The sequence below is a fragment of the Bos javanicus genome, chromosome 2 (genome assembly GCF_032452875.1).
Source record: "Bos javanicus breed banteng chromosome 2, ARS-OSU_banteng_1.0, whole genome shotgun sequence".
Lineage (NCBI taxonomy): Eukaryota > Metazoa > Chordata > Mammalia > Artiodactyla > Bovidae > Bos > Bos javanicus.
Genome location: NC_083869.1, coordinates 107,340,598 through 107,408,796, shown reverse-complemented (window position 1 = coordinate 107,408,796; position 68,199 = coordinate 107,340,598). Strand labels below are relative to the sequence as shown.

Below are 68,199 nucleotides of genomic sequence, written 5' to 3'. Positions count from 1 at the left end.
GAACTAAAAAGCCTCTTGATGAAAGATAAAGTGGAGAGTGAAAAAGTTGGCTTAAAGCTCAACATTCAGAAAACGAAGATCATGGCATCTGGTCCCATCACTTCATGGGAAATAGATGGGGAAACAGTGGAAACAGTGTCAGACTTTATTTTGGGGGGCTCCAAAATCACTGCAGATGGTGACTGCAGCCATGAAATTAAAAGACGCTTACTCCTTGGAAGGAAAGTTATAACCAACCTAGATAGCATGTTCAAAAGCAGAGACATTACTTTGCCAACAAAGGTTCATCTAGTCAAGGCTATGGTTTTTCCTGTGGTCATGTATGGATGTGAGAGTTGGACTGTGAAGAAGGCTGAGTGCTGAAGAATTGATGCTTTTGAACTGTGGTGTTGGAGAAGACTCTTGAGAGTCCCTTGGCCTGCAAGGAGATCCAACCAGTCCATTCTGAAGGAGATCAGCCCTCGGATTTCTTTGGAAGGAATGATGCCAAAGCTGAAACTCCAGTACTTTGGCCACCTCATGCGAAGAGTTGACTCATTGGAAAAGACTGATGCTGGGAGGGATTGGAGGAGGGAGGAGGAGAAGGGGATGACAGAGGATGAGATGGCTGGATGGCATCACTGACTCAATGGATGTGAGTCTCAGTGAACTCTGGGAGTTGGTGATGGACAGGGAGGCCTGGCGTGCTGCGATTCATGGGGTCGCAAAGAGTCGGACACGACTGAGTGACTGATCTGATCTGATCTGAAGGGATGCCCAGACAGCTAGGAAAATGTTATTTCTACGTGTGCCTGTGAAAGTGTCTCTGGAAGGGATTAGAATTTGAAATCAGTAGATTGAGTAAAGAATTCCAATGAAGGGAATTCAAGTTCAATTCCCAGTCAGGGAACTAAGATTCCACATGCCCTGAGACAACTAAGCCTGTGCCTGGCAACTAGAGAGTCCTAGTGTTGCAGCTGCTGAGCCTGCATGCTCTAGAGCCCATGCCCTGAAACAAGAGAAGCCTGAGCACAGCAGTGAAGACCCTGTACAGTCAAAAAAAAAAAGAGAAAAGGTAAAGAAGACCACCCATGCAGGTAGGCATCATCCAATTCATAGAGGATCTTAATAGAAGAAAAAGATGGAGGAAGGGCAAATTTTCTCTCTTTGCTTGAGCTAAGATGTCCATTTTCTCCTGTCCCTGTACGTCATAGTAAAGAATACTAGTTCTTACACAAAGGGCAGAAGAAAATCACCAGAGGTTTTAAGGAAATGAATAGAATGATGATGTAAATTTTTTTAAAAGACTATCCTAGCACTGTTGGAGAATGTACTGAGAGAGGGCAAGAGTAGAACACACAGATCTGCTAGGAAGTATTGTTTCAGCTCAAGGGATGCTCTGGAGGCTTGGACTGGGCAATTGCACAAGGCTGAGCACCTCTAGCTGGCCATGAACTCTACCCAGAGGAGCTTGAGCCTCAGGGGGAATCCAGACCCGCACACTCACCAAGGGAACAGCTTCTGACTCCTGTCACCATGGCAACTGTGCTTCCTTCGCCCAGATCGGTTGCTAGGGTAACATATCAGCACTGAGTGAGCCCCATGATAAGAACTGGTTACCATGGTGTAGTCTGCAAACAACAATCTGCTGTTCTCCAGGTGAGGGTCCTTGACTGGCTCTAAAACAAAAGGAAAATCAAGGGGCTGGAGAAAAGATCAAACACAGAAGCCAAGGTGAGGCCAGTTTGTGGGGCAGGTGCTGACTCACTGTGCCTCAGGGCTTGCACAAATCAGGACAGTTATTAGAGCCTGTTCTTTATTACGGGAGGAGGAATTTACATTTTAGAGGGGGAGTGATATAGCACATATACACACAAATTGAGAATCCCAGGTTTCCTACCATTTTAGGGTTTCTTTGAACTATTTCCTTCTCCAAGCAAAACTTCGCAGCTAATTGAAGCATTTCTGTCCTCCCCACCCCAGCCACCTTGCTATCTACAGGGGCAGTTCTAGGACAGCCTGTTTTTGAAATTTTTAAGTCATATGAAGTATGTTCTCAGGCCACATTGAAATTTAAAAAATAAGTAAATAGCCAAAAAGCCTTTAAAAATCCCCTATAGCAACATCCTTCTAAATAATCCATGGGTCCAAAGAGTCACAAGAAAAATTAGAAAACATTAATCATTGATAGTCAAAACATGAAAAACTAATGCTTAAAGGGAAATGTATAGATCTACATGCCTTTATTGCAAAGAATAAAACATTTAAATCAATGATCTAAGCTACCAACTCAAGAAGTTAGGAAACAATAAGTGAAACTCAAAAAAATAGAAGGAAATAATAATAAAGAATGAATATCAATAAAACAGGCAAACCAGAGAGAAAAAGCAATAAGACCAAATGTCAGTTCTTTAAAATGATCAATAATATTTATCTCTAGTTACACTGATGAGTAAAAAGACAGAAAAATACAAAGTATCAAAATCAGGAATTTAAAAAGTGAAATCACTTCAAATTTCTGCAGCTATTTAAAGGATAATAAAGAAATATGAATATCTTTATGCTAACAAATGTGATAGCTTAAATGTTGTGAATAAATTTTTTGAAAAATTCAAGTTTCCAAAAGAGATGTGAAAAGAAATAGAATATCTGAATAGCTAAAGAAATTAAAATTGTAATAAAACTTACTCACAAAGAAATTCTAACTCCATACACTCAGAAAAATATTAATCATACAGAAACTCTGCTGGAGAGAGTGTGGAGAAGCCTCCTACACTGTTGGTGGGAATGTAAATTGGAACAGCCACTATGGAGGACAGTATGGAGGCTCCTTAAAATATTCAAAATAGAGCTACCATGCACGCACACATGCTAAGTAGCTTCATTCATGTCCGACTCTGCAACCTTATGGACCGTAGCCTGCCAGGCTCTTCTGTCCATGGGATTCTCCAGGCAAGAATACTGGAGTAGGTTGCTGTGTTCTCCTCCAGAGGATCTTCCCGACCCAGGGACTGAACCTGCATCTCAAGTCTACTGCATTAGCAGGCAGTTGTATTTTGGTTTTTGTTTTACCACTGGCGCCACCTGGGAAGCCCAGAGCTACCATATGACCCTGCAGTTCCATTCCTGGGCATATATCTGGAAGAAAACATGATCCAAAATGATACATGCATCCCAATGTTCATTGCAGCACTGTTTACAATAACCAAGACATGGAAGCAACCTAAATGTCCATTGACAGAGGAATGGATAGAGAAGAGGTGGTACATATATACAGTGGACTATTAGTCATAAAAAAGAATGAAATAATGCCATTTGCAGCAACATGGATAGACCTAGAGATTGTCATACTGAGTGAAGTAAGTCAGACAGAGAAGGAGAAATATCGTATGACCCCTCTTATGTGTGGAATCCAAAAAAAAAAAAAAGATACAAATGTACTTACTTAAAAAACAGAAAGAGACTCACAGACTTGGAAAACAAACACGGTTGCCAGGGGGAAGGGTTGGGGCGGAGGAATAGTTAGGGAGTTTGGGGTGGACATATACACACTGCTATATTTAAAATGAATAACCAGCAAGGACCTACTGTATAATACATGGAACTCTGTTTAATGCTATGTGGCACCTTCACAGGAGGGGAATGGGAGAGAATGGATACATGCATATGTATAGCTGAGTCCTTTCTCTGTTCACTTGAAACTGTCACAACATTGTTAATCGGCTATACCCCAATACAAAATTTAAAGAATAAAATAATTTGTATCCAGATCATGTCATCTGTCAATAAAGATAGTTCTAATTTTTTCTTTCAAAAAAATCATACTGAAACTCTTTCAGAGCGTAACAAAAGAGAGAATGCTTTCTGATTGATTTTATGTGGTCTGCCAAATATTTGGAAGAAAACATAGAAGAAAATCTTTGTGAGTTTGGGGTAGGCAAACATTTCCAAGAACCAAAAAAGCTTTAGCCATAAAAGATAAACTTAATAAATGAGATTTCCTCAAAATTAAACATTTTGCTCTTCAAAAAAAAAAGCACTATTAAAAATTTAAAATGAAATGCTCAGAGTTGGAGAAAATATTCACACACCATTCATCTGTTAAAGGAGTTGTATCTGGAAGTATTGGGGATTCCCAGTTGGCTCTGTGATAAAGAATCTGCCTGCCAGTGCAGGATGATGCAGGAGACATGAGTTTGATCCCTGGGTTGGGAAGATGTCCTTGGAGAAATAAATGGCAACACACTCCAAGATTCTTGCCTGGAAAATTCCATGGACAGATTAGCCTGGTGGGCTACACAGTCCATGGGGCTACAGAGTCAGATGCAACTGAGCACACACACATCTGAAAGTATTAGAGAATTGTGTTAATTAGGGAATAGACATTGTGTTGATTTCCAAATGCTGGTGTAACAAGTCACAGCAAATCAAACTTAGTGCCCCCAAAACAATTTTGTTATCTTATATTTCTGGAAGTCAGAAGTCTAAAATTAAAATGTGTGGACTTCCTGGTGGCCCAGGTGTTAAGATTCTGCCTGCCAATGCAGGGGACACCAGTTTGATCCTTGGTCTGGGAAGATTCCACATGCCACGGGACAGTGAAGCCCATGTGCCACAACTACTGAAGTCCACATGCCTAGAGCCAGTGCTCCACAACAAGAGAAGCTACCACTATGAGAAAACTGAGCACTGCAAGAAGAAAGTACCCCACTCTCTGCAACGAGGAGAAGTCCACAAGAAGCAACCAAGACCCAGCAGAGCCAAAAATAAATAAATAAATATTTTTAAAGATAATAAATAAAATGTCAGCAGGTCTCTGCTCCTTCTGGAGGTTTAAAGGGAGAAAACACATTCTTACCTTTTCAGCTTCTAGAGGCTGTTTGCATTCCTTGGCTTGGCCCCTTCCTTGAATCACTCCAACCCCAAGCTTCCAATGTTATATCCTCCACTACTGACTCTAACCCTCCTGCTTCTCTCTGTGAAGACCTTTGTGATGATGTTGCACACACTCAGAAAATCCAGCATATTCTCCCCATTTGAAGTGAACTATCTTCAAAGGCTAATCACACCTGCAAAGTCCCTTTTTCTATGTAAAAAAACATGGTCACTATTTCAGGGATTCAGACGTGGACATCTTTGGGGTTCATTATTCAGCCTACCATAGGTATCATAATGGTATTGTGGCTATGTAGAAAAATATCATTAATTCTAAAAGATGTATATTGAATTATTTAGGAGTGAAATGTCATGGTGTCTGTAAATTACTCTTAAACACTTCAGCAAGTAAAAGAAGCAATTGTGACAAAATCTTAATAACTCTTAAGTCTGGGTGATAAGAATATTCATGTTTCATGTTTATTCATTTGAGTCTTCTCATTTTTAATATTTGAAAACTTTCATAATAAAATTTTAAGTTTAATGAAAAAGATATTCAAATGTCTAGAGCTTAGGAAGCTCAAATATTAGCCTGTAACTAAGAAAGTGTGGAAGCTATGGATCAGTTAGTTATTCAGTGGTTAGTTATTGCAATAGCTCTATTAAAATGGGTACAGTGATTTGAACTAGGATGATGGCAGTGGATGTGGAGAAGATAGTTTTGCATATACTTAACAGGTCAAACCCATGATGGTTGGGGATTTTAAGGTAGGTAAGGGTGAAGTAAGTATCAGGAAAATCAAAATAGACTAGATTCATTGAATGCCAGCTATCCAGTTGCTGTACATATTTAACCCTCACAACAAATCTATGAGGCAGGTGCATTTCACACCACCATTTTACATGCAAGCCCTCTCTCCAACTTTGGGACTGGGAATAGAGGCAGTAGTCCTTGGGATCTGTTTTATTAAAAGAGGAGTGGGCTCCTAGGTTTGGGTGGCTGTGGGGCCGGTAGGGGCTGGGTAAGCGTAGGCAGGGGCAGGGCCCGCCAGCGATTGGCCCAGCTGCCAAGGGAGGGTTGTGCAGATTCAGTCTGGTTAGCCAGCGGGTGGGAATCGACAGTCCGGCGCAGTCCCTCCGGCAGCTGACTGCCATCTCTTCGACTTAGGTGGGGAACCAGAGCAGCAAGCCCGGGAGGATGCAGCGCCAGCTGTGGCTCGGGGGCTTCCGGGGGCTCTGGCTGCTCGTCTGCTTCCTGCTGCTGAACAGCCGCCTGGGGGGCTCCAGCGACGTTAGTGGTCACGGTCAGGAGGAAACCTGGGGTGGGGTGCGGGCAGGGCCAGAGAGTGGTTCTGAGTGAAGTGGGTCTGGGGACCTCAAGGTTAGGAACTTCGGAGGAAAACAATGTGTTTAGGGAGTAAGAAAAGAAAAGTGCGCGGAAGGACGCGCAGGCTTGGAATGGGGCTCGGTGTATGGGATCTGGACCTAAGAGAAGCCGACTCAGGGGAAGATTGGGAATTAGGAAAAAGGACGGAAAAACACAGGGGCTCAGGGAAGTAAAACTGGCATGTGCGGCCACAAGAGAAGCAAGACTTGCCGAGGAGCGGGGGAAGAGATGCCTATGCCTCAGGGATAGTCAGGGGCCAGGATCTCTGGACAGTAGGAGCAGGGATCCCGGGTATCCGGGCCCTGGGAGAAGACTGGGCCGAGAGATGAACCAAGACTTCTTTGTAAGCCCCTGGAGCCTGGTATTTGTGATCCAGTTTCCGGGAAGAATGGGAGGGCTAGGCTGGGGGAAAAGAAGATGAGGCAGAAAAGGTCCATCTTCTTCCTCCCCCTTCACTGCGCCATCGCTGACTCACATTTGAGCAGCCAGAGACCGACTGCGCAGACTCGAGGATTCCAGCACCCGGAGCTTCGGGCAGACGCCGCAAACTCCTAGGCTGGCGCCAGCTCTGCTCGCCCGATTCTTGGGTTTAGAGGCCAGTGCAGAGAATTCACGAAAACCTGTAGGAGGAGGCCCGGTGGGTGGGGGTGGGGAGAGGGTAGAACCCTCAAGCTTCTTAGGGATGCCTAGCTCTCTTTACAGCTCAGAGCTTCCTCCATGCCAGGATTTGGCCACCGCTCAGCACCGCGGACAGCGCCAGGTGCCCCTGTAGGTTTGACTGAGGGTGTCCGGGTCACCCTGCCAGTTCTGGGAACGCTGCCCCAGAGAACGATATCTCCTTCCAGAACTTATATTCCTTCTTAGTATGACGTTTTCCTCCTTCTCAAAGCCAGGGAATAATAGAATCCATTTAAATCGGGAGGAGAATTTCCTTTCCATAATGACTCATGGTAATTCCACCGTCGGAAACAAACAACACCCCCCCCCAAAAAAAAAAAAAAGAAAAAAGAAATAAGCAAACAAACAAAAAAAAAAAAAACAGACTCCAACCCTACCCCATCTACTTGGAATGAGAAAAGTGTATAGCATTAGGGATTATCTCCATCCCCCTAGCCTTTCCATATGCCCAGTGGCAAATTTTAGCCTTCAGGACAAGGATCCAGACACTCAAAACCTATGCATACCAATACTTTCTTCCTCTAAAGATTTCAGGACTCCTCTCCAATTGTCATGCGTGTGTGCTCATGCGTACTCACATACTCAGTTGTGTCCAGCTCTTTGCGACCCCATGGATTATAGCCCACCAGGCTCCTCTGTCCATGGAATTATGCAGGCAAGAATACAGGAGTGGGTTGCCATTTCTTCCTCCAAGGGGTCTTCCTGACCCAAGGATGGAATGATTATTTACCACTGAGCCACACTCCAGTCCCCTTCAATCCCCTCCAGGCTTTAAAGCCTTCCCTAAATGCAATTCCCCTACTTTCCATGCCCAACCTGTTCACCTGATTATCCATTTATGTGTGTGGCTTTTTGAGTATCTGCTTACCTCACCCTCCATGGGCTGCTCTTTGCCTGTAAGCTTGGCTCTTATCTGGAAGTTGCTACCAAAAGTGAATGAGGTGGCAGGGGTTAACAAACAGGGAAGGTGGTGATGGGGGGAGGGAAGAATAAAAAGGAAGACCTGAAAAGAGGAGGGGGTCAGGTGAGGGGGACAGGGACCATTGAACCCAGGGGAGATAGTGGAAGGAATCTGCTTTATTTCAACTGGAATTTGGAAGGCTTCTAGTCAAGATCCTTTCTCACACCACTTTTTTGCCCTCAGATGGTCAGAGCCAAGTGGGAGTGGGGCAGCTCTGGCCCCTCCCAGGATTTACCACCCCGGTCTTCAAGCACTTGCAAGTTTTACTCCAGCAGATTATGCCCCACGGTGAGTAAGAGCTAGAGAAGAAAGGCTGGGGCTTTGTTACATACAGAGGTATAGTGAGGGGCTTTTGATCTGAGAACAGGCTTTCTCCCCCTAATGTCTCTACTTGACTCTCTCTATCATGTTCACTTCATGGAGAATGGGGAGAGACCAGAATGGGGATGGACCTGGAAGGGCAGGCTGTTTGCCCTCAAACCCCTGGAAGGGCCCAGCACAGGCTTCTAGAAGAAGCCCCTGGAAAAGGTCAGCATCTAATTCCTTGAGACTAGCCCCAACTCCAGGCACTAGCGGATTTTTTCCAGAACCAGGAATCTTTAAATTCTCAGCCAGGAAAACATACATATACACACACACTTAAACCTCTGAGTAGGAAGCATAATAAATTGTATGACAAATACAAAAGAGGAAGGAAGGGAGTGGGAAGTCCTTTGAAGACAGATGGTTGACCATTTCTTAGAGGAGACTTTCATGAATGAGGGAAGAGTCAGATAGGAAATCTGGCCAGAATTCATATTACTACTATCATTACTGATGTCTAATATGTGTGTAATGCCTTAGCGCAGTCATTCTCAACATGCATCCTCAGACCAGTAGTATCAGCATCACCAGGAAACTTCTTCAAATTGCTAACTCATGAACTTCACCCCAGACCTCCGGAATCAGGAACTCTAGAAGGGAAGAACAGCAATCTGTGCTTAACAAGCCTTGCAGAAGATTCTGATGTACCCTGAAGTTTGGGGGTCACTCACTGCCTTAGAGTTTTCACAGCACTCTTCACATCCCGAATCTCATTCAATCCTCACAATAGTATCAAATGAGTTAATGAGAAAAGTACAGTCCTAATCTTAGCCAAATATATATTACATGCCAGGCACTGTGCTAAGCAACTTTTATGTGCCATCTCATTTAATTCTCTCCACAAATTGTGATTCTTTGTCTTACTTTGAGGGAAAGGGGGAGTGTTTGCTTCACCCTGGTCCCTGGAGTGGGCCAGTCAGAGCATCCCAGGTGTTAATTCACCACATCTTTCACCCTGCAGATTTGTTCTGGAAGGATGACATGACCCAGGAAGTGATGACCCAGAAGATGGGTCACACCAGCAAACTCCATCCTGAGGATCCATGTGTGAGGAGTGGGCCAGCAGCCTTCCCCACCAGAACCCCGGGGGTGAGGTGTGTGAAGCCTGTGGTCAGCCCATGCCGTCTAGTGGAGGGATGGAGCAGGGAGGGAATGGGTGTTCAAACTGCAGGAAAGAACTGCCAGGAGTACTCTGTGAATGATTCAGAGGTCCTGTCTTGGATCTGCAGGAGAAAATTCCATGAGCCTTAGTGACCTGCAAAGGCAGAGGAGAGGGGTTCTGGCAAGCCTAGGTCCCATTTGTCATCCTCATCTCTTCTAGGGGCAAGCAAGAGGAGAAACTTCGACTCCTGTTCCCCAAGGTGAGACTCATGTGTCTTCTCAAGACTTCTAAAGCCCTGACTTTGAGTTCTATCTCTTTTTCTCTGGGGCCCTGACACCCTTTTCAGCCTCCTTCTTGACTCCTGGCTTCCCTCCTCACAGAGCCCAATGGTCAAGGTGAACAAGGATCAATGCTTTACCTCCAAAGTGGTTTCAAAGGTTCTGAAACATGAGGTGGCTAACCCAGTCAAGGTGAGAGGCTCTCGCTTTTTCAGGGGAGGTTGGAATTGCCAAGGACATGTTTAAAGGAGGGAGGCAGGTGTGAAGGAGAGAGTGGGTATTGGGCTGTGAACAGAGAAGCTGAAGAAAAGATCTCTCCCAATTGAAGGGTACCCCCACTTTCCTGCCTTTCTCAGACTACTTGTGAACATCCATGTAAGAGATTGGGGTCGTGATGCAGGTTCCAGGCATCTCTAATGATCATCGCAGACAATCATGCATCGGCATTGAGTTTACAATAGACATGGGAAACTGCAGAGTTTTCAATATTGAGTAAAAGGTCCTCCTTTCTCCACACACTCCCTTGTATACAGGAAGTGATAGCAAAGCTTCTTTGGATGAACAGGAGAGAGAGTCCAGAAGACTTCAGCAATTCCTGACTTTGCTCTACTTTGTACCCTGGGCAAGTCACCTGGGCAAGGCTCTGGGTTACCTCCTTAGGAGGCTTGAACTCTTCAGAATCCAGGTTGAAAACACCCATCTAGCCCTCCCATCTATCTTTACATCTGAGACTTTGAGGCCCAGGCTAGTCCAGCAACTTACTCAGGGTTGCATAGGAGGTTATTGGCAGACCCAAGACTGGACCGAGGTCTCCTGATTCTTAATCCTTTCCATTGCACAGCTCCTGCCCTTCTTTCTGCTCAGACACTGCAGTGGGGATGGGGCTGCCCCAGACATCAGACCTCCACATTGACAAAAGTTTTTTGTTTTGTTTTGTTTTTTTTGACTAAGACCTAAATTACAAGAAGGTGGTAGCCAACAGAAGATATGAAGGAAGGGCCTCCCAGGAAGAGGACAACACAATGAACATGTCTGGAGACAAGGATACTATGGCATGTCTGAGGAACAGATGGGAAAGTCAGTGGTAGAAGATTAGGTTGGAGAAGTAGGTCCAGGGTTGACCACACACCAGCTCATAGATCTTGGTGAAAGTTTGGATTTTATTCCAAGTGTGGTGGCAAGTTGACTGGGAGATTCTGAGGAGGGGGATATTATAATGTGGTATGATATTAAGAGGCCACGCCAGTGATATCGGGGATGGACTATAAGGAGAGTGAGAGTGAACACTGAGACCTGTAAGGAGCTGATCAATCTGGTCTAGGGGAGACAAAGGTGTTGGCTGTGGAGCTGGCTCTCCAGAAGCAGTCTGCACCTCTGAGGGCTTCTAGCCCCTCATGCTCTCCTAGGAAACCACTTCCCACTCATAGGATGGCAGCTGTGCTTCCAAAGCCCAGATCGTTTGCTGGCTCCACACACCCAGAGCTGAGTGACAGACCCACCTTGAAGAACAGGTTGTTGGAGAGCTTTTGTGAAAGCAAACAAGGCGCTGCCATTCTTCTCTAGCCCAAGCCCAAGGGAAAACCACGGGACAAGAGCTCTGTGAATTCTGTGTGGGAGTAAAGGTGACAGGCCCTCAATTGATGGGCTGAGTCATTGCGGGCTGACTCAAATCAGGCTGTTATAGAGGCATCTGGGGGAGGAGTAGATGAGAGAGGGGCCACCTCCCCACGTACTGATTCCGATCTTCTGTTTCTGGTTTCAGGGCTTCTTTGAGTCGCCCCCCACTGTGGGCCACAACCTTGTCGCCGACTGAGACTTCATGTGAAGCCTCTTTGCCCCGGTGCCCTCCTCATTGCCCTCCAGAGGGGCAGTTCCGGGATGATCAAAACCTGGATCAATAAAGTGACTTTGATGCGAACACTCTGTGACTTTCCTTGAGGCAGGACGGGTCAGGTTTGGATGTGAGAGAGGTGGGGCCAGAACAGTGACTGGGGTGAGGAGAGCACATTTCCCCAGTGCTGCTGGAGAGTGCTTCTGTCTTGTTTTCCTTCCAGTGACCATTCCTGAAGTGAGGATAGTAAGGGTGGGACCACAGCTGGAATGGCAGCCTTCTTTACACATATCCAGCCATGCTGTGTGGTCCAGTTGCCCATCCTTCCATGTCATTGGAAAAGACCCTGAGGCTGGGGAAGATTGAAGGCAAGAGGAAAAGGGGCCGACAGAGGTTGAGATGGTTGGATGGCATCACCAACCTGGACGGGCCTGGACTCTGCTGTTTTATAAGGGTCTCCACCTCCAATATTATAGCCCCTGCCAGGGCTGCCCCATTCTTTGTGCTCCCAAAAATCAACACACAGGTGCTACAATCAAAGTGTACACATGTTAAATGATATTTTGCTGACTCTTCCCAGTTTGCTCCTGGTAGCTTGTTCAGTTGCTCAGTCATGTCTGACTCTTTTCAACCCCATGGACTGCAGCACCGCAGTATTCCCTGTCCATCACCAACTCCCAGAGCTTGCTCAAAGTCATGTCTATCGAGTTGGTGATGCCAACCATCTCAACCTCTGTCAGCCCCTTCTCCTCCTGCCTTTAATCTTTCCCAGCATCAGGGTCTTTTCCAATGAGTCAGCTCTTCACATCAGGTGGTCAAAGTTTTGGAGCTTCAGCCTCAGCATCAGTCCCTCCAAGGAATATTCAGGATTGATTTCCTTTAGGATTGACTGGTTGGATCTTCTTGCAGTCCAAGGGACTCTCAAGTCTTCTCCAACACCACAGTTCAAAAGCATCAATTCTTTGGTGCTCAGCCTTCTTTATGGTCCAGCTCTCATATCCATACATGACTACTGGAAAAACCATAGCTTTGACTAGACAGATCTTTGTCTGAAAAGTAATGGTAGCTTAAAAATCTTACAAGGGAGTGAGTGATCTGATCATTCATACTCAGCCCAGTCAAACACCAGAATGTCCTATTTGCAAAGCTTTATACTTTCAAGGTACTCTCAAACTCATTTAACATTCCCAGATGTAAGCACATGGGCAGATAACAAGATTTTGTTCCTCTGAAGAACTGGGATTTGGCCACACATCTCATCCAATTAAGCAACCCAGAGAAGTTAAGTGACTAGTTCTTGATGGCACAGAGTCATGGTCATGCTGCTATTTTTTCTCTCTCTGCCTCTACTTGGTGTGTTCAGGAAATGTTTCTAAACCCAACACTAGACCAGTCGCATTCATTTGTACCTAGTTCTCATTAAACTGGGCAACTCCTGCACTTACCCACATATCCCCCTTATTCATTCCCTTTTTATTTCTAAGAAGGAAAATGGGGAGAAAAAGATGGGTATTTTTAAAAAGGAAGGTAAGTTTAGTTCTTATTGCAGAGGAGCAGGTTATATGATTTGGATGATATAATTTGATAGAAAATAGGAAACCAGTGAAGGTCTGTTGAGCAAGGGAGTGACACCATGAAAGCTGAGCTTAAGAAGAACAATCTCACATTTCTGTGTAAGGATGGACTAGAGACTGGGAAAGGGGTGGAAACATGCCAGAAGAACTGCTGAAATAGTGTGGCATGCCACATAAGGACCTGAATTGGAGTCAAAGAGGACATATAAGAGAGATAGTTTGAAGGATAAATTAATAAGCCTTGGCAATTCTTATGGGTTGAATCCTGTCCCCCCTAAAACTCATATGTTGAAGTACTAATCTCTTGTACCTCAGAACATGATGTTATTTGAAAATAAGAATGTTATAGATGTAAATAATTTAAGATGAGATCATTAGGGTGGACCCTAGTCCAGTATGATCACCTTCCTTACAAAAAGAGGAAATTGGAGACAGACATTCATAGAGGGGAGATGACATGAAGAGATACAGGGAGAAGATGGCCACCAATAAGCCAAAGAGAGGGGCCCTGAGTAGATCCTTACAGCCCAAGAAGGAACCAACTCTCATAACATGTTGATTCTAGACTTCTAGCCTCCAGAACTGTGAGACAATAAATGTCTATCATTTAAGTCCCCAGTTTGTCATACTTTGTTTCAGCAGCCGTAGGAAACTAATTCAAGTGACTTTTGTTTTTGTTAGAGATGTTCTGTCTCAGTGAATAATGGACATCTGGATGGTTGGTCAGGGAAGAAAAATGGATGTTCTCTTAAAGCTTAAAGCTAAAAGCCTACTCAAGGACATCAAAACAGCAATGTTCTCCTAAGCCATTACTTATTGCCTGCATGCCTGATTATTTTCATCAACATATAAGTATACTACAATATCTCCTTTGTTCAGTTTAGTTGCTCAGTTGTGTCCAACTCTTTGTGACCCCATGGACTGTAGCATGCCAGGTTTCCCTGTCCTTCACAAACTCCTAGAGCTTGCTTAAACTCATGTCCATTGATTCAGTGATGCCACCCAACCATCTCATCCTCTGCCATCCCCTTCTCCTCCTGCCTTCAATCTTTCCCAGCATCAGGGTCTTTTCCAATCAGTTGGTTCTTCACATCAGGTGGCCAAAATATTACAGCTTCAGCATCAGCCCTTCCAATGAATATTCACAACTGATTTCATTTAGGATTGATTAGTTTGATCTCCTTGCAGTCCAAGGGACTCTCAAGAGTCTTCTCCAACTCCACAGTTCAAAAGCATCAGTTCTTCCATGCTCAGCTTTCTTTATAGTCCAACTCTCACATCCATACATGACTACTGGAAAAACCATAACTTTGACTAGATGGACCTTTGTCAGCAAAATAATATCTCTGCTTTTTAATGTGCTGTCTAGGTTGGTCATAGCTTTTCTTCCAGGGAGCAAGTGTCTTTTAATTTCATGGCTGCAGTCACTATCTGCAGTGATTTTGGAGCCCAAGAAGATAAAGTCTGTCACTGTTTCTTTGTATCCCCATCTATTTGCCATGAAGTGATGAGACCAGATGCCATGATCTTAGTTTTTTGAATGTTGAAATTTAAGCCAGCTTTTACACTGTCTTCTTTCACTTTTATCAAGAGGTTCTTTAGTTCTTCTTGACTTTCTGCCATAAGGGTGGTGTCATCTGCATATCTGAGGTTATTGATATTTTTCCCCACAATCTTGATTCCAGCTTATGCTTCATCCAGTCTGGCATTTTGCATGATGTACTCTGCATATAAGTTAAATAATCAAGGTGACAATATACAGCCTTGATGAACTCTTTTCCCAATTTGGAACCAGTCCATTGTTCCATGTCCGGTTCCAACTGTTGCTTCTTGACCTGCATACAGATTTATCAGGAGGCAGGTAAGGTGGTCTGGTATTCCTGTGTCTTTAAGAATATTCCATAGTTTGTTGTGATCTACACAGTCAAAGACTTTAGCATAGTCAGTGAAGCAGAAGTAGATATTTTTCTGGAATTCTCTTGCTTTTTCTATGATCCAACAGATGTTAGCAATATCTCCTAAATTTTTTTTCCCTCAATTTCTGCTTCTTCTGGTAATAGTTCACTAGATAATTCAAACTATCTGACCTTCTGACAATTTGTCTTAATCTGGTTCCTCCTCAAATCAAAGCCTGAAATAAGGGTTTACCTGGGGATCATGTAAATTAGGAAGAAACACAAGCTGGAATCAAGATTGCTGGGAGAAATATCAATACCCTCAATATGCAGATGACACCACCCTTATGGCAGAAAGTGAAGAAGAACTAAAAAGACTCTTGATGAAAGTGAAAGTGGAGAGTTGAAAAAGTTGGCTACTCAACATTCAGAAAACTAAGATCATGGCATCTGGTCCCATCACTTCATGGGAAATAGATGGGGAAACAGTGGAAACAGTGTCAGACTTTATTTTGGGGAGCTCCAAAATCACTGCAGATGGTGATTGCAGCCATGAAATTAAAAGACGCTTACTCCTTGGAAGGAAAGTTATGACCAACCTAGATAGCATATTGAAAAGCAGAGACATTACTTTGCTGACAAAGGCCCATGTAGTCAAGGCTATGGTTTTTCCAGTGGTCATGTATGGATGTGAGAGTTGGACTGTGAAGAAGGCTGAGCACCGAAGAATTGATGCTTTTGAACTGTGGTGTTGGAGAAGACTCTTGAGAGTCCCTTGGACTGCAAGGAGATCCAACCAGTCCATTCTGAAGGAGATCAGCCCTCGGATTTCTTTGGAAGGAATGATGCCAAAGCTGAAACTCCAGTACTTTGGCCACCTCATGCGAAGAGTTGACTCATTGGAAAAGACTGTGATGCTGGGAGGGATTGGGGGCAGGAGGAGAAGGGGACAACAGAGGATGAGATGGCTGGATGGCATCACTGACTCGATGGATGTGAGTCTGAGTGAACTCCGGGAGTTGGTGATGGACAGGGAGGCCTGGCGTGCTGCGATTCATGGGGTCACAAAGAGTAGGACACGATGGAGTGACTGAACTGAACTGAACTGAACTGATTTAAATTAGGATTAGATTTCAAGATGAAGACTGAGAGAATGCTAAGGCTGAAATGTGGGGACTCTCTCAGGCATCAAGTACAGTGTACCTGACAACTGTCCTCTGAGATAGAGAAAAGGAGAGTATTCTATAGCCCAATTTCCATTAGATCAAAGGTTTCTCTGTAAGATGCTAAACTCCTCATACATTCAGGTTTTTCTCGCATGAGAATGTCTGAGCAGATTCCCATGGATACCTAAAGCTGTGGTGAAAGAGAGGACTCAGGCCAAAAACAAAAGATCTGCCCTGTTTCTGCTAGTGGGTCAAGTGCTATCAGCTTACATCTGTACGTAGGTGGTGACTGCAGTGATGGCTACAGTTAAAAGGTAACCCAGGAGGATGCAATAAATGGTGTCTGATATACCTTAAAAGCTGGTTGTAAAAATACCCAAAATCTTCTTAAAAGCATTAAGAAACTAGCAAAAGACTGAAAAGCGATACACTCAGGTCAAGATCCAGGAAAGGAACAGAATCCAGAGGTGGTAAACCCAATGTTCACAGTTGCTTTGGCCTGGGGAAATACTGCATTTTAAGAAGCAGACAAAAAGCTGATTTAGATAGCCTGTGGAGCTAGAGGAGCAGGTATCAGTGTCCAAGCCCTTGAAAGGAAGAACTGCTCCCTGTTTTGATCTGGGACCAAGAAGCAAACTTTAGGAATAAGGAGAAAATGAAGTCAATCTACCCTTACTCAGATTGCAACATGTATTAAGGTTAAGGTTATACCAGATCACTAGTGCTTTTAGGCACCTATAGAAGTAAATTAAAATCCTCTAAGACTTTAAATTATTTCTACAAATAACTTTTCAAATGCCATACTCTGCATGATAGATAGGGGTTCCCTGGTGTCTCAGTGCTAAAGAATCCACCTGCAATGCAAGAGAGCTGGGTTCATCCCTGGGTTGGGAAGATCCCCTGGAAGAGGGCATGTCAACCCACTCCAGCGTTCTGGAAAATCCCAAGGACAGAGGAACCTGGTGTGCTACAATCCATGGGGTCGCAAAGAGTTAGACACATGAAGTGACTTAGCATAGCCCAGCACAATAGATAACAGAAACAGACTCACTGCAATCCAATGTTTCCAAAGCAAAGCAACTGTGCTTTACCATGTTTAAGTATATAAATGCCAAATTGTAATTTTTGACAAGGATCTAGAAATCACAGAAAGTAATATTGGAAGATTTTTTTTTAAAGAATAAAACATATCAAAATACATGAGGCAAAAACTGATAGAACTGAAAGGAGAAATAGAAAAATTAGCTTTTATAATTGAAGACTTCAACACTCCTCTGTCAGAAACTGATAGATCAAGCAAGCAGAAGATCAGTAAGGATATAGATGACCTGAACAGAACAATTATTTGATTTCATCTAATTAACATTTTGGCAAAGAAAATGGCAATCCACTCCAGTATTCTTGCCTGGGAAATTCCATGTCCATGGGGTCATAAAGAGTTGGACATGGCTGAGTGACTATCACTTTCACTCAAAAGTATAGAATATACCATCCAACAGCAGCAGAATACGCATCCTTCTCAAGCTGATGTGAACTGTTCATCAATACAGACCACCGTAAAGCACACCTTAACAAATTTAGAAGACTAGAAATCATAAGATACATTCTTCAGCCACAATGGACTTAAACTAGAAATCAATAACAGGAAGATAGCTAGAAAATCCCCAAATATATGGAAAACACCTCTCTAGACAATCCATGGGCCAAAGAAGAAATCTCAAGAAAAATTTTAAAATATTTTGAAATAAATGAAAATGTAATTTATCACAATTTGTGGCATGAAGTGAAAGCAGTACTTAGAAGGAAATTTATAGCATTGGATGCACACATTAGAAAATAAGAATGATCTAAAATCAATAAATTAAGTTCACGCTTTAAGAAACCAGATAAAGAAGAGCAATTGAAGTTTAAGCAAGCAGAAGAAAACACATAACAAAAATTAGAGCAGAAATCAAAAAAAACTGAAAACAAGAAAATAATAAACAGAAATCAATAAAACTCAAAATTGGTTCTTTGAAAAGAAAGAGAATCAAATAAAAATTCAAAACCTTAAAAATGTGAGAACCCAAATTTTAAATTAATTGAATAGATATAATGGATTCAGTTCAGTTCAGTTCAGTCGCTCAGTCGTGTTCAAATCTTTGTGACCCTATGAATCGCAGCATGCCAGGCCTCCCTGTCCATCATCAACTCCTGGAGTTCACTCAAACTCACGTCCATCGAGTCGATGATGCCATCCAGCTATCTAATCCTCTGTCGTCCCCTTCTCCTCCTGCCCCCAATACCTCCCAGCATCACAGTCTTTCCCAATGAGTCGACTCTTCTCATGAGGTGGCCAAAGTATTGGAGTTTCAGCTTCAGCATCATTCCTTCCAAAGAAATCCGAGGGCTGATCTCCTTCAGAATGGACTGGTTGGATCTCCTTGCAGGCCAAGGGACTCTCAAGAGTCTTCTCCAACACCACAGTTCAAAAGCATCAATTCTTTGGCGCTCAGCTTTCTTCACAGTCCAACTCTCAAATCCATACATGACCACTGGAAAAACCATAGCCTTGACTAGATGGACCTTTATTGACAAAGTAATGTCTCTGCTTTTCAATATGCTATCTAGGTTGGTAATAACTTTTCTTCCAAGGAGTAAGCGTCTTTTAATTTCATGGCTGCAATCACCATCTGCAGTGATTTTGGAGCCCCCCAAAATAAAGTCTGACACTATTTCCACTGTTTCCCCATCTATTTCCCATGAAGTGATGGGACCAGATGCCATGATCTTAGTTTTCTGAATGTTGAGTAGCCAACTTTTTCAACTCTCCACTTTCACTTTCATCAAGAGTCTTTCTAGTTCCTCTTCACGTTCTGCCATAAGGGTGGTGTCATCTGCATATCTGAGGTTATTGATATTTCTCCCAGCAATCTTGATTCCAGCTTGTGCTTCTTACAGCCCAGCATTTCTCATGATGTACAAAAAATATCTTCACGACCAAGATAATCACAATGGTCTGATCACTCACCTAGAGCCAGACATCCTGGAGTATGAAGTCAAGTGGGCCTTAGAAAGCATCACTATGAACAAAGCTAGTGGAGGTGATGGAATTCCAGTTGAGCTATTTCAAATCCTGAAAGATGATGCTGTGAAAGTGCTGCACTCAATAATGGATTAGAGACTGCTGAAACAGAACTGGTGTACTAGAAGATAGGTCACAAGAAACTTGGTCCATCCCTCCAAAAAATACAAAGAGGCAAAGGGCGGAAAATGTAGAAAGAAAGGATAAGAAACCAAGAGCATTCAGTGAAGAGGTCCACTATTCATTTACTTGAAATCCCAGAAAGAGAAGAGAGAGAATAGGACATAAGCAATATTTTAAAAGATTACGGCTGAAAAATTTCCAGAGCTGTTAAAAGATATCAACACACTGATTCAAGATTGGCAACAAATATCAAGCAAACTATTAAAAAATAAAAAACTAAAACTAAAGCAAAAAATAAGATGAAACTGCAGGAAAGCAAAGACAAAGGAAAAAAAATTTAAAGCAGCTGCGAATTTGGTGGAGGAGAGGATTACTTTCAAAAAAGCAACATTTAGTCTGATAATTGACTCTAAGACAGCAGCAATAAAAGCCAGAAGACAGAGAAATGATATCTTAAGTGTGCTGAAAGAAAATAACAGTCATCCTAGAATTCTATAACTAGCAAAATTATCCTTCAAAAGGAAAGAGCTCCACTTCTGTCTGGGTTGCAGGAAACTCAAAAGATAAAGACTCTCATTCTAACAACAAGAAGATAGCTGGTTTAACCACAGAATCTTTTTTTTTTTTTTTTTGAGCACATCACAGGAAATGTCTGGTATACACAGTGAGACTTCTAGGGTGCTAGAAATGTTCAATTTCTTGACCTGGATTACATGGGTGTTCATTTTGTAATGATTTATTGAGCTGTTCCCTTTTGCTTTATGCATTTTTCTGTTTTTTATGTTTCACAATTTACAAAGTTTTTAAAAAGGAAATAAATGGGGTGAAGTGATAGATATAGCAGGGGCAATTGTGGATGGTGTAGAGAAGACTTTCTGAAGTATATTTTATTATGTGAGTTTGATCTTTAAACAATGCAAATATTTTACATATTCAAAAAATAAAAGTGTAAGAATAAAAAGCAAATCCTAATACTGAAAATAAACAAACCAAATTATATATCAGATTGGTAAAAAATGACTAAACAAACAAAAGAATTATTTCAAATGACTTTAGAACACAGTATTTTGATGGCATGGGAAATAGATGGGGAAACAGTGGAAACAGTGTCAGACTTTATTTTGGGGAGCTCCAAAATCACTGCAGATGGTGATTGCAGCCATGAAATTAAAAGACTCTTACTCCTTGGAAGGAAAGTTATGACCAACCTAGATAGCATATTGAAAAGCAGAGACATTACTTTGCCAACAAAGGTCCTTCTAGTCAAGGCTATGGTTTTTTAGTGGTCATGTATGGATGTGAGAGTTGGACTGTGAAGAAAGCTGAGCGCCGAAGAATTGATGCTTTTGAACTGTGGTGTTGGAGAAGACTCTTGAGAGTCCCTTGGCCTGCAAGGAGATCCAACCAGTCCATTCTAAAGATCAGCCCTGGGTGTTCTTTAGAAGGAATGATGCTAAAGCTGAAACTCCAATACTTTGGCCACCTCATGCGAAGAGTTAACTCATTGGGAAAGACTGTGATGCTGGGAGGTATTGGGGGCAGGAGGAGAAGGGGACAACAGAGGATGAGATAGCTGGATGGCATCACTGACTCCATGGACATGAGTCTGAGTGAACTCCAGGAGTTGGTGATGGACAGGGGGGCCTGGTGTGCTGCAATTCATGGGGTTGCAAAGAGTCAGACATGACTGAGTGACTGAACTGAACTGAACTGAACCCTAGGGGTTATAAGGACAAAATAAACTACCCGAAGTCTTAGGTATATTCGCTGTTTTATTAGGAGAGTAATATTTATATTATTTGTGAGTTATTGTGTGCATATTGTAGGATCAAACATATAAATGATTGTGTTGGTGTTATTAGAAACCAAATTTTTCAGTATAATAAAGAGATACAGGTATAAAATTAAGAGGTCAGTAAAAATGACAGCTAAATTTTAATTGGAAATAGTGTGAGTGAGGTGTGTGTATATGTGTGAGTGTATCTTTATATCCTAAGTCTATGCACTGAAAGGACCTAGGAGCAACATCAATCATCTCAGTAGTCATTATGACCCCTAGGACCCACATTATGGTCCCTAAAATCAGTCTTTACTAAAAGCTACCAAATCTCTGGAGGAATGACTGCTTCCATGTCTGGGGTAAGGAATAAAAAAGATTAACACATCTTCAATTCAGTTCAGTCACTCAGTCGTGTCTGACTCTGTGATCCCATGAACTGCAGCACACCAGGCCTCCCTGTCCATCACCAACTTCCGGAGTCCACCCAAACCCATGTCCATCGAGTTGGTGATGCCATCCAACTATCTCATCCTCTGTCGTCCCCTTCTCCTCCTGCCTTCAATCTTTCCCAGCATCAGGGTCTTTTCAAATGAGTCAGCTCAGGTGGCAAATAAGTTTCTAAACAGTAATATAAAAATTGTCTACAAATATATTATTCTATAATACAAAGCAAGGAAAGGAGCTTTAAGTGATTAATGGGATGTTTCAAAAGGAAACAAGAGCCAGTTTTAAAAGGCTTTCACTTACTTCAGGACAATTTTTATATTACTGTGATTGACTGATACACATTGAATATATAAAAATCCATACTTCCATAGTAATGCTCAAACAAGAAAAGTGATAACAAATATGTTTAGAAACGTATTTGCCACCCTTGACAGTAACTGTTATACCAACTCATTACTCTGCAAATGAAGAGTTAAAGAGAAGAGACTACCTTCTGAATTCTGAATTCTTCTTTATGAAATAAGATCAGCTAAAGGAAATAAGATCGGTTAAAAGAATGATAGACAGCTCTCTGCTCCTGCCTGTTCGACAGATAGCCGTAACTTCTGTGCTGTGCCAGCCACATCCCTGAGACAAGATGGTGAAGGTCGGAGTGAATGGATTTGGCCACATCGGGCGCCTGGTCACCAGGGCCGCTTTTAATTCTGGCAAAGTGGATGTCGTCGCCATCAATGACCCCTTCATTGACCTTCACTACATAGTCTACATGTTCCAGTATGATACCACACACGGCAAGTTCCACGGCACAGTCAAGGCAGAGAACGGGAAGCTCATCATCAATGGAAAGGCCGTCACCATCTTCCAGGAACGAGATCCTGCCAACATCAAGTGGGGTGATGCTGGTGCTGAGTATGTGGTGGAGTCCACTGGGGTCTTCACTACCATGGAGAAGGCTGGGGCTCACTTGAAGGGTGGTGCCAAGAGTGTCATCATCTCTGCGCCTTCTGCCGATGCCCCCATGTTTGTGCTGGGCATGAACCACGAGAAGTATAACAACAACCTCAAGATTGTCAGCAATGCCTCCTGCACCACCAACTGCTTGGCCCCCCGGCCAAGGTCATCCATGACCACTTTGGCATCGTGGAGGGACTTATGACCACTTTCCACGCCATCACTGTCACCCAGAAGACTGTGGATGGCCCCTCCGGGAAGCTGTGGCATGATGGCGGAGGGGCTGCCCAGAACATCATCCCTGCTTCTACTGGCGCTGCCAAGGCTGTGGGCAAGGTCATCCCTGAGCTCAACAGGAAGCTCACTGGCATGGCCTTCTGCGTCCCCACCCCCAATGTGTCAGTTGTGGATCTGACCTACCACCTGGAGAAACCTGCCAAGTATGATGAGATCAAGAAGGTGGTGAAGCAGACGTCAGAGGGCCCTCTCGAGGGCATTCTAGGCTACACTCAGGACCAGGTTGTCTCCTGTGACTTCAACAGCGACAGTCACTCTCTACCTTCGATGCTGGGGCTGGCATTGCCCTCAATGACCACTTTGTCAAGCTCATTTCCTGGTACGACAATGAATTCGGCTACAGCAACAGGGTGGTGGACCTCATGGTCCACATGGCCTCCAAGGAGTAAGGTCCCCGGATCCCCAGCCCCAGCAGGAGCATGAGAGGAAGAGAGAGTTCCTCAGCTGCTGGGGAGTCCTGCTCCACCTCGATCCTCCACCACACTGAGAATCTCCCGACCTCCACACGTTTCCATCCCCAAGGCCCTGAGGAAGGGGAGGGGCTTAGGGAGCCCTGCCTTGTTGTGTACCATCAATAAAAGTACCCTATATGCACCCCCCCAAAAAAATGAATGATAGAAAATCATGATTTTAGTCAAGGATCATCAATGAATGGCAAAACAATTAGGTGAAAAGTTGATGGGGGACTAGATATTCTCACAGCACCAAAATATTTTTTGACAGATTGCATCCATACTGGTCACAAGAGAAAAATGTAACTTTACCATAGAGATCTGGCTGTCTCTACCTTAAATCAGTGATAAATTTTAGCATCACTAATAGTGAGACAGCCAGACACTATGCACTTCCTGAAATAATGTAATTGGAATCATGTAGCACCACCTGTGAATTTTAAAATATTTTTACCTGATCCAATCAAGACTTAACTCCTATTTTCCAGGAAATACAGGGGCTACACAGTATACATACAGGGGAAATACAGGGAAACATGTCATGAGGAAACAGACAAATCTGGAAGGTGAGGAGTTAGAAAACCTGACCTGATCTCTTCCACAAGAAACTGTCAAAAATGGGGGGAGGGGTGGCGAGGAAAGCACTGTTTATGCTAAAATTATTAAAGAGAATTAAGAAATATAACCAAATACAATGGTGGTCTTTGATTGACTGCTATTTTGAACGAAACAGCGGAAAAAGGACATTTTTGGAAATGGTTTGAGACATTTCAATATGAACTGAGTATGAAATGCTATTTAGAAATTACTGTAAATTTTGTTAGGTCACAATGGCAATTTGGTGGTATAGGAAAATATCCTTATTTCTTGGAGATGCATGTTGAAATATTTAGAAGGGAACTTGGGCTTCCCTAGTAGCTCAGCTGGTAAAGAATTCACCTGCAATGCAGGAGACCCCGGTTTGATTCCTGGGCTGGGAAGATCCCCTGGAAGAATAATAGACTACCCACTCCAGTATTGTTGGGCTTCCCTGGTGGCTCAGGTGGTAAAGAATCTGCCTGCAATGTGGGAGACCTGGCTTCAGTCCCTCGGTTGGGAAGATCCCGTGGAGAAAGGCATGGCAACCAACTCCAGTATTCTTGCCTGGAGAATCCCATGGACAGAAGAGCCTAGCAGGCTACAGTCCTTGGGGTCACAAAGAGTCAGGACACAACTGAGCAACTTTCACTATACAATGTCTATTGTTTACTTTTAAGTATTAAAAAGAAGTAAATATAGCAAAATAATAACTGTTAAGTCTAGGTGATGAGTATATGACTATTTACTATGCACCACTATCTTCTTTATCTTTTTATTTATTTTTTTGTATTTTGGAGAAGTTTTACTGAAAAGCAAGAGAGTAAAGTGATCAATTTTGAACTTTAGAAAGCTCACTCCCAAGCTTATTGGGTGACAAGAATGGAAGCAAAAGTCTAGTTAGATGATTACTGCAATAGTCATGAAAGAGCACATTGGTTGGGGTAGGACCATGAGCATGGAGAGAAGTGGGATGATGGGAGATATATTTTTCAAGCAGAAACCATAAGATTTTAATAGACCAGCCATGGAAGGGGGTGAAAGAAAGGTGAGGCAAGGCTAACAAAAAAAAAAAGCCAGTACCTATCCAGTGTTTAGTACAATGGCTGTTCTAAGTGAGCCACATGAGTGTAATTCTCTCAGTCTTCACAGCCACCTCGTACTACTGGTACCTTCATTTCACAGACCAGGAAACTTGGGAGTAGAGAGGTTAAACATCTTGCCCAAACTTATACCCCTAGTAGGTGGTATTTCTAAAACTGGAGTCCAAGCACACATGTGTAACCATTCCTGCTCTTAAGGATGACAGTCAGTCAGTCAGTTCAGTCGCTCAGTTGTGTCCCACTCTTTGCAACCCCATGGACTGCAGCATGCTAGGCTTCCCTGTCCATCACCAACTCCCGGAGCATACTCAAACTCATGTCCATCGAGTCGGTGATGCCATCCAACCATCTCATCCTCTGTCATCCCCTTCTCCTCCCACCTTCAGTCTTTCCCAGCACCATGGTCTTTTCCAGTGAGTCAGTTCTTTGCATCAGGTGGCCAAAGTACTGGAGTTTCAGCTTCAGCATCAGTCCTTCCAATGAATATTCACAACTGATTTCCTTTAAGATTGACTGGATGAATCTCCTTGCAGTCCAAGGGACTCTCAAGAGTCTTCTCCAACATCACAGTTCAAAAGCATCAGTTCTTCGGTGCTCAACTTTATAGCCCAACTCTCACATGCATACATGACTACTGGAAAAACCATAGCTTTGACTAGATGGACCTTTGTTGGTCAAGTAATGTCTCTGCCTTTTAATATGCTGCCTAGGTTGGTCATAGCTCTTCTTCCAAGGAGCAAGCGTCTTTTAATTTCATGGCTGCAGTCATCATCTGCAGTGATTTTGGAGCCCCCCAAAATAAAGTCTCTCACTGTTTCCATTTTTTTCCCATCCATTTGCCATGAAGTCATGGCACCGGATGCCATGATCTTAGTGACAGAGAAATCATTAATTGAGATGCGAAAGAGGACACATTCTATTCACTTTTATGCTCCACATCTTAAGGTTATCCTTATCACTTATCCTTCCTGGTCCCCACCCAACGGGAACCCTTCCTGCCAACCCTGAGACTGGGTGATAGAGGCAGTGGCCCTTGGGGAGAAGAATATGTCAAGTTGAGGCCAAGCGAAAATTCTAAAGAGGCACCTACAGTTGGGTGTAGGAGGGCTGGGATAAGTAGGAGCCCCACGAAGACTGCGCTTTTACGCCATGAATGACGCAAATCTACGCCAGAGCCGGGGGTGGGAATGTCGTCACCAGCCGCCTGGGGTTGGCAGAGTTGCGGCGAGAGGGGCGTGTAGACCCCGCCTCGGTGGGTGGGGAGTGGCAGGCCCCGCCTCGGCCCCGCTGGCAGGCTCGGGCTGGCGTCGCTGCGGCTCTGGCTGCCGGGCTGGAGAGCCGAGCCGGGAAGGATGCGGCTCCCGGGGCGGCCTGGGGGTCCCGGGGGATCGGGGGGTCTCCGGGTGCTACTCTGTCTGCTGTTGCTGGGCAGCCGCCCGGGAGGCTGCAACGCCATTAGTGCCCACGGTCAGGAGGAAATGGGGGGTGGGGGCGGGTGCCGAGAGCAGAACTCGGTGGGGTGTGCTGGGGGTGTGGAGGGGAGGGAATGGGAAGTATCACGAAGGTCGGAACCTCGGCTGGAAGGTGTGTGTGGAGTGGGGTAGGGGGAGGCCCGGTGAGCGGAGAGAGAAGAGAGGGCGTCTGCGAGGAAAGGGGCGTAGGCCTGGAGGTGGGGCTGGGAACCCGGGGGCGGGACCTAAGAGAAGAGGGCTCAGGGCAAGTTTGGGGTTTGGGGAGAAGGAATGAGGGTGCGTGTGGACAGAGGGACCTAGAGACGGGATACAAGAGAAGGAAGTGTCCCCGAGGCGCCAAAAAGTGGCGGCGCTGAGGGGTGGAGGAGGGGAAGGAAGGAGAGAGAACCCTGATTTCCAGGCAGTAGAAGTCGGGCCCACGAGCTCTGGGGTCCCATATTTCCGTAGAGGATCAGGCCAAGGGAAGGGCCAGGGTTTCTCTCTTAGCGTGGGAGAGGCTGATCGCTGTAATCTGATCTCCGATAAGAAGCAGACGGCTGGGGAAGGGGGCCAAAGAGGGTGAAGAGGGAGGGGTCGTCTCCCGCCCCCTCCCCACAGTCAGGCCTGGTGCTGACTCACATCTGAGCGGACGGAGACAGTCAGCGCTGACTCATGGGCAGGGGGAGGGTAGGGGCCAGGGGCGCGTGGGGGAAGGGGCGCAAGCTCGCAGTCTGACGCCCTCCGTCCCCATCGGGCTTGGAGGCCAGGGCAAGGTACTTCCTGTGGCGCTGCGGGTTGGTTAGGGTGGAAGATGAAGGCTGGAATGGCGGAGAGGTCAAGTCTTTTAAAGGCTCCTCACTCGGTCGCCCTTCCCTCCCCCATAACTGCTTCCAGGCAAACCTTCAGAGGCGCCGGGCTCAGAGCTTCAGCACCGCGAACAGCGCCAACAGCGCTAGGGCCCCGAACTTAGAGGGACAGTGTGGGGAGCACTGCCTTAGAGCCATTCCACCCTTTCCCATGCGAAGCGGAAGTGTGCTAGGGTTCCCATCTCTTCTGAGTCCCAGGCCAGCATAAGATACTTTTGGAGATATGGGAAGGAAAGTCCCTTTTCCCTCTGAATTTGGACATAAACTACCCCGCAGTAATTCTATCAGAGTAGAAGTTTATGATTCTCCACCATCACCATCCCCATGCACCTGAAGGGCTTCTTCTCCCCATTACTTAGTTAAACAAACTGAGGCTTTTAGGGAAAGAATCCAAACTTGCAGATCTTTGAAATCCAAAGCCAGAGTCCCCTCTTAAGAAGAGGAGGCCTCTTCCCTCCTCTCCTCCCAGCTTAAAGCCTTCCTTAGAATGAAAGACTGGATCCCATCTGCTTCCCCCTTCCCTAGCCTGTTCATCCATCTGACCACTGTATGCATAGGGGTATCTGAGCCTCTCTGCTCACCTGTTCTCTACAGGCTGTCTGTTTGACCGCAGACTCTGCTCTCATCTTGAAGTCTGTATTCAGGGTGAGTGAAACCGAACATAAGACTTACAAGTCGGTTGGGGGGTGGGGGGAGGGTACACAGTGAGACAGTAGTGTGTGTGTGTGGTGGTGGGGGGGGGGGGGTGCCTGGAAGTCAGAAGAGGAATTGCACTTGGAGAGAAGGGGGGATGACCTGGAGGAGCAAAGCCCTCTGAAGCCAAAAGAGGAGATAGAGACAGAGCTGTCTATTTGCAACCTGGACTTTGGAAGGCCTCTTGTCCAAGCCCTCTGCTGACACCACTTTTGTGCTCTTAGATGGCTTGTTTGGACAGTGCCAGGTGGGAGTGGGGCAAGCCCGGCCCCTTTTGCAAGTCACATCCCCAGTTCTTCAACGCTTACAAGGTGTGCTCCGGCAGCTCATGTCCCAAGGTGAGGTCTAGATGCACTGGAGGAGAGAGGCTGTAACTTGGTTAGATGAAATGGGGAAGGGAGGGACCATCTGACTCCAGGTTTTCTCTCATGGGACATTCCTATCACACCCACTGTGGAGCCTCAACTTCCCAGACCTTACTGGAGACAGGAGTGGGAGTAGAACCCTAGAGATACGCTGTTCACACTTAGATTCTCTGGAGGAATCCAGAGAAGGCTTCTGGAAGAAGCCACTGGAAGAGGCCAGCATTCATCTCTTTGAGATCAGCCCACTCTCTGGAACTGACTGAGTATTCCAGAGGTAATCCTGGGGTCCTCAGCCAGGAGAACACCCCACTCATTCAATTCATTCATTCAAATAAATTCATTCATTTATTGGGTACTTCTATGTGGCAAACATAGTTTTAGGTGTTTAGGATTTATCAAGGGGTGAAATGAAGATCTCTGCCTACTAGGGTTTATATTCAGGAGATGAAGGGAGGTGCTACATTATATAAATTAGAAAATACTAGTATGTTAGAAGGGGATAAGTGCCATGGAAAAAAACAATTACAGCAAGATAAAGGGATCAGAAATGGTGAGGTAGAAAGCCATACTATTAAAATGAGTGGTCAAGATAGATCTTAGTGAGGCTATGAAATTTGAATAAATACATCAAGGAGGTGCGGATGTTTTCCAGAAGGTTATCTTAGGAAAGAGTATTTTGGTTGGCCACGATCTAGAACAAAAGCCCTAAGCATGAGTTTGAGGAACACCATGGAAAACACCTCTACAGAAGGCTGTAGAGGAGTGATGCAGAGGCAGAGCAGAAGATGCAGTCAGGTAGGTAATGATGTTCTAAGATTTTATAGGAGAATGTGTGGACTCTGACCATACTCTGAGTAAAAGAGGAAACCATCACAAGGTTCGAGCATAGGGGTACTTGATATCACTTCTACTTTAAAAGGATCACTCTTGCTGCTGTGTTGAGAATAGGATGTAGGGAATCAATGGTACAAACAGAAATACTAAACATTAAAATATTAACTATTCAGAAGTATAAACTTGGGGAAGGGGCGGGGCTCAGTTTTGATTATACTGAGTTAAGATGTCCACTCAATTAGAATGGAAAGTTGAGTATATAAGATTGGGTTTTGAAAGAGAGAGAGAAGTCTGAAGTAGAGATATAAATTTGGAATTCTTTGGTGTATAGATGGTAATTAAACCCATGAGATGGATGAAAAAGTCAAGGGATTGAGTCAATATGAAGAAAAACCCTAAAGAATTCTATTAAGAGGACCAGGAGAAGGAGGGGAATCAACAAGAGAGGCTGAGAAGGGAGACCCAATGGGGTAGAAGGAGAAACAAGAGTGTTTGGTGTCCTAGAAGCTAAGTGAGAGTGTATCAAGGTGGAAGGAGTGATCAACAGTGTCAAATGATGGTGGTAGCTTAAGTAAGATGAGATCTGAGAACTGACCCTAGATTTATTTATTTATTTTTCCTTTCCCACGGGATTTACCAGGCAAGAATACTGGAGTGGGTTGCCATTTCCTTCTCCAGAGTAACCCTAGATTTAGATATACAGAAGCCACTGGTGATCTTGATGATAGTTTTAGTAGAGTAGTTGGGGGGAAACATCCTGAATAGAGTGGGTAAGAGAGAATGGAAGGAAAGGAAGTGGATACAGCCAGCAGAGATAACACTTTCAAAGAGTCTTGCTACAAAAAAATGGGGTGACAGCTGGAGGGGAATGTGGGGTTCAAACAGTATTTTTATTATAACATGGGAGAAATTGCATTGTGTTTGTATATGAATGGGAATAATTCAGTAGACAACAGGAGAAAACAATGATATAGGAAAAAGGGGAGAATTGTGGGGAAGATGTTCTTGAGTAGGTTAGCAGGGGATGAAATCTAGTGCCCAAGTGGAGGATTGGCCTTTTATAGAAACACAGGTAGTTCATCTTATGTTAATAGGCAAAAAGGCAGGTATAGATCCCATGATATGAGTTAAAAGCAATATGAGTATTAATCCAGAAGCAAGCAAAAAGGAATGGGAGTAGGTGGGACTGGAGAGTAGGAGGTTATCCTTTTAGAATAGATGACTGACTTTTCCTGCAAGCAGAGTTCATTGAGGGAAATGGTCAAACAGATCTGCCTTCAGGATAAGATGATGATAATGAAGGCTTAAAACAGGTGTATAAGTGCTTTGAAGGTTTCCAAGCATTTTTAAGTCCCTGATTGCATTTAATCTTTACTACTGAACTGAACTGAACAGACCCATAAAGTATACGTTATTCCCACTTAAACCACCACCACCACAAATAAAGAAAACTAAGGTTCAGGATCAATAAAAATAAGGTGAATAATAATATTGATGAGAGTAATAATGATAGCATTTATTGAATACTCATAATGTGTCAGGTACTATTCTAACCATTTTATATTGTGTTTTAACTATCACAACAATTTTAGGAGGTATAAAGCCCCATTTTCCAGATAAGAGCACTAAGGCTCACAGAGGTTCAGCTAAGGACATACAGTTAGTAAGTGGCAGAGGATTTAAACCCAGTCTCACCGGAAGCAGTCTCACTTCCAGATTTGCACCTGGGGGTGGGGTGGGGGGAGGCGGAAAGGACAACTCAGATCACCCACCAGGTTTCTGGACCCCCTCCACTGCTCCTGGGCTCTTCCCAGTTCAGTACACTGCAGGGTAGAGGGTGCAGTTTTGATCTGCACTGGCCCCTGTTACTGAGCCCTCAGACTGTCCCAAGCCTGAGGGACAATCTCCATCTCACTCTTTTCTCTCCCTGGAAGGACTGTCCTGGCATGATGACCTCACCCAGTATGTGATCTCCCAGGAGATGGAGCGTATCCCCAGGCTTCGCCCCCCTGAGCCTCATCCAAGGGACAGGTAGGCATCATTTGTCATCAGCTCTAGCATTGCAAGGCTGGTGCATCTGTGGTCCTCCTGATGGAGAGAGGAAAGTATGTACAGAGACCAGCAGGCTGGGGCATGGGTGAAAAAGGCTCTGGAGTGGTCAATTGATATTCCCACATGCCCAACATGAGCTGAGCTCATCCCTGGGGATCTAGCAAAACAAGGGCATTCAAAACTGGGGGATTTTTTTTTTTTTTGCCGGATAAAGTCTTTTCTTAAAATTTTTATCATAGCATAGTTGATTCACAATGTTAAAGACTACTTTGAAACATTTGGACATTTGGTATTTTAAAAGAAGCATCAAAGCAGTCATCATGGAACAGATTAGAATTTTGTCAGACTGAGGCTGTTTAATGTTCAGTTTTATTACTACATGGTAAGAGGTACCATCTTCCTATTATGGTTAGGGGCTCTGAAGGCATCATTCAGGCTCTGTAAAGCAAAGGAAAGTAAATCAGGGCTTGGGGCTCAGAGGATGATACCAGGTGAAGAAGGCAGAGTTGGGTAGGATGGGACACGGCACTGAATGTTTGGATGTGTGCTTGGGGACGTGCACACAGGGGCAACGGGGCAAGTTGCAGCCACAGTTCTTCTAGAGCAGTTCCCAGCTCCCTTCCTCTGCTCCCCACTCTCCCCTTTTCTGTCCTTAGCTTCATGCTTCATCAGCTCTGCTGCTGTGTTTCAGGGACCCAGGCACGCTTACCAGGGAGGTGATGACCTCTACCCAGGTGTAGACCTCTGGCCCTTCTCCATGCTACTCTCTCCTCTCCTGAGGCTACTTCATCTCTTGAGAGATCAGGTTTACTTTAGGCTAAGCCTGCCTGGCCCCCAGCATCTCTGCCTCATAGATTCTGTACACTGTTGCCCCACACAACCAACACACATGCACACACACACACGCGCGCGCGCGCACACACCCACCCACACCCACACACACACACTTTGCTTTCCTCCTCAGATCTGGCTTGGTGCCCAGGAGACCTGGTCCCGCTGGGGAGCTGCTTTTACAGGGCATCCCCACTGGCTCCGCCCCAGCTCTGCAGCATCGGCTTCCTCGACCTTCAGTAGGTGGGGGCAGAGCTGGGGCGGGCTCCCCCCTGTCCCCTTTGCAGGCTGAGCTGCTGCCCCCTCTCTTGGAGCATCTGCTGCTGCCCCCACAGCCCCCGCATCCTGCCCTGAGTTATGAACCTGCCCTGCTGCAGCCCTACCTGTTCCATCAGGTGAGCTCTAGACACTGGCCCCCTCCCAACCCTAATCCCCATGCTGACATCTGCTCTTATCCCAATCTCTGGTTTCCCACAGTTTGGCTCCCGCGATGGCTCCCGGGGCTCAGAGAGCTCCCCAGGAATGGTCAGTGTTGACCCCCTGCCCAAGGCTGAAGCCCCTGCCTTCCTCAGCCGAGCTGGCTCCAAGGGCATGTTTGGGGCTCACCCTGGCCACTCCTATGGGGACCCTCCAGGGCCTCCACCTGCTCAGCTTTTCCAGGAGTCAGAGCTGTTCTACCTGGCCCAGGAATCACAAGTGCCCAGCAGGACCAGGGCACCAAGGCTGCCAGAGCCAGGGGGCAGCAGCCGGGCAGGGGACTCCTCGGAGGGCTATGAGGAGGAAGGACTAGAGGGTCGTGAGGAGAAACCTCCCGCCCCAGCAGAGCAGCCAGGTAACCGTGGCCTCAGCATTCACTCCATGCCTATGGGGCTGCTTTCTGTGGTGGCAGAGACGGGGGGGTCTGTCCTGACTATGCATGCACTTGTTAATTTGTCCTTAAAGTTATCTGTACACTCAACTAATGCCTACTGACTGCCTGCTCTCTGCCAGGCATAAGTAGGCATTGAGGATACAGTAGTGGGTGGAGCTGACATGCCTTCTCCAGCTAGGGAATCGAGGAGTCCCTACTGGGCCTGAAGTTTGGTCTTGACACCTGAAGGCCTTTCCCCCAAAGTGTGGACAAAGATGGGAAGGGGAGGGCATCCGTGTCCTGGTGTTTGAAAAGTTCCTAAATGTGGGGGTCCCCACCCACCTGCAAACTCATCCCGTAAGTTCATCCTGGCACCAGTCCTGAGCTCCGTGTCTGGCTCCCAGCAGATGTGACTCTGCAGAGAGTGGCCGCTGTGCTGGCGGGCTATGGTGTGGAGCTGCATCAGCTGACCCCAGAGCAGCTCTCTACCCTCTCGACCCTGCTGCAGCTGCTGCCCAAGGGTGCCAGACAAAATCCAGGTGAGTGTCAGGGCAGAGAGACTGCCAACCCCACAGAGGCCTCTTGCCCCACTTCTCAAGGCCACAAGAAACAGTCTAGAGGGGAAGGGCCAAGCTCAGGGGAGGGAGTTGGTTTGAGACACGGAGTCATTGACAGCCAAGGTCAGGAAGCAAGGGGTGAGGTGGTGAGCTGAGGAGTTAGAGCCGGAAAGGACTGGGAGATGGAAGTAATGGGGAAAGAAGCCAATGAGGGTGTGAGCTGGGGATCTGGAGGCACCGGGAAGGCTAGGCAGAAGATGCTGATGACCTAAGGTCATTGCCAAGAAGCCACTAATTGACAGGTAAGAGAGGACTGTGCAAAGAATAGCTTTGAGGGATGTGGCCAAAAATAGGGAGGAGTTGATCAAGCAATGGTTGCTCAGAAGGTAAAGAGTCTGCCTGCAATGTGGGAGACCCGGGTTCCATCCCTGGGTCGGGAAGATCCCCTGGAGAAGGGAATGGCAATCCCACTCCAGTGTTCTTGCCTGGAAAATCCCACGGGTGGAGGAGCCTGGTGGGCTATGGTCCATGGGGTCACAAAGAATCAGTTACGACTGAAGTGACTGAGCGTGCATGCATGAAGCAGAAGGGACTTCCCCAGGTGGTGCTAGTGGTAAAGAACCTGCCTACCAATGCAGGAGACATAAGAGATGTGGCTTTGATCTCTGGGTTGGGAAGATATAGAGGAGGGCACAGCATCCCGCTCCAGAATCCCGTGGAGCCTGGCGGGATACAGTTCATGGGGTCACAAAGAGGCGAATACAACTGAAGTAACTGAGCCCATGATGCAGAAGCCCAGAAGCATGGGGCTTCCCAGGTGGTACAGTGGTAAGGAATCCACCTGCCAATGCGGGAGAAACAAAAGAAGTGGGTTCAATCCCTGAGTCAGGAAGATACCCTGGAGAAGAGCATGGAAATCCAGTCCAGTATTCTTGCTTGGCGAATCCCATGGACAGAGGAGCCTGGTAGGCTACAGTCTCTGCAGTCACAAAGAGTCAGACATGACTGAGGGACTAACACACTCAGAGGCATGAGGCCATGCTTAGGATGAACTCAACAACAGCCTTGGTTACTGACTGTGGGGAGAGCCCATAGCAGATGCCACAGACTCAGAGCTACCAGCCCTTTCTCCTACCTGCGTTGTGTGGACCTTGGCCTTGGCCCTTTGCCCAGAGTTTTGTTTTTCCTGTCTCTACAGGAGGAGCTGTAAACGTTGGAGCTGACATCAAGAAAGTGAGTTTGCAACACCTCCCTGACCCGTAAGGCAGCAAACGCCCTTAGCTGAAATCTAAATCTCAGGCTCAGGACCCAGAATCTGTATTCTCTGACCCTTCAACAGAGGCCCGGAGGCTGCAAGTCATTGTTTAAAGTCTCACCTCAGGCTGAAGGCAGAGCTGGGACCAGAAGCGAGAATTCTTGATTCACTGCTTTTTTTTCACTGCAGTCGTGTCAGACCTTTGCTCTTGAAATGAGATCCTTAGGCGAAGGGAGGGAAGGGAGCAGGCAGGCTCCTGACTGCCCTACAGCTTGAGGCTCTGTCCGTTTCACACGTTGGATTTCTAAGATTGTGTGGCTAAACAGAAGTCGAAAAAGCACTGGCTGCCTGTTCATCTTCTCCCCTAACTCCAGCTTTCCTCACTCGGGAATTTCTCCCCACTCCAGCCCCATTCTGTCAATTATTACTTATCATGAATAATCATTCATTCAGCCCTTTATTCATTCATTCATTCATCCACTTGGCTCACTTTCCTGGATGCCCTCTCAGTACCCAATGCTGACCTGGGTCTGGGGATAGAAAGAGAAACAAGTCATAAGCACCCCTATGGGAACTCAGGGTCCAGATTGTAGACCCCCTTTCCTTAACCCCTTCACTGTTAGAGACCTTACCTCTATCCTCTCTTCTAAACAGACAATGGAGGAGCAGGTTCAGGGCGAAGACCCAGCAGAGCCTCCACCCCCAATGCCCTCCCTGCCTGGATCCCCCACTGGCAGTTCCACCTCCAATAAAGCCCAGAAGGAGCTGAGCACCGGATCCTCTGAGCCCCCGAAAGCTGCTGGCCCCCCCGCCACTCCAGTCCTGGTAGAGAAGAAAAGCCCGCTGGGCCAGAGCCAGCCCACCGTGGCGGGGCAGCCCTCCACTCGGCCATCAGCAGAGGAATACGGCTACATTGTCACCGACCAGAAGTAAGGGCTCCTGCGCGGGGCAGCCTCTTGTTCCCTTGGGGGTTGGGCTGGCCTGCCTTGGGAGGCAGAGAGCAGAAACGCAGATGTGAAGTAGATGGGGGTGGGGGGAACTGCTCTGCACCTCTGGATGTCTTGACACCCTTGGAGGGTGTTTCAAGAAAGTGGCCAAGAGGGTCCCCACTTTCCTTCCTCTACCGGCTCTGCAACTCCAGGCCCTTGAGTCTGGCTGCAGGAGTGAGGCTGCTGGAGATCCTGGCTGAGCACGTGCACATGTCCTCGGGCAGCTTCATCAACATCAGGTAGGGCTCAATCTGGCTGGGGCGGCAGGTAGCTTGAAGGGGGTGGGGCCTAGGGGGCTCAAGGGAGGAGGGGAAGACAAACTCCAGGTAAGGGGCCGAGGTCAGGTCACAGATGTTTCCAGCTTCATTGAAGGTACAGCCACACTTTGCCCTGCTGCTGGCCTGTCCAGTATCTTCCCTCCTGAAACATCCTCGTATGGCATGGGTTTCAGCCCCATCCTCTAATAGGGAGAGGACCAGAGCGGATCTCTCATTTTGAATCTGGGATCTGTGATGGGTGAGGCAGTAATATACCTCCTATTCGGCAGTGTCGTGGGACCAGCCCTTACCTTCCGCATCCGGCACAATGAACAGAACCTGTCTTTGGCTGATGTGACCCAGCAAGCCGGTAATTACTTCTTTACCCTAGCCCTAGTTGTATAGACCCAGACCGGTGGCTGATGCTCTCCTTGAAACATTCCCAGACCCAGGAATATTCCCAGACCCGGGCCATATGGGCCCGGCCTGCCACGGGGCATTGCATGGCATGGGGTGGAGACCATATTGGGGCTGGAGAGAATCTGACCTCCGTCCTCCCTGCAGGGTTGGTGAAGTCTGAACTGGAAGCACAGACAGGGCTCCAGATCTTGCAGACAGGAGTGGGACAGGTATGAGATAACTGAAGAATCAGTCAAAGTCCCCGCTGGCTGATGCTGCCCACCAGAAATGAAGGCAGTCTTGGCAGAACAGGAGCTGAAATACACCACCTTTGCTGAAGCAGCCCTCCTCCATGCAGTTTTCTTTCCAACCAGCAGATGGCCCCAGTGGCTCCAGCTCCCTGTAGGATCAGCCTTCTATAGGCAGCCAGCTCACCTGGAAGAACTACCTGAGATGGCCCAGCCGTCCATAGATATGCTAGAGCAAAGTCTCAGATTCCAAGGGAAAACATTACACAGAAAGGACTTTGAACTCAAAATATGCTTCTATTATGCATCCAACACTGATGCCTCATGTTCTACTATTTGACTTCCTGGGTCTCTATACTTCTCTACATCCATTTTTTAATGCAAAAACTCCTAGGGAGAGTCACCCACTAAGTCTCTGGCAGTACAATGTGGTTGAGTTGGTCCCATGGGGATTGAGAAAGAGGGATCTTGGGTCTACGTGAGTCCCTCTGCCTGTACCACCATGTCCCTGCCTCTCAGCTTTTCCCCAGGAGATATCCTAGCAGGGAGTGGGGTGTGGGACAGGAGTGAGGAGCAGCTCCTAAGTCTCCCCGCACCACCACTGCCCACCTTGATTCTAACCTTGTTCCCACAGAGGGAGGAGGCAGCCGCCATCCTTCCCCGACCGGCCCACAGCACTTCTCCCATGCGGTCCGTGCTTCTTACTCTGGTGGCCCTGGCGGGTGTGGCTGGGCTGCTCGTGGCCCTGGCAGTGGCTCTGTGTGTGCGGCAGCATGCACGACAGCGGGACAAGGAGCGCCTGGCCGCCCTGGGACCCGAGGGGGCCCATGGTGACACGACCTTTGAGTACCAGGTGTGCAGCCCCAGAAGCTTGTTGATGAAAGGGAATGGAAGGGGCTCAGGAGTCTGGGTCTCATGTAAGATGAGGGCAGGGAGTTGGATATCCAGGCAGGGGCTGGAGAAGCCCCAGCAAGGGGATGTCGTGGGGGCATTTTGAATGGATGGGAATTGAGAACAGGTGGTTCCTGAAGTTCTCCCCAATACCACCATTCAGGGGGTTCTGGATTCTGCTCTGTAATATCTGAAGTTGTCATGGGCCACACCCAAGCAGAACAGCCCTGGAAAGGATGAGGCAGAAGACCCAGGGCAGAAGACCCCACCCCAGAGGAGACAGGTTTCATTCAAAAGCAATCCAGGACCATCCTAAGGACTCTGTTGAAAAGGCTTCAGGAGAACATGGATCCTGCCCTGTCCTTCTTCTGCAGGATCTATGCCGCCAGCATATGGCTACAAAGTCCCTGTTCAACAGGGCGGAGGGTCCACCCGAGCCCTCTCGGGTGAGCAGCGTGTCCTCACAGTTCAGCGATGCTGCCCAGGCCAGCCCCAGCTCCCACAGCAGCACCCCGTCCTGGTGTGAGGAGCCCGCCCAAGCCAACATGGACATCTCCACAGGACACATGATTCTGGTCAGGATGGGGCATGGGCCCAGAGGCAGGGAGGGGACCGGGTGGTGGGAGGGGCAGGGCTGGCAGTGGGGGCCGGCGCCAGGCTGTGGTGTCCTTGCAGGCCTACATGGAGGACCACCTTCGGAACAGGGACCGCCTGGCCAAGGAGTGGCAGGCCCTGTGTGCCTACCAGGCGGAGCCCAACACCTGTGCCACTGCCCAGGGTGAGGGCAACATCAAAAAGAACCGCCACCCTGACTTCCTACCCTGTGAGTGAGTCCTGTTGGCCCAGCCTTCTGTCTGCTGGGAGTCCGGAGGGCTTGGGGTAGGGGCTGGGCTCCTGGCTGAGGCTGAGTGGCAGAGGTGCCAGGACCCCAGTGACCAGAGGGGTTTCTGGGGTGGGGTTGGGGTCTGTGCAGATGACCATGCTCGCATCAAGCTGAAGGTGGAGAGCAGCCCTTCTCGGAGTGATTACATCAATGCCAGCCCCATTGTGAGTGGCTCCCATCTCCTCCCCCATATTCATCCTGCCCCTATAGACTCCATTTCCCGCTCCCCAAGGCCCTGGAATTGTGGGCCTGATATCTGGCATGGAAACGGGAGTTCTGAGGCTCCCCCAGACCCTGGCCTGCTCCCTTTGACCAGACCTCTCCATAATGGCATTTCCTATTCTGGTTCATGATGTATTTTCCCTGCCCCCAGATTGAGCACGACCCTCGGATGCCAGCCTACATAGCCACACAGGGACCGCTGTCGCATACCATTGCAGACTTCTGGCAGGTGGGCTTTTGGAGGGAGGGTGTCTCCAGGGACCGGGGTCCCTTGTGGGCAGCCAGGGCCAACCAGGTCCCAGGGAGGTTAGAATGGAGCTTACCTGGGTGCTAGACATCATCTGTCCCTAGATGGTGTGGGAGAGTGGCTGCACTGTCATCGTCATGCTGACCCCGCTGGTGGAGGATGGTGTCAAGCAGTGTGATCGCTACTGGCCGGACGAGGGTTCCTCCCTCTACCACGTATATGAGGTCAGCAGAACCCCACGGCCAGGAGAAAATGGGGGTGGGGAAAGTGGGCGGTGCACCCTTCATACATGTGCGACTGTATATGTATATAAACATCCATGTATTACACATATTCACACATGCTGTGCTGTGCTTACTCACTCAGTCGTGTCCAACTCTTTGAGACCCCATGGACTGTAGCCCGCAAGTCTCCTCTATCCGTGGGGATTCTCCAGGCAAGAATACTGGAGTGGGCTGCCATGCCCTTCTCCAGGGCATCTTTCTAACCCAAGAATTGAACCCAGGTCTCCTGCATTGCAGGTGGATTCTTTACTGTCTGAGCCACCAGGAAAGCATTCACATGCATACATATATGCGTATACATGTGTGTATGTGTGTGTCTAGTCTAGGGCTGAAAAGCACTTGTAGGGACCTATGATGAAAGGTACAGATATAAAACTATAAAACCACTGAAACTAAGGTAAGAAGCTAAGAGCCAGGAGTACAGTTTTGAGACAGGGAAGATAAGTATACTCGAAGACCAAGACTTAGTCCTACTTTTATTGAGTCTAGTTTAGATCTGAGTTTCCTGGAGGCCAAAGCAAAGAAAGAAATGCTGCCAATCACACATGTTGCTTATGAAAAATAGAAAAACACTGGGGGTGGTCTGGGCAGAGACACTGTAGAGGAAGAAGAAACATTCCTGACCAATAGGAAGTGACCCCCCCCCCCAATAAAACAAGAGATGTTATTTGCACAACAGAAGCTTCTTGTCTCTAAATGAGCTCTGGATAACAAATTTTCAGCATTAGATGAGCACACAATACTTTCTCATTTTAAGCTTTAAAAATTGGTCCTGCTTGGGGTTAAAGAAAAAAATCAAATGAAAATACAGAATTTTATCAAAGTTTATGGTGTGTAACACAGACACTGTGCTAGTCTTTGCACAAAAGAGGAAGGAGACACTGATTTCAGGAAGCACACAGGACTTCCCGGAGGGTCCAATGGTTAAGAATCCGAGCTGCCACTGCAGGGGGCACAGGTTCGATCCGTAGTCGGAGAGCTATGGTCCCGCTATGCGGCCAAAAAGACTAGTTGTGTCTAGGTGGAAAAGCCTCCAGTTGTCCTGAGCAGTCCATAAGTCCTAGACACAGATGGCTAGGGTTCTTGGGGACAGCTGAGTGAGCTTCCTGACTGGCCTGGGAGGCCGGGAGGATTTGGAGAGGCCCTGCCGCGCTCAGGCCTGCGCGCCCACCCTCTCAGGTGAACCTGGTGTCGGAGCACATCTGGTGCGAGGACTTCCTGGTGCGGAGCTTCTACCTGAAGAACGTGCAGACCCAGGAGACTCGCACGCTCACGCAGTTCCACTTCCTCAGCTGGCCGGCAGAGGGCACCCCGGCCTCCACCCGGCCCCTCCTGGACTTCCGCAGGTAAGCCGGCACCCCTGGGAAGTGGGGCGGCCCGAGGAAGGCTCCCAGAAGCCCGGGAGACAGCAGCCTAGGAGCAAGGGGGCCGGGAGCCGGGCTCTGGCGCCTCCCCGCAGCCTATCAGCTCCTCCTGGGGCCCCAGGTCAGGAGAGGCAGGCCCTCTCGCCCGACCTGGAGCCTCAGCTTCTGGTCTGCTGGTGTCCCCTTCTAGACACCCCCAAACCAGGACTGACTCTGACCTCCTGGCGTCCCCTTCCGAACACCACCCCCCAAACCAGGACTGACGCTCTGTCTCGCTGTGCCCATCCGTCCATTGCTGTGGTCCAGCTCCTGACTGCTCGCTCTCTCTGCTGGCTGGCTGCCTCTTCCCTCTCTCTTGCCCTCTTTTTCTATCTCCCACTCTTTCTCCATAACCTTCTTCTCCCTCCGCCCCGCTATACCCTGAAAGGCTCATCTTGTTTCTAGCCCCCTCCCTCCCTCTCTCCTTCTCCTTGGTCCTTGCTGTCTATTTCCTCCTGTCCTGTGTTTCCTGGTGTCCAGTCTCTATGTCTGTTGTCCCCCTGCTTTCTCTCACTCCCCCCTGCCTTCCCCCTTCTTTACCCTCTGTATCTCTTTGCCTCTGTTTTTATTTCTTTCCCTCTTTCTCTCCCTTCCTTCCCACTTTTCTCTCCCCCACCCTCCCTCTCCCCCTCAGCTCTCTCTCCATCGTTCTGTCTCACAGTCTGTCTCACTCCCCAACTCCATCCACATTTCCCCGCTCTGCACCTCTCTCTGTTTCATCTCTCAGCTGTTTCCTTCACCTCCCTCCCATCTCTGCCTATTTACTCTGCCTCTCTTTGTCTCTGTCTCCCCCCTCCTCTCTTTCTCTACGTGTCTCTGCCTCTCCGTTGCTCTGTCTCCCCCTCTGTCTCCTCCCTCTTCTCTCTCTCTCTCACGGCTGCCAGCGTCATTTTTGTGATCTGCAGCTAGTATTCTCACTCCAGTTGCATAGTCACAAAAGTGATCACTGGCAGGTGTGGCCGCTGCATGGATGGGACATGAGGACGTGTGGCCCAGGGACCACCCTGAAGGGTGATGGGAGAGCTGGGGGCTGGGGAGATTCAGGGAAGGGACAAATACTATCAAAGGGAGTTGCAGGTGGGCGGGAATCTCTGGACTCTTGGGGACTCATGGAACCAGGTGGGGGCTGGGACAGGAAACCAACAGGGGGACTTGCCCTCTTCAGATGCTAAAACCGTGTCCAGGCCTCCAGAGTGCCCTGCCTTCCCTCCACAGATAGGTGGCTGAGAAGCCTGCTGCCATGGCAGGGACCTCACCCACACTGCAGCTTCCTCCTGCTTCTCTGCCCCTTGCCGGGCCGCTCTGAGGTCTCTAGGTGCTGGGCAGAAAGCAGAGGAACAGAACTGGGGCAGGAACCTGGGGGTAGTTTCTGAGCCTCAGGACAATGGTTTCTAACTGGGGTCCATGCAACCTAAGGTACAGGCTTCTTGAAGGCACCATCAAGGGTATCAGGGGTAATTTTTGTTTTCCATATTTAAAAATCTTTATAAAATGAGTGCATGGACTTATTTTAAGGCTGCACAGGTAAGCGAAAAGGTTATGTTTCTTTGCTTCAGGCTGGAATTATGTAAACTCAATTGGCTTAGACACCCAGAACAAATTAATTGCTGCTTAATAAATAATGTTTTGGTGAAGGTCTATCAGAGGGAAGGCAAAATAAATTTTGAAGTCTTAGAAAATGACTGATCAAGTTCCTTGACCTCCATCTGTTTTCTTACCTGTGAAATGAGATTGATGACCCATACCTTAAGGGATTGTTACAAAAATCAGTAGCATGAAACCTATAAAATCTACTTTAAGTGCCAGGTACATAGCAAAAGTAAAAGTGAAAGTTGCTCAGTCGTGTCAGACTCTTTGTGACCCCCTGGACTATACAGTCCATGGGATTCTCCAGGCCAGAATAATGGAGTGGGTAGCCTTTCCCTTCTCTAAGGGATCTTCCCAACTCAGGGATAGAATTCAGATCTCTTGCATTGCAGGTGGATTCTTTACCAGCTGAGCTACCAGGGAAGCTCCAGCATATAGCAAAGGCTCTGTTAATTCCAAGTACTATTTGTTGTCATTATTATTAACTGATTGGGAGCCACCGTGACAACTTCTGTTCAGCCCCAGCCCTGATCTACCAGCCGATACGCTAAGGAATCACGTGGACTTCTAGAAAACCATTCAAGTCACCTGGCCCCAGCAAGTCTGGGGGTACCAGACTGGGAGACCACTAAGTTCCAAGCTCCTCTGAAATGCTCTAATAACCCCTCAAAAGGTTCTCCCTTGCCCTTGTCCTTTGGGAGTATCAGGAGTCTGCAAGTGACTCTCAAGTCAGGAATGTCATAAGGAACAAGGGCAGGTTAGACTGGGCCATGAGAGAGGGAGAACCCACCTGCTCCTTGCTGAGCTGTGGTCCAAGAAGCAGAGTCTGAGGTCCAGGTGGACCCATAGTCTGAATATGACCCAATCACAGAGCACCTGTGCTGGGGTAAGACTTATCCAGGGAGACAGTGGGCGGCAGTATATTCAGAGCTGAGGGGTTGTCATCCCCTCACCAGAGGAACTCTGCACCCAGAGCTACAACCAGACCTCACTGCTGGTGAGGACCACAAGGAGCCTGGGTGGGAGGGGAACACCCAGGGGCAGAGCAATAGTGTGCTCTGACACTCTTGAAGTCACCTGAACACCTATCCTCCCTGAACTTCAGGCAGGGGAGACTGTTAATATTATGACATTTTATCTTTAATAGTGCCATCATTTAATGAGCACCTACTGTGTGCCAGATTTAGCACTTAGTCCTTTATATGGATTATCTCATAATCCATGTAATAAGAACCCTAAGAAGGAGGTTACTATTACTATCATACCCGTTTTACAGGTAAGAAAACTGGGGCTTGAAAGGTTTTTATCGGTTGATCTGATTTATCAGGTTTTATCTGATAAATCAGAGCAACTGATTTATCAGTTGTTCCAGGTGCCTAGCCTAGGCCCATAGTGACAAGGCAAGCCCAGTGCCCCCCAACACCATCTCTGGTTCTTGGCCTCCAGCCACAACTCCTCCGTCCAGCCGTCTTCCCTCCTCAGCCCTGGGCAGGTGGGGAGAAAAGGAAGACAAGCCCACAGGTGTGTGTCTCAGCTCCCCTTTGCCTCTGCTGGTGCCCCCTGGCCTCATGCCCATTTCTTGTTGCAGGAAGGTGAACAAGTGCTACCGGGGCCGCTCCTGCCCCATCATCGTGCACTGCAGGTGCGTATGCGATTGGAGGGGGTGGGGGGTGGGGGGACAGGACAGGCCCAAGCCAGGGGGCCCTGAAGGGGGCACATCCTGGTTCCCACCCCTCTCCGGTCCTGCTCTCCGTGTGCATCTCCCAAGCACACTGTTTGACTGTCCCCTTGATACTAGCAAACAACAGCCCACGGGCCAAATTCAGCATACCATCTATTTTCTTATTGGCCCATGAGCTAAGAATGATGTCCCCATTTTTAAATAGTTGAAGGAAAAAAAAGAACACACGACAGAGGCTATATGTGGCCCACAAAGTTGAAAATATTTACCATCTTGCCATTTACATAAGACGTTGGCTGAAGGAAAGCCTGCCCAGTGGCTGGAAATGGCTATTCCCATTCCCTCTCACTGCCTCCACCTCAGGGTGGAGCCAGGGCTCTCCTTTTCAGTTGGCTCATTGCCCAAGAGACACCCCATGAGTCACAGGCTCCCCACTCAAGGCCCAATTCCCAGGACCCAGGAGCTATGACCCCATCCCTAATCCTCGGCTCAGTCATGCCATCCAACCCCGCAGCTAACCCTAATGGCTCCACCACCGTCTCTACCCCAAGCCTCCATGTCCCCTCCCCTCCCCCTTCCTGCTGGGTCCCCAGCTCAGCCTGTCACCATCTCCTACTGCAGTGATGGTGCAGGGAGGACAGGCACCTACATCCTCATCGACATGGTACTGAACCGCATGGCAAAAGGTAAGGCCCCTCCCCACCATGTCCCCAGCCCAGCCCCAGATTAGAGTCTCCCCAGCCCCTGGGGTCACAGGAGTTCGTGGAGGGCAGGTCGCCACACCCCCAGGTAATCCTCTGAGCCTCCCATCCCAAGATGCCCTAGGCTTTCTGGGTCCTACCCTCCTCTGGACACCCTCTGAGCATCTGTGTATCCCCACACCCCTCCCACCAGGAGTGAAGGAGATCGACATTGCTGCCACCCTGGAGCATGTCCGTGACCAGCGGCCTGGCCTTGTTCGCTCTAAGGTGACTGTTTCTCTCTACACCTACCCTAGCCATGACCTTTCCCCAGGGAAAGTTGCAGTGGCCTGCCTCTCCTGCCTGCCTCCAAATCTCCCCAAGGAGGGCTCCCTCCTTCTCCCCCAAGTAACCGCCCCAAAGCCCACCCCCCCATCCCAGGGCAGGAGCAGAGGCCGGGCCTCCCCATAACCCTCCTCCCTCTACCCTTCCCCAGGACCAGTTTGAGTTTGCCCTGACAGCTGTGGCGGAGGAGGTAAATGCCATCCTCAAGGCCTTGCCCCAGTGAGACCCCTGGAGCCCCTCTGTGGGCAGCCCAGCCTCCACTCCCTCCTTGCCTGTGTGAGCATCTATCTGTGCACTCGCTCTCACCACCACACCCGCCACCTTGGCCCCTCCTGGGCATGTCCAGCCCTTCCAAGAGGAGCGTGTAAGGAAGGGGAAGCAAGATGGGGCATACAGGAACCCCTGGTGTCCCCTGGGGGAGCTGGCAGCCAGTCAGAAGGAGAGGAAAGTCATGGGCACCAAATTCTACCCACAATTTCCTCCTGTCCAAGTTCCCTGACCCCCATTTCCCGCCGCTCTGGATGCTCCCAATATGTCTGTGTGGACGCCCTCCGCCCTCCAGTGTGGCTAGAATGGGGCAGAGGGGCCCCATGCCCAGATCGTCCTCCTCCCCTAGCCCCTGCTGCCCGCTGTCCTGCCTCCATGACCCACACTGTGGCCCTTGCCCCTCCTGCCCCCTCCCCTCACCCTTCCGCCACGTGCCACTCAACTCGCTCCCCCTGGCACAAGAGAACATTTCTGGAAAAATCTACTTTTGTATCAGTGTGAATAAAGTTAGTGTGTCGTGTGTGCAGCTGCAACCCAGACCTCCTACGCATTTCTCTGCTTTGCTTCCAGGCTTCAGCCCCAGCCTCAGCCTGGAGCAGGCCCTGCTGCGTTTCAGGAGGTGCAGACAATTATGGGAGAGCCGGGCGGTGGAGTCAGGCTCTTCAAGGCTTGCATGGAAGCAAATGACAATCGGGCAGTAGTTTTTATGCTGTACTTCCTACATGTCTGATAGCCTCCAAGGTGCCTGACAACCATTAACTGGTTTAATCTTCAGGACACGCTACCAATTAGCCCCATTTTACAGACAGAGAGACTGCACAGAACTTGCCTGAGGTACCACAACTAGTTAAGTGGTGGAGTTGGGATTCCAACACAGGCATGCTTGGCCTCTTTGCTGCATCTCCTCTCAGTTCTAGGGCAGCAGCTTCGCACCCTTCGGCCTCAGGAATAATATACATCATGCAGGATGGAGGTTAGGACTAAATGAGGTGATACAGGCCAAGTGCTCACCACAGCTTAAGCAGAATTAGCTAAACTCTGGTAACGACTCACAGACTAGGCCTGTGAGATGTCACAACATTCATTCACCTCGGGGCAAAGGGCACTTTCTCCCCATTCCCCTGGAATGCCCCCACTCTGTATGGCCTCAGAGGAGACTCCATCCGCGTGTTCCTTGGACAACAGTGGTACACACAGAAATGAGGCAAAAACAGCCTTGAGCCTGGAGCTACTCAGGAATTAGGGCCACCTCACCTTGCCAAGGCTCAGAAAGTCAAAGTGTTGGTCACTCAGTCCTTTCCAGCTCTTCACGACCCCATGGACTGTAGCCCACCAGGCTCCTCTGTTCATGGAATTTTCCAGGCAAGAATACTGGAGTGGGTTGCCATTTCCTTCTCCAGGGGATCTTCCTGACCCGGGGATCAAACCTGTGTCCCCTGCATTGCAGGCAAAATTATTTACCATCTGAGCCTCCAGGGAAGCCCAAGGCTCAGGCCCCCACATGAAAGATGGGCAAGTACCACCTGTCCTGCTCAGAGAGAGAAGGGACAGTGAGTGGATCTCTGGCCCCCCACCCCTCACCTGTGCTCTGCTGCAGCTCAACACCACTGTTGGTAATCAAAAAGGCTGGAAGTGGGCAGAAACTTCCAACAGATTCTCTCTCTCTCTCTCAAGACAGAGGCCTGAAATTCCTTTCAGGGCATGCCGCTTCCTTGTTTGGAGGAAAATACAATATAGGTCCTTTGGCCATTGAGGATGAAGCCCAGTGCTTACCCCCAAATGGAAGAGAGAGTTGGAGGCGAACCACACTGCCCTGCATGAGGATGGAAAAGTGCTTGTCCTGTGGCTGGGAGGGCATCTCTGCAGGTGTCTGAAGAGACAGGATGGGGGAGGTACCTAGTTTTCACCTCCCTGGGCCCTGGACCCTGCGTGGGGCAGACTTACGCCACTCCATGCAAGAGAGGCAGGCTTCTGACACGGGATGCTAGCCATAAGCTAAGAGGACCTGTGGAGGGGGTGCTCAGTCTCTGGGCCTCGGGAGGAGGTTTGGAGAGGTGTTTCACCACATGTCTCTGGCTTTCTGTTGGCCTCAGCTTTCAGTCCAGTCAGATCTGGTCCTAGCTGTGCTTGCAGACCCTGCAGTAGTTGGGTGGTGGGGTCCTGCATTCGGAGAACAACAGCTGCCTGTGAAAGCCCGCTGTGGGGCCCCCAGAGGTGAGGCATGTGAGCACGGCCTGGGATTCCACACCATATTAGGGGAGGGCCGCCTAGTCAAAGAGGGGACTTCTGCTGTCAGCCGGGAAGGCTTGCGACCTCTGGATGCCTGAGAAATAAAGGGAGGTGTGTCACCCGCTGGCCCCACAGGGTTGGCCGGTGGGAAGGAAGCACACAGGACACAGCACACCACCAAGCTCTCGAAACTCAGCTTTATTGACTTCCAGTGTTTCCCTCTTGGTCTGAGCTCAGCCCAGCTGGCTTTGATAGCTCACTGAGACTCAACGGCACAGGGGCTGGCAACACCCCGGCTCCACCACTTCCCTCCCCGGCCACTGGGCTCCCCAGGGAGGGAGGAGGAGAGGCAGCTTCTGTGGTGTTGGAGAGAAAGAATGGGCAGCAGGGTCAGAGGCCAAAGGAGCCATACAAGCAGCAGCATGCCCGGAGCACCCATCACATGCTGATTCCAGCCACACACACACACACCCACACACACACACACCCCAGAGCGCTAGGGTGGCCTTCCACCTTCCAAGCTCTCACCAGCCCATGCCCATCAGCCCTCTTGAGACCATGCCCTGCTCAGCCAATCCGCCCTGGCTCATTCTCAGACCCCAGGACTGCCCACAGGAAAATAACCTCTCCCAGATGCCTCAGGGCTTTGATTTGTACACTCTAACCCCAGCGCTAGCAAGAGGTATCAGGGGAAACGAAGCTCAGACCATTCCCCCTTCATCCACATTCTTGCCACCCCTGCCAGGGACAAATCAAATGACAAGATGTCCCCATCTCACAATGAGTTAACAGGCCGACCAGAGCTGGAACTACATATCCCAAGATGCACAGCTCAGTTAACTGCACACCACTTCCCCCAAGCATGATCTAACAGAAAGGAGGCGAGGTGCATTGCATTCTGGGACTTGTAGTCCCTAGGAAACAGCACCAAACACCCTGGGAAGCGTTTACAGGCTAAGCCTACCTCCCACCCGGCCCCCGCCCACCGCCCAGGCCCGGCTCTATGCTCAGCACGGGTGAGGGAGAGGGATGGAGGGTCCCCTCCCAGTGCACAGGGTTGGGCGCTGTCCTGTTGGAACTGTGCAGCAACTCTGGGTCCCGGACATCCAGCTCAGAACACATCTGGGGAGAGAGCAGGGGTGGGGTGACAGGAGAGAGGATCAGCCGCAAGCCGTGGAGGGCAGAGCTAAGCATGCAGCCCTGGGCTAGCCCTGTGGCCTCTCCCTGAGCCCTGATGCATGGTGCGGGAGGATGGGGTGTGGTCCCTCCTAGACCTCCCTCCTGGGGCACCCTGGCCCTATCCCCCCTCTCCAGGGTTAGCCGGCCTCACCTCTGGCTAGTCCGGAGGCTGGGGGCAGGCTGAGGCAGCAAGAGGAAGGGAGGAGGAGTAGGCTCCGGTTCTGAATCTGGACGGGCCGAGAGGCTCCCGCCCCACCCAGCTAGCCTCCCCGGAAGACCTTATGGCCCTACGGGCCACAGCATCTTCCTCGCCACAAAGAGGCCTTCTGGGGAAAAGGAAGAAGGGAGTCCCAGCCAGGCAGGAGGCAGTGAAAGCAAGCGATGTAGCTCGCGGGGAATTGCAGAGAGAAGAGTGCAAGGGAGGAGAAGCAGCACCAGGAGGGAAGCAACAGAGACGTCAGAGCTCAACACTGCGCGCGGAAACCGGGGTAGGGGTGTCTGCAGCAGACCAGGAGAGCTGTGGCTGCCCACTCTGGCTCAGAGAACCTCAGGCCAAGTCCTCCTTCCTTGACATCATTCAGCAACACAGGTGGCAGAAGGCCTGGGCATGAAGGCCGGACCCAAGCCACTAATGCCCCTTAGAAACTCCCCGTCTAATAAGAATTAAGTTCATCCTGGCTCCTCAGGCCCTCCCGCTGCCCTGAGGTCCCCCCACCCTGGACTTCACCAGGCACCTTTCAGCCGTGGGCTGAGCACAGCAAATCCACGCTGGAGGGAGGGGTGGACCTGGGAGGGGGCACCGAGGTGGAGAGGGTCTCCTGCAACTCAGGCCATGCCCTTCTCTGACCAGGACTCCCAGTGCCCCTGAATTGGGTGGGCTGGGCCTGGTGATCAGAGGATGAGGCAGCGTGTGGCCTTCTCCTCCGGAGAGGGGCTGGGCTTGGCTGTGTCACCCCTTGCACCCTCATGGGGCTCCCGCACGCCTGGATCGTGGTTCTGGGCCTTGGGCTGCCCCTGCCGTCGCCGCTGTGCCCCCCGCCCACCTGCTGGTTTCTTCCCAGCTGCCTCCATCTCTGACAGGCTGTAGGCCATGGCAAGCTGCAGGTCCTCATCCTCTTCAGAGAGGCTGCCGTCAAGGGGTCGTGACACAGGGGTCTGCCGGACCTGCGTGGCCCCTGACCTGGAGGTGACAGACTGCTGCTGCTCACGACGGCTCAGCTCCAAGCCCAGGGCCAGGTCGTCTGGGATACCTGCAGGAGTCACAGCCACCATGAGGCCCTTTGATCCAGGCCGCGGGAAGCCTGCCAGGTGGCCTCATGCACTCTGGCCACTCTCAGCCCCTCCTCTGGAAGTGGGGGTGCATGCATTTTGAAACCTAGCATGGTTATGAGCATGGCCAGTTATTCAGCTTCAGCAGGTACAAGCTGTCTCTTTGGGCAAATTATTCAATCTCACTAAGCCTCCCTTTCCTCATCCATAAAATGGGAATGACAAGAGTGCCTACACTGTCAAATGGTTCCAGTGATTAAATAAGACAGCTTGTGAAGTGCCCTTATTAGCACACAGAGCTCCCAGAGTCAGCGGGCACCAAAAGGTGACCATCCTGTACCGCATGGCATTGTGGGAAGAAGAGGTCAGCCCCAGGAACCCTGCATCCTGTAGTTTCATTCCTGGCTTCACCCTTCACTAAGTAGGTCAAAGCCTCGGGCGTGGGGCTGCCCAGGAGTTAGGACCGTTTAGCTATGCTCAGGCTCCATCTCTGCAAATGAAAAGTAGGGCGAGTGCAAACTGCCCTGCTTTCCCCTGGTTCCTGTAAGAATATTGGGGATATGGTGGTGTGTGTGCAAGGGCTTTGAAACTAGTCATGTGCTCTGCAAACTCCAGACATCCCAACTCATGACAATGGTGACTAGCGGGCACTCTGAGAGCCCACGATTCTGTGTCCCGGCCCCCCTACCCCTTCCCTGGATCACCATCTCCGATCCTGCCAGTCTGGCCTCCCTGGCCTAGGGGAGTACAGAGAGGAGTAGGTTGGGGAGGGGGCTCTGGGGCCTCGGGCTTCCTGCCAGGGATCAGTGGCTGGGCCCTTCCTCACCATTGATTGTGACAGACTTCAGCTGCCCATCCTCCTCCACTTCTACCCGCTCCTGCCCGTTCTCCATGATCCTGTGGGAGACAGCACGGTTCACTGGGCAGGCGGGCCTGAATCCTGCGGGAGTCTGTCCGGGCTCTGCACTGCACTGGACAAGACGTACTGGGCTCTGCCCTCAGGGAGCTGCCTCTCGAGTCGTCTGCAGCCCCTCCACTGCCACTTCACCCTCCAGCCCTGGCATGGTCCCAGAAGCAGCCCTCACCTGCGTGTGGTGATGCGGCGTCCTTGGACAAAGGTGGTGGACGTAGAGACGGAGCGAAAAGCACCAGCCCCAGGACTGAAGGAGAAAGACGAGGAGGAGAAATCTGGCATCGGGACAAGGGGGGTGGGGGAGGAGGGGGCATTAGACAGAGGCTGCACTCGGCAGGCAGGCTGTGCTCACAAAGGGCCGAGAACCTCTGTGAGGCAGGGCTCTGGAGACATGAGAGAGAAGGCGTGGGAGAACAACAAGCTGAGGTGAGGGGCTCCAGGACTCCAAATGCTTGCATGCATGGGAAAGAATGGCACTTACCAGAGTGCCCAGGAAAGGAGGAAGAGAAGGTGAAGAAAGGGCCCGAGTGTCGGGAACCCCGGTTCTGAAGCTCTGAGAAGGGGCCCAGGTCATCTGCAATGAGTAAGCAGATGAACCATCATCTGGTGAAAAGATCCTCCCCCGCCCCCCACTGTGTGAACCCTTCTTTTTTTTTTAAACATTTATTTGTCTGCACTGGGTGTAAGTTATGGCATGTGGGATCTAGTTCCCTGACCAGGGACTGAACCCCAGTCCCCTGCATTGGGAGCACAGAGTCTTAAGTCACTGGACCACCAAAGAAGACCCTGAACCCTGCTTAGTCTTAGTCTTGAAATAGAAGCTGCTAAGCAACTGGGTACATTTCAGCTTGGACTGATTTACAAATCAAATTCATTTTTAGTGTTATATATGAAAAAGTTCCCTGGTCAATTGTGGCCACCGTTAATACAGGAAGGCGGGCAGAAGGAACATCTCCTTCAGTTTTAGGCATAAGCCTGGTGTGATGTCAGGCAGACGCTCTGCCATCTGCTGTGGGACTCTAAGCAAGTTATCTGAATGTGCCTCAGTTCTCTCATCTCTAAGTGGGGATAAAGTTATCTATCTCCCAGGGTTCATTTAACCATTCAAATAGGTAGCGTCTATTGTTGTTTGTAATGGCATTATCACTGTCCCATGATGTTCTGAGTCTTGCTTGCATGGCTGTCACTGTGGAGGTTTAACAATGAATTACTGTTGTTATCATTTACGTAAGGCGAGTCTCTGAAGTGTCACTATAAGGTCACGAGGGTTCTGGCATGTGTGAGATTCTGTCCCAGCGCTCACTTGGATCCACCCCCACAAAGTCTTCTGTCTGTGGAATTCTGTTTCCCTCTCAGCTCCTGCCTAAGGCCTCCCGGCTGATGGAGGGCGGGCCTGGAGGGAGACGTCCAGCTCGTCAGACGCCCACCAAGTCCACTCACCAAAGAGCTCTGCGAAAGGGTCTCCACTCCCGAAGAATTCCCGGAAGACCTCCTCTGGGCTGCGGAAGGTGAAGGTGAAGCCAGGTCCGCCACTACCAGCTTCCGCGCGAGACGGGCCGGTTCCTGGAGGAAAGGCAGCATGGGGAGAGGGCTCAGGGCAGGCACCCTGCCCTGAGTGAGGGGACCCCACCCGAGGCTCGGAGACTCCAGGAGCCTGGAGTGAGAACAAGAATCCACTGCAGAAGACTGGCCTCCCTATTTCTCCCTGACCCACTTCTGTCCCGGGGTGTCCCCGCTCCACCTACCTGCCCCAGTCAGCCCTTCCCGGCCATAGAGGTCGTAGATCTCACGCTTATGCTCTGAAAAGAGAGACTGGATCATTTCTCCCTTCCTCTGGGATGACGGCCACCTCCCCCCACCCCCAAATTCCAGGCTAGGCCCGTCTGAAGACTGTCCAGAGACTGACACTTGGGGGGCAGGAGGGTGAACAGGGGATATGAACATGGCCATGGTTTTAGCAGCAGCTCAGCCCTTCACACAAGGGATCCTTCCCATCTGTAAAATGGACACAATAACAGCACCGACCTCATAGCTGCAAGGATTAAATGAGATAATCCACCTAAACTGCCTAGCACAGTCCCTGACACTCAGTGCTTCATAAATGTTAACTAATGATCACTGTGTTATCATTAATCAGGGCTTTAACCTAAATGTCACAGAGACCTTCCGTGACTACCTAACAAAAGTTGGTGCCTGTGATTCCCTATTCCCTATCACATCACCCTATTATTCCTTTAGAATAACCTTGTCTCTGCATTTACTTGGTTAATGTCCATCTTTCCTGACCAGACTGTGATAAACCCATCAGGGCAAGGACATAGCCTATTTGTCCTTCATTGTTCCTCTGCCCAACAAGAGCCTGGTACCTTGAGCACTCAGTGAATATTTTTTGAATTAATGAATGAAAGACCTGGAGTCATATTCCTTGAGCAAGTTACCCCACTTCTCTCAGCCTCAGTTTTCTTGCCTGCCAAATGGGATGATAAATCCTGTCTTGAAGAATGGCTATGAAGACTCATGGAGATTACACCCCCTAAGGCCTGGCTCAGAGAAGGCTCAGCATACCTTGGTTCCCTGCCTTGCTTCCTTCCCCTTATCAGGACGTATGCCGCAACTATCAGACCCTGGGGAACAGACACTGAGACAGGGGATCAGGGGAAAAATAAAAGGGTGCTTGGCACAGAGTAGGTGCTCCTCTCAATTGAAACAAAGAATTCCAGAGTCCCTGTGATAGAGGAGCACTTAATTGCCAGGTTGAAAGAGGCATGGAGGTGACGAGGGTGCTGGCAGCATGGCTTTGGGAAGCAATGTGATGGGCATGAAGTGGGAGTGACAGGTGCTGGCCTGCCCTGACCCCTGACCCTGGCCCTTACTGTCGGACAGCACTTCATACGCCTCGGCCACCTCCTTGAACTTCTTCTCAGCAAACTCTTTATTATCTGGGTTCTTGTCTGGGTGCCACTGTAATGCCTTCTTCCTATACCTGCAGGAAGTGGGTTCAGAGGGGAGGGTCAGGGGACAAAGGCAGGCACTTCCCACACGGAAACACAATGACCCATTTCCTGTTAGCGCACCATGGCCCTTCCACCACTCAGATCCAGGTCAGTCCCAGCTGCTAGGGCTGCCTCTGCAGCAGTGTTTTAATGGAGTCCCTCTCTCTCCCCTCTGCAGCCAGTGCTAGGACTACATACTTGCATCAGCAGATGATAACCTGAGAGGGAGAAAGTCCCAGCCCTAACCCTTCCCTGGGGCTAGCTTGGTCTGGGGTTGCTACACGTGTCCATGGAGGGTACAGAGGCCGCTGGTCCCTCCTGGTCTCAGTGCTTGAGCATGTCTGCACTGCATGCTCAGAAAGCCCACACTTAAGACGCTGGGGGATGGGGTAGGAGTGAAGACTGAGGGAAAGGACGGGAGGGTGCACTGGAAAAAAAGCCCACACTGCAGCTCCTAAACAGAACTTCTGCCTACACATTTTCCCCTATTCATCCAGGGGTTTCCTTCCTCCCTACAGGGGGCCACTCTCTGAGGAAGCTTCCAACCCCACCCCAGTCCTTTCTAAGGACCTGGCTCTCTCCGCACTGCCTCTGAAGGGCCCGGGGGTGGTGGCTGGGGGGGGGGGGGGGGGTGAGTGGCTTTCTGATGCACGGCGGAGGCACTTACGCCTTTTTGATGTCATCAGCGGACGCACTTCTCGGTACGTCTAGGATCTCGTAGTAGGATGCCATGGCAACTCGTTAGTCGTCAGGCGGGTCTCCTTGAGGGCTGCGGGGTAGAGAAGGTAGAGTCAGACCCGAAAGAACCGAGAGCCCCTCCCTGGGGCTGAAGACCCCCTCAGGGGGCTGCAGAGCCCGCTGGCTCTCCTCGCGGCCGGTGACTAGACTCCCTCCGGCAGCCTTATCGGCCCTGGCAGGCGGGTGCCACCGGCTATCTCGGGACTCAGAGCCGGGGCGCCCTATCGCAGCCCGCAAACGCCAAGGGCCCCCCAGCCTAACCGGGGCCCCCCGCCCGCACCTCCTCCGCCAGGAGTTCCTGGCCTCCTGCAGCGCCCCGCCCCTGCCCCCCTCCGGGAACCGTCTGGCACCGGCTGCCCGGCTCGCGGCTGCTGCGTAGGACGCGGCCGGCCCAGCTGTGCGCGCAAGCGTGCGTCAGCGGCACGGAAACTACTAGAGACCCAGAGGAGGCCGGCTCGGCCTGTCACCTGGGGGGTGGACTGGGGGCCGTGCTGCTGCAGGGGCTGCCGGGAGATGGAGGCGGAGCCGGCTATTTTGGGCTTGCACCAGAACAACGTCATCCCCAGATGGGACCTGGGAGACAGCGGCAGGTTCCATTCAAGCGTGACGCATTCGCCAACAAACAAGCCTCCCAGTCCCTGGCCCCTCTGTGGCCTTCCTACAGACAGGCTCGGTGACTCGGGGAAAATTGCCACCTCAAGGGCCCACAGACTCCCCTCGGGGCCTAAATCCTCCCCTTTCTTCAGATCCCTGCTCCAGCCCCATCGTCAAAAGAGGCCGCCCAATTTTCCTGAGTAGGTCAGACCTGCCTCTCATAGCTGTTCTTGGCATATTTCCTCACACTGGTCAGAGATACAGATTAGCATTTGTTTATTTGACTGACATTCACCTCCCTAACTAGGATGTCAATTTCGGAGGGTAGAGATTATGTCCTTTTTTTTTTTCCTCTCTCTCACTAGAGTATTAAGGACAGTTAGTGGGATTCAAAAATAATCCGTTGGATGATTAAATAATGAACAGATGGGAACATGTTGTTAAGGGTTTTGACACATTTGGGGTGGGGGGCAGAAAGAGAGGAAATTCCCCAGATTCGAGGTTTTTCTTTCCAAACTGATCCTGAGTAGACCTCTTCCATTTTAAAGTGATTTCTAGCCCATGGCCTCATGGGAAATTGAGAGAACCTTCTAGAACTGGCTTCCACTTGCTATCCAGGCCAATGCACAAACATTAATTGAGTATCTTATATATTGTAGATGCTGCCAGGATGTAAAAAGAAGACTGTGGCCCAGTCCCTAACTTAACAGAGCTCCAACCTAAGATACCAGCCCAGCAGTATAGACCACTAGGAAAACCCAAGGCTTTGGAAACAGACAGACCTGGTTTTGCAACCTGGTGCTACTGTGTGACAGGAAAACTTCTAAGGACTCGTTTTTTTTCTCCCTAAATACAGGTAATGCCTAGGGCTCTTTGAAAGTCACATGAGGTATAGTGAATAGGCGGTACAGGTGGGAAAGAATCCACCTTCAAATGCAGGAGACACAAGAGATGCAGGTTTGATCCCTGGGTTGGGAAGATCCTCTGGAGTAGGAAATGGCAACCCACTCCAGTATTCTTGCCTGGAAAATTCCATAAACAGAGGAGCTGGCAGGTTACAGTCCATGGGGTAGCAAAGAGTCAGACACTACTAGGCACACAGCACAGGCTCTTAGTACAAAAACTCTGGCATCATTACAGGCTGAACAATAATGGTTATGTGAATCCAGTATTTTAAGCTGGGTGACCCAGAAATACTTTCATCAAAGAGAAGGGCTTGAGCCAGACATGAAAGCAGAGCCTGGAGTGCATTTGTCCAGTTTTCCTGGCTGCTCACAGTCTCTGAGCCTCCTACCTACCTACACCTGGTGAATTCCCACTGTGTAGGCTTTGATGGGAAGCAGGCCACTACTTGCCACAAAACCTGACACTTTCTCTCCCAGACTCCCTGGCTCCAAGGGCGCAGGCAAAAGCCAGACACTCTGCCAGTCGGGAGGGCCACTGGGAATCTCCAATCTGGAACAAGTCACAGAGAAGCAGGGGCAGTTGAGAATTCATTTCTACAGCGGTGGCAGTAGAGCCAGCAGTGGCCTCTAGTGTCTGGAGGAGGGAATGTCAACCTCAATGCCTGGGTGGGAGGAGGCCTCTCTGCAGTGAATGGAGGGGACAGGGTCTTTTAGGCAGTCTGTCCCATGCCCTGACCTTGACTGTGGTACGGACTGCCCAACTTCCCTTGATGGCTACCTGTTTGCAGAGTCTTATTTGGCAGCCCTTGTATCGATACTGTATGCTACCCAGTATCTCTCCAGTTATATGTGTGTGTGTGTTGGATGGGGGTGGGATTGGGTGGATGATTTCCTGTTGTTTTTTTTTGCCAGAGTTTCTACTGTTTCCAGTCTTGACTGACCTTGGTATAAGAGGAAGGAATCAATTAGGTTCAATCAGTTCAGTCATTCAGTCATGTCCGACTCTTTGCGACCCTATGGACTGCAGCATGCCAGGCTTCCCTGCCCATCACCAACTCCCAAAGCTTGCTCAAACTCAGGTCCATCGAGTCGGTGATGCCATCCAGCCATCTCATCCTCTGTCATCCCCTTCTCTTCCTGCCTCCAATCCCTCCCAGCATCAGGGTCTTTTCCAATGTGTCAGTTCTTCACATCAGGTGGCCAAAGTATTGTAGTTTCAGCTTCAGCATCAGTCTTTCCAGTGAATATTCAGGACTCATTTCCTTTAGGATTGACTGGTTTGATTTCCTTGCAGTCCAACGGACTCGCAAGAGTCTTCTCCACAGTTCAAAGGCATCAGTTCTTCGGTGCTAAGCTTTCTTTATAGTCCAATTCTCACATCCACACATGACTACTGGAAAAACCATAGTTTTGACTAGACGGACCTTTGATGGCAAAGTAATGTCTCTGCTTTTTAACATGCTGTCTAAGTTTGTCATAGCTTTTCTTGATTAGGTCACTCCAAAGTCTTCCAAATCTCTTTCTTTTTACTTCTCTTATCTCAACAGACTTTTGTCTAGCACTTACCATGTATGTGGTATTATGTTAAGACTAGGAATATAAAGAGATTTAAGTTTCAGTCCCTGTACTGAGGGAGATGAAAACCTTGTTGGGGCACAGACAAACAACAGCTGAAGGGAATTATGTGGAACACGAGTAGCAAGCAAAGGGTTAATTTCCTTTGTTCACAAAGGATTCCAACAAACTTATGAGCAAAGACGAGCAATGTAATTTTTAAATGGGCAACGGGCACAGCAAAGACAGTTCACAGAAGAGAAAGTACTGATTTTTAAATATGGAAAGCTGTTCAAACTCATTCATAGTAAGAGAATTATAAAGGAAAGCTGCAAGAAAATACTTTCACTCCTCAGATGATTGATGCAGATCAAAAAGTGTACGTTATATGGGAAAGGCTGTGAGCACAGGAGGTCTCATATATTGGTAGTGGGAGGGGTAATTTGGATATAAGTTTTAAAGAGAGCAGTATGAGGTATATATCTAAATTAAAGGTGTGTGCCCTTTGACCCAGTAATGCCAATTGTAGTAATCTGTAGTTGTACATATATGCAAAAAAGTATGTGCAAGTGTTGCAGCATTCTTTTCAATAGCAAAGAATTAGAAATAACCTAAATACTACACCATTAATAGCAGACTGGTTAAATAAGTAATGATACAATGCACTATGGAATACTATATTGTCACCAAAAAGAATGAGGCATATCTATATGTAATGCTATGTTATTGTTAAGTGAAAAAACAAGATGTAGAACAAAGTATATTTAAATGTGTGCACACATTAGTATACATTAGTGTGCACACTTCAGCAGTCTGGAAGGAAATACCATAATAACAAAAAGCATGAACAATGATGGCTGCCAAGAGGGGAATAAATGAAGGGGACTTATTTTTGCTGTTTGTAAATCTCTTTGGTACCTTTTGAATTCTGAAGTGTGTGTACATAATAACTGGTCAAATACACATGTAATCTTTTAAAATCTAGTTGGGGAAATGGGATATCAGAAAGAAGCTGAGTGCTACGCTACAAGGCGATCCATGCCAAGTATCAAATGAGCAATAGAGACAGAAGAGAGAGACTCTAGAGGAAGGAGAGGTCTCGGAGCTGGATGGGTTCTGGGTGACTGTGACCTAAACTGGAAGGAATGGCAACAGTGAGGCAAGCAGGGGGAGGGAGGCTAGAAGGGAATGCAACTTTGGAGGCAGGCATGTTCCTGACACATCAGAGGTAAGGGAGGAAATGTGTTGGGTGGAACCCAAAGTTGGGGCTCTGTCTCTTGTGTCTGCTTTCAGGAGGTAATTGTACCCTGGCTTTAGAAGCCTCGGGGATGAAAGCATTCCCCTACACTGAGGGAGTCCTCAGGAGCCAGGCTAGATGGGCACTCCCAGCTACCCCATGGAGATCTGGGTTGCCACCTCCCACACCCACACCCAGCCCAACCTAAGCCTGCCAGAACTTGCCGACAGAGTTACTAACTGGGAGGCCTCACCAGATCCGAGAGGAGGTGGTCCTCCAACTGCCCAGAGTGGGCTGGCTGGTACAGCCATCAGGAGGGGAGCCTGGCCACCTCTGTGGATGCCCAGCCATGTTGGCAGGTGAAGACCTCACCTTTCTCAGGGCCTTCCCTCACCTATTGGATGTCAGTTGTGGGGAGCTTTTGAAGCTTGGCCCCAGAGACGCCTTGGCCCTTGTTCAGCCCTGGAAGCTGGGTCCCTGCACCGGCCCCCCGCGCCCTCTCCCACGGTGCCTGGGCAAGGGAGTGTCAAGCGTCACCCCCTCCCTGCCTTCGAGGCAGCTGAGTCACCGTCTGGGCACCGGGGACCTGGCAGGTCTAGACGAGGTGACCTCTGGAGTGGTGCCCCGATCTATTGCAGGTGGGAGGAGAGAACACCGAGGAAGAGGAGGCAGCAGTTTTGGCCAGACTGACCCAGGTTTCAATCCCCACTTCTCCATTTCCTCGCTGAGTAGCCTTGTGCAAGTCACGTGACTTCTCCAGGCCTCTGTCACCACATCTATAAAAGAGGCATTCATTAAACAGATTTGAGAATCTAATATGTGTCAGGCAGCATTCTAGATCCTGAGAGAATAGGCCTTGTTCCCATGGACCTTCCAGTCCAGTGGGTACAATAATTATATTTACCTCAGGATTAAAGAAGGTAGTATTGGGCATTCCCTGGTGATCCCATGGTTAGAATTCCATGCTTCTACTGCAGGGGCACAGGTTCGATCCCTGGTCAGGGAACTAAGATCCCGTAAGCCTTGAGGGGTGACCAATAAAAAATCATTAATTAAAAAAATCAAAAAGATAGTATGAATGTGGGGCCTAGTATATAATAGGTGCTTAATAAACAACAATTTTTCTTGGGTTTTAAAAGCTCCTCAAATAACCCCTCTTCCCTCCCCAAGTTTGAATCCAGTCGATAGAAAGACACAGGATAGAGATTTGAAATTCAGCCCTTTTAGAGGGGAAAAAAAAATCAATAAAAGCAGACTGGAGGATACAGCTGAGCTAGCTATTCAGCCAAAATGGGTTTCAGAATAATTAAATGATTCTCCGAAGCCCATCGCACAAGTAGACACACAATTGCAGGCCTCTGTCTTCCCAGGACAGAGCTTACCTGTCAGCTGAAATCCTCAGAGAGGCATTGAGAATCCTTTCTGTCTCTGAGAAAATCATTGCAAAATAGAGGGAGGAAACTGTTGGGCCGGGTGTGCCTGTTTTCTGCTCTAAACTTCTCACCATCGTGGTGCCGCCACTCCATCCTCTAATTACAAAATAATTATTGAGACGAGACAAGAGTGACAGGGACAGGTGAGGGGGACCATATGGGGAAGGGGAGGAGTCACTGCCTTTCCAGTTTTACCTGAGTGGCCTCCTGGGCTAGGCCCAGGTGCAGGTGTGTGGAGGTATGTGTTTTATTCACCCCGTTCTGAGAATCACCCACCTTTCCTGCCCTGGTTTGTATCTCATAGGCTGCACCCCCTTTTTCCTAGGTCTTCTCTTACCAACTAGTGCGTGTCTCGGTTCACCCAGTGGGAACCACTGGCTGGCGATTGAGGGTGTAAGGAAAGGCGAAGCCAGTCTGTTTCTCTTCCCGTCAAAATCAGAAAGTAACTCAGGTGATGCTGCGTCTCCTGCATGGCTCTGGTATAGTATAGTGTTATTTGCTCAGTCATGGTCTATGGGGTCGCACAGAGTCGGACACGACTGAAGCAACTTAGCAGCAGCAGCAGCAGTCCTACTGTTCACAACCCCATGGATTGTAGCCCGCCAGGCTCCTCTGTCCATGGAATTCTCCAGGCAGGAATACTGGAGTGGGTAGCCATTCCCTTCTCCAGGGTATCTTCCTGACCCAGGGATCAAACCCATGTCTCCTGCATTGCAGGTGGATTCTTTACTGTCTAAGTCCACCAGGGAAGACCCTGACAAACACCCACCCTCCTCCCCGCTCCTGGTCCCTCTGAGTAGCTCTACTGTGGCTCCAGATGTCACCTGGTGATCTTGGCTCCAAAGCTCTGGCATCATCATCTCATACCTTGACTCTTCCAGCCCTAAGGGTGATAGCAGCTTCCTGGCTTTGCTGATTTTGGGATTTCCTTGCCAGCATCCAAGCCTGGGAAAGGGAGGCTGCAGGGAGGACAGTGCCAAGGACAACACTAGGCACTGCATCTCTGGGGCTGCAGTAGGGGTGGGGGTTGCCCTAGTTCTAGACCTCCAGTGATCAAACCATCCCTCCAGCCCAGAAGGCATTACAGAAAATCTACACACAAGGATTTGGGGGCAGTCGTCCGGTTGGAAGTTGTGCTTGTGGCATAGGTTTGAAGACAGGTCGTTTGTCTTTATCTAAAAGTGATGAGTGAGATGATGATTTCAGGGAGGTAGGCTCCCTCTTGACCCCCAGCCATTGCTCCACGGTTGCTGCCACTGTGCCACCATTCTTCCTTAATGCCAGCTTCTGGACTCTCTACCTCTCTTCACTCAAACCTCCTGCCTGAAGAGGACAGAAGGGGCGCTAGTAAGCACCAGCTCTGTCAGACACCTCTGTCAGACACCATGTCGAATCTCCTGGCCTCAACCAGGCTCTTGTTGCAGCCCTGTGTGGCTCAGACCAGCTTCACAACTTAACAGCGCCTCACCTCCTGCCCCCAGGTCTTCCCTGTTGACCCTGCCGCCCAAGTGTGTGCAACCTGGAAGTACAGGCGAGTTAAAGCTTGATGCGGGGAAGGTTTAACCAAGGCGAGAATGGAGCCAGTGTAGAAATTCCCCACCCTCACCTCCTCTCCTGCCCAATCTCCCAAGGAATGGTTCTAAGATGCCATTTATCCCGCTACATCCTCTCCAGGATGAATTCTCCCTCCTTCTCTGCTTTACCCACCTCAGCCTTCATTCTGCTCCCTGGAATGAAATCTGAAGTCAGATCTGCTTTCTGGGGAACCCAGGCTAAGATACTAGCCTTCTTATCTCTTATGAAGGAACCCATCCCCAGTGGTTTTCCCAAGAGAAAAAGACATTTGGGAGACAATGAGGCCACAGCACTTTATTTAGGACAGACACAAAGGATTCTGCTAGTATTCATCCCCCTCCTCCTCTTCTCCCTCCCCCTCCACACTATCCATGCCCACCTCCTCATAATCCTTCTCCAGGGCAGCCATGTCCTCCCGGGCCTCGGAGAACTCACCCTCCTCCATGCCCTCACCCACGTACCAGTGCACAAACGCCCTCTTGGCATACATCAGGTCGAACTTGTGGTCCAGGCGGGCCCAGGCCTCAGCGATGGCGGTTGTGTTGCTCAGCATGCACACGGCACGCTGCACCTTGGCCAGGTCTCCCCCAGGCACCACAGTTGGGGGCTGGTAGTTGATACCGACCTTGAAGCCCGTGGGGCACCAGTCCACAAACTGGATTGTACGCTTGGTCTTGATGGTAGCAATTGCGGCGTTGACGTCCTTGGGCACCACATCTCCACGGTACAGCAGACAGCAGGCCATGTACTTGCCGTGGCGGGGATCACACTTCACCATCTGGTTGGCAGGCTCGAAGCAGGCGTTGGTGATCTCTGCCACCGACAGCTGCTCATGGTAGGCCTTCTCTGCAGAGATGACTGGTGCATAGGTGGCCAGGGGGAAGTGGATGCGAGGGTAGGGCACCAGGTTGGTCTGGAACTCAGTCAGGTCCACGTTGAGGGCACCGTCAAAGCGCAGGGAGGCTGTGATGGAGGAGACAATCTGGCCGATGAGGCGGTTGAGGTTGGTGTAAGTTGGACGCTCGATGTCCAGGTTGCGGCGACAGATGTCATAGATGGCCTCGTTGTCCACCATGAAGGCACAATCTGAGTGCTCCAGGGTGGTGTGGGTGGTCAGGATGGAGTTGTAGGGCTCAACCACGGCCGTGGACACCTGGGGGGCTGGGTAGATGGAGAACTCCAGCTTGGATTTCTTGCCATAGTCAACAGAGAGCCGCTCCATCAGCAGTGAGGTGAAGCCAGAGCCAGTGCCCCCTCCAAAGCTGTGGAAGATGAGGAACCCTTGGAGTCCCGTGCACTGGTCAGCCTAGAGCGAAGAGAAACGTGGGATCTGAAGCACTACTGACCAACAGCAAAGAACCAGCTTGTGCTCTTTGCGATTTCCCCAAAAGTTTCATAAAATCCTTGGAAGACTTTTCCAGGGGCAAAATATAGGCTCTGATATGGCAGTCCCACTCTCCTCTCCTTCCCCCTCCTTCTCTCTCAAACCTCCCGAGACCTTCCACAAACATTTCTCTTTACTCTTGTGCCAACAGTCATTTATTATCATAACTTTCCAATTCCACCTGGTTTCCTACCCATGCCCGCCTCCTGATCTAACTTCTGATGTCTCTGGAGGGCTTCTTTACTGAGATCAGCAACCTAGAAACCTGGTCCACATCCTTGCTGAAGGCCCAAGTTGATCAGAGAGCCTTGGGCTGGTGTTACTTGGATCCCTGTTTTTCACAGGGCCTTCTGTCTACATCCCTACAATACAGGCTGACAATCTGGGACTGCGTATGGGCGTTCGTAGCTTGGCCAGGCAGCCAATCGACTGGTGGCCACTCTGCACAGCATTGGGCCAGTTACTGTAGGAGATAAAGGGGACACCCAGTTATGGACTGGAACCCACCCTTTGCCTCCCCTCCTTACTAGTCCTGATCCTGTGTGTTTAATTCTTGTCTGGGAGACTCTCCCAAGGATGGAAACTGCCCTTCTTCATCTGGCCTCCAGATCACTTCACGACAGGAATGCAAATTTCCCTTCCCAGCCCTCAACCCTTCTCTCACCAGCTTCCGAATCCGGTCCAGCACCAGGTCAATGAGCTCTTTTCCGATGGTGTAGTGGCCTCGGGCATAGTTATTGGCAGCGTCCTCTTTGCCAGTGATGAGCTGCTCTGGATGGAAGAGCTGGCGGTACGTGCCCGTCCGAACCTCATCTGCAATGGACAGAATTGTAGGTGCCCTGCCCCTTGCAGCCTGGCTCCCAGAGCCCCAGGGTACACAGAAGGGGTGGGGTCACCAGGCCCATTCAGGCAGTCGCTATTGCTCTTGGCTTTAAGGGTACGTCAATAAAAAGGAAAGGGATGTGTGGTGACCTTGAAACTCTGGAGCTGAGTGATAGCAGATCTGGAGTTCTGATTGGCTGCAGCAACTGGAAACCGCAACTCCAGGGCTCTCCAGTTATGGAGAATGACTTGCCGGGGTACCTGGGACAAGGCGTGACAGGGCCTGATCATCACTCACCGATCACAGTGGGCTCCAGATCCACAAACACCGCCCTCGGCACATGTTTTCCAGCCCCAGTTTCACTAAAGAAGGTGTTGAAGGAGTCGTCCCCTCCCCCGATGGTCTTGTCACTGGGCATCTGCCCATCTGGTTGGATCCCATGTTCCAAGCAGTAGAGCTCCCAGCAGGCATTGCCAATCTGCACGCCGGCCTGCCCCACGTGGACTGAGATGCACTCACGCTGAGTGGGCAAAGGGCAGAGAGAAGGGTATCATGTCTGGACATGATTCCTGCCTTCCTTCCTTGAGTGGTTCTCCAGCTGAGAGCAGAAGTTCCTAGACTTTGCTCTCTGTGCCCCATCTCCCGGGGGATGTAGGGTGCGGATAAAACCCTCAGGGGAAGCAGAAGATATGACCATTTCTAAGATTATAGAGTCCTTCTCAGTGACTAAGCATCTTAAGGAACATTGAGGGGCTCAGATGAGTCTGCCAGAGCACAACAGTCAACCGACTCACATCCAGAAAGAAAGTAGCATCCATTAATAAGAAAAGCAAGAACCAAGTGAGGTTTCAGGGCTGAGAGACAAGGATGAGGTTTATAAGAGCAGAAAGAACTCTGGATTCACTTTACAGTTAGAAATGCCAGTGAAGAAGGGGAACGTGGGCCTGGAATGGATGTGTGTGTGCTGTTCTTTCCTCTTGGCTATGTGTGGTTCTGGAGTGAAGAGAGTCTGGGAGGAAAGTTCTTCCTCACATGGTTCAAGGCTGGTGGTCAAAGAACTCTTGCCCCTGAAGCAGGACTGGGGTAACCCGCTTGGTCCTAGAAAAGAGAAAGGTCTCTGCTCTGGGGAGCACCCATGAGCATCAGAGAGACTTGACTCACTTGCTTCATCTTGTATTGAGCCTCCATTATGTGCCTGACGTTGTGCAGATACTGGAAATTCATAACACTTAACACCTGGTCCCTGTGCTTAAGAAGCTCACTGTCTAGGAAAGGGAGACTTTTATATGATTAAGATATGTGACAGTGTGGGAAGTGGGATCCCAGAGTGTTTCTTCCTGCTCCCTTTGAGAAGTGTTTATGGCAGACCTTAAAAACAAAATGAAGGAATTCCCTGGCCATCCGGTAATTAGGACTCTGTACTTTCACTGATGAGGGTCAGGGTTCAGTCCATGATGGGGAACTAAGTTCCTGCCAGTCCCATTGTATAGCCATAAAATAAAAAAAGAAAAACAGAAAACTGAGGCACACCCACCAAATTTCCCCAAGCTTTAAGGCTTAATCATGTGGCAGTTGTGGAGACATGAGAATTCTCACACTGCTGCTAGAAGCCCAAAGTGATGCATCTGTCTTGGAAAGTGATTTAGCAATATCAGAAAAGCTGAAGATGCTCTTGCTCTAGAGAAATTCTCACACAGGTACACAAGAAAACAGGTGCAGGAACAGTCATAGCACCATAGCGACGGAAGCCAATTAGAAGGCCCTCAACAGGAGAAAGTAGATAAAGAATGATTCAGAAGTGGGCGTGGGTGAATACAAGAAAGAATCTTACTCCAAAACATTCTTACCAGAAAAGAAGAAAATTAAGAGGAATCATGACATGATACTATTTATGTGAATCTTCAACTTGTATGCATCATCTACAGATACATTTTTATGTTTGCTATATATTCTTGGAATGTGTTACAAAAATAAAAAAAGCAAAGGAAATATTAACACCCAATTTGGAATAATGGTTTTGTTTGGTACAGGAGGGAAGTGAATGCAGTCAGAGGATTCTATTGCTTAAGCTGGGTAGCAGGTGTTCATCATATTATCCTTTATACCTTTTTGCATATCTGAAATATTTCAGGATTTTTTTTAAAGAAGATGCTTTCTCCACAAATTGAACACTTCTCTGATTTTGTAAATATGATACAAGGGCCTTAACTTCTTGTGATTTTTTTGGATGACTGGGATTAATACAGAGACCATCTGTATCCCAGCCCCATAACTTCCCCACTTGCCTCAAGCAAGAGTCTTCAATACTCTGAGGGCATCTTCCATGAGAAATGACAATAATAAGAGCCCCCTCCTAGAATTACTCTGCAGATGAAAGAATGCAAGTTGCCTGGCTCACTGCACAACACAGACTAGGTCAGGCCATATTTCTATTGGATCCCCTTATCCATTCCCCCATCACCCAACCCCGGGGGTCATAGTAAGAGAAAGTCACAGGGACTTCCCTGGTGGCTTAGTGGGAAAGAATCTGCCTGCCAACGCAGGAGACACACGTTCGATCCCTGATCCAGGAAGATCCTACATGCCGCAGAGCAACTCAGCCCGTGTGCCACAACTACTGAGCCTGTGCTCTAGAGCCCGGGAGCCGCAACTGTTGAGCCCTTGACCTGCAGCTACTGAAGCCCGAGCGCCCTAGAGCCTGTTGCTCCGCAACAAGAGAAGCTACCATGACAAGAAGCCCACACCCCGCAGCTAGAGAATAGCCCTTGCTTGCCACAACCAGAGGAAGCTTGCATAGCAACAAAGACCCAGCACAGACAAAAAGAAAGAAAGAAAAATTTAAAAAGAGAAAATAATGAATTAAGCTGGGAAGGGTTCAGGGTCAAAGGACTCCAGAAATCCCCAGGTCCATGAGGGAGGGCTGACTCAGCTCATCAATCACCCAGCAGGGCCGATGCCTGCTGCTGTATCTCAGAGCCTGCCCAGGTCCCATGCACAGAGCCAGACATTGACCTGGCCTCCACAGCTGAGGGCCCATGCAAGGCATGTCTGACGTGGAGAATGCCTGAGACTCTGGAAACAATGCCCCTCACTCTGGGTATGGGCACAGAACCCAGGCCCTGGAGTCACACAGACTTGGCCTCAAACCCCTGTCCCTCTGGGACGTGGACATGCTTCAAGGCGGCTTCTCCCATTGCCTTTCCTTGTCGGTTAAAATAGTATAATTTCATACTCTGCAGGCTTTGTCATTCGGGTGCTTAGTTCCATATGTTAAGCACTGATTAGGTGCCAGGCACTGTGCTAAGCGGTTCACACACTATCTCATTTAATCTTCATAACGCCCCCCTTAGGTAGGTATTTTTATTACCCTATTTTACTGACTCTCAGAGGAGTCAAACAACTCGCTCAAGGTCATGAGCAAAACCAGGAATATTCAGAGAAGGGACAGCCTGGCTCCAACTACACTTCTAACTGCTCTTCTGTCCTGCCTGGGGGGCAGGTTTTTGTAACAGATATCAAATAAGCCCCACCCCACCCCCATAGCACCCTCCCACCCCTAATTTCTCTCCCCCCTGGTACATAGCTGAAATGAGGAGTCAGATCAAGGCACAGGGAAAGGACTGGCTAGGAGGATGGGTCCTTACAGCTGGGGGCTGGAACCAGAGGCCAGCAGGGGCCCAGGTTTACAGGAAATTGCCTGTACTTTCTACTTGCGTCCTGCTCATCCCACTCTCCCTACCCCTAAATTCAAAGCCCTTCAGCAGCTGCTCAGGCTCTTACCCAGGTCCTAGTTACCATCACCTGTCCCTCTCCATCCCCTGAACAGGCCCCTGCATACTAGCACATTTGGGGGGCCACACTCCCATCTGCAAGTCTCTTTCCCTTTCCCCTACCTCACCTGCCTCCACACTACAGCCCATGAACCCCTGGACACAAGGGACCCTCATTTGCATCCTCAGCCCCCCACCTCTGCTTACCATGCTGCCTGGCTGGGATTAGCTGGGGTCGTCTGTCTGTCTGCTGCAAGACCAAAGCTGGGGACAGGTCTGTGAGGGACACAGAGCCTGCTGGCCTCCTTATACTCTCTGGTCTGCTCTCAGTGGGGGGGAATGTTGTTAGAAACAGCCCCAGGAGGGCAGGTCTGTTGACTTGGTTACCAGGCAGCAGGCAGGCGCTGGGCCCGGGGCCCAGGCAGGAGAGGAGGTGCCTGCAGAGGAGGGGCCTGCTGGTAGCCCCACACAGGTATCCAGGTCTCTGGGTACACGGTGTCTGTTGCTCAGTCACACAACCCCTGGTGCTTCAGCCTGGCCCTCACAGGTGGGAGAGGATTTAGAAACTAAGCTGTCTGAGCTGC

The 68,199-nt window shown here is 49.2% G+C and overlaps 5 protein-coding genes and 1 pseudogene across 12 annotated transcripts; 4 read left to right on the top strand and 2 right to left on the bottom strand.

Moving 5' to 3' along the window:
• Positions 1-1,566: 1,566 nt before the first annotated feature.
• On the top strand, positions 1,567-11,541 carry RESP18 (regulated endocrine specific protein 18). Of its 2 annotated transcripts, none has more exons than XM_061385803.1 (7): positions 1,567-1,638; positions 6,023-6,158; positions 8,064-8,168; positions 9,205-9,337; positions 9,565-9,604; positions 9,726-9,815; positions 11,386-11,541. In XM_061385803.1, the coding sequence occupies exons 1-7, from the start codon at positions 1,582-1,584 to the stop codon at positions 11,434-11,436; spliced, it is 612 nt and encodes a 203-aa protein (XP_061241787.1). In that variant the 5' UTR covers positions 1,567-1,581; the 3' UTR covers positions 11,437-11,541. The 2 variants fall into 2 exon arrangements, with proteins under 2 accessions (XP_061241787.1, XP_061241794.1); XM_061385810.1 differs by lacking the exon at positions 1,567-1,638 and adding an exon at positions 1,645-1,713.
• Positions 11,542-22,058: 10,517 nt separating this feature from the next.
• LOC133229419 (glyceraldehyde-3-phosphate dehydrogenase-like) lies at positions 22,059-23,200 on the top strand (annotated as a pseudogene).
• A 2,963-nt stretch (positions 23,201-26,163) lies between these two features.
• PTPRN (protein tyrosine phosphatase receptor type N) lies at positions 26,164-45,552 on the top strand. Its single transcript, XM_061385500.1, has 23 exons — positions 26,164-26,349; positions 27,794-27,844; positions 28,117-28,230; positions 31,026-31,122; positions 32,108-32,369; positions 32,452-32,806; positions 33,232-33,363; positions 34,580-34,614; positions 35,291-35,565; positions 35,778-35,864; positions 36,173-36,252; positions 36,447-36,511; positions 37,164-37,382; positions 37,795-37,995; positions 38,096-38,243; positions 38,394-38,467; positions 38,677-38,754; positions 38,877-38,996; positions 40,236-40,402; positions 43,635-43,688; positions 44,349-44,413; positions 44,622-44,695; positions 44,904-45,552. Exons 1-23 carry the CDS (start codon positions 26,235-26,237, stop codon positions 44,973-44,975), a joined length of 2,940 nt encoding a protein of 979 aa, XP_061241484.1. The 5' UTR covers positions 26,164-26,234; the 3' UTR covers positions 44,976-45,552.
• Positions 45,553-47,431: 1,879 nt separating this feature from the next.
• On the bottom strand, positions 47,432-54,791 carry DNAJB2 (DnaJ heat shock protein family (Hsp40) member B2). 6 transcript variants are annotated; one of them, XM_061385773.1, is made up of 10 exons: positions 54,691-54,776; positions 54,270-54,371; positions 53,483-53,592; positions 52,355-52,408; positions 52,050-52,172; positions 51,091-51,183; positions 50,782-50,884; positions 50,523-50,593; positions 49,471-49,677; positions 47,432-48,370 (listed from the first exon to the last, which is right to left on the bottom strand). In XM_061385773.1, the coding sequence occupies exons 2-10, from the start codon at positions 54,332-54,334 to the stop codon at positions 48,360-48,362; spliced, it is 837 nt and encodes a 278-aa protein (XP_061241757.1). In that variant the 5' UTR covers positions 54,335-54,371; positions 54,691-54,776; the 3' UTR covers positions 47,432-48,359. The 6 variants fall into 6 exon arrangements, with proteins under 6 accessions (XP_061241757.1, XP_061241750.1, XP_061241753.1 ...); XM_061385766.1 differs by having other exon boundaries at positions 54,621-54,709; XM_061385769.1 differs by having other exon boundaries at positions 54,270-54,791.
• Positions 54,333-59,446, top strand: LOC133256192 (uncharacterized). Its single transcript, XM_061431089.1, has 4 exons — positions 54,333-54,342; positions 54,383-54,387; positions 54,488-55,134; positions 55,594-59,446. Exons 1-4 carry the CDS (start codon positions 54,333-54,335, stop codon positions 55,634-55,636), a joined length of 705 nt encoding a protein of 234 aa, XP_061287073.1. The 3' UTR covers positions 55,637-59,446.
• A 2,466-nt stretch (positions 59,447-61,912) lies between these two features.
• On the bottom strand, positions 61,913-67,932 carry LOC133229230 (tubulin alpha-1D chain). 2 transcript variants are annotated; one of them, XM_061385728.1, is made up of 4 exons: positions 67,823-67,932; positions 64,143-64,365; positions 63,687-63,835; positions 61,913-62,944 (listed from the first exon to the last, which is right to left on the bottom strand). In XM_061385728.1, the coding sequence occupies exons 1-4, from the start codon at positions 67,823-67,825 to the stop codon at positions 61,961-61,963; spliced, it is 1,359 nt and encodes a 452-aa protein (XP_061241712.1). In that variant the 5' UTR covers positions 67,826-67,932; the 3' UTR covers positions 61,913-61,960. The 2 variants fall into 2 exon arrangements, with proteins under 2 accessions (XP_061241712.1, XP_061241721.1); XM_061385737.1 differs by lacking the exons at positions 64,143-64,365; positions 67,823-67,932 and adding an exon at positions 63,995-64,077.
• Positions 67,933-68,199: the final 267 nt, after the last annotated feature.

What these genes read in the sequence shown, in the direction of transcription:
- RESP18 (XM_061385803.1), top strand. Translation starts at nt 1,582, where the DNA reads ATGATAAGAACTGGTTACCATGGTGTAGTCTGCAAACAACAATCTGCT. An exon ending in ACCAGAACCCCGGGGGTGAG is followed by an intron (nt 9,338 to 9,564) that starts GTGTGTGAAGCC and finishes CATCTCTTCTAG; the next exon opens with GGGCAAGCAAGAGGAGAAAC. An exon ending in AGGTGGCTAACCCAGTCAAG is followed by an intron (nt 9,816 to 11,385) that starts GTGAGAGGCTCT and finishes TTCTGGTTTCAG; the next exon opens with GGCTTCTTTGAGTCGCCCCC.
- PTPRN (XM_061385500.1), top strand. Translation starts at nt 26,235, where the DNA reads ATGCGGCTCCCGGGGCGGCCTGGGGGTCCCGGGGGATCGGGGGGTCTC. An exon ending in CCGGCAGCTCATGTCCCAAG is followed by an intron (nt 28,231 to 31,025) that starts GTGAGGTCTAGA and finishes TCTCCCTGGAAG; the next exon opens with GACTGTCCTGGCATGATGAC. An exon ending in CTGGCCTTGTTCGCTCTAAG is followed by an intron (nt 44,696 to 44,903) that starts GTGACTGTTTCT and finishes ACCCTTCCCCAG; the next exon opens with GACCAGTTTGAGTTTGCCCT.
- LOC133256192 (XM_061431089.1), top strand. An exon ending in AGGCCGCCCAATTTTCCTGA is followed by an intron (nt 55,135 to 55,593) that starts GTAGGTCAGACC and finishes TATATATTGTAG; the next exon opens with ATGCTGCCAGGATGTAAAAA.
- DNAJB2 (XM_061385762.1), bottom strand. Translation starts at nt 54,334, where the DNA reads ATGGCATCCTACTACGAGATCCTAGACGTACCGAGAAGTGCGTCCGCT. An exon ending in GGAAGGGCTGACTGGGGCAG is followed by an intron (nt 52,173 to 52,354) that starts GTAGGTGGAGCG and finishes CCTTTCCTCCAG; the next exon opens with GAACCGGCCCGTCTCGCGCG. An exon ending in CCCTTTCGCAGAGCTCTTTG is followed by an intron (nt 51,184 to 52,049) that starts GTGAGTGGACTT and finishes TACTCATTGCAG; the next exon opens with ATGACCTGGGCCCCTTCTCA.
- LOC133229230 (XM_061385728.1), bottom strand. An exon ending in TCTGGAGCCCACTGTGATCG is followed by an intron (nt 63,836 to 64,142) that starts GTGAGTGATGAT and finishes TGTCCATTGCAG; the next exon opens with ATGAGGTTCGGACGGGCACG. An exon ending in TGGACCGGATTCGGAAGCTG is followed by an intron (nt 62,945 to 63,686) that starts GTGAGAGAAGGG and finishes TCTTCGCTCTAG; the next exon opens with GCTGACCAGTGCACGGGACT.